Here is a 72,089-nt window from a genome sequence, read left to right on the forward strand (position 1 = left end):
GGCAAGAATAGTTCCTGCCTTACAGAATGGCTTTATGTGAGTTAATATATGACAGGCAGTTAGCATGATCATAGACACACTGTGCCTTCCGTTCTATGTGAAAATGTTTGGGAACATTTTACATTATGTACGTAGAAGCAAAAACAAATAAACCTACATTTCATACAAATTATAGCTCATATATATTATGTACATGTATATATACATATAAAATATATAATTTCTTTTTAAGAACTCTTTTGAACTTAAAAATACGTAGATTTTTTTTTCATATAAATAAAGAACTTTTCATTTCTACAAAGTTGCATAATATCCCACCGACTGGATGCACCATAACTCAGCTGCTCTTTTTCTCTTGATGGATATTTATTTAGGCTGCTTGAGATCTCGTCTAAATCGTGTGATGTGTTGAAGTCTCAAATACTGGGTGAAACCCTGCACGTGAAACATTTCTGTAACACGAGCCACAGGGCAGAAGAGCAGGAGGAAGTTTCTCAGATCCTCTCTTGGTCCCTTTCTTGTTTCTGATATTAAGCTATAGCCGGCTGGTGGGCCCTATGGAATTTGTGCTTTGTAAGCTCTACTGAATCCCATTGTTATCTGCTTCTACCGTGCTGGAGCGGTACTAGAAAACAGCCAGTAAGGAGTAGCTTGTAGACAGGATCCAGAATGGAGCCCCCTCCCAGCGGAGTGTCAATTTGCCAGTAGAGGGCGCTCTCCTTTTGGGAAAAATAATGTCTCTGGGAAGTAAATTCTAACTTAAGGCCTAGGCGTGGGCTGCGGTGTTGCTGGTCTCTGTAGGTTACAGGTGTGCCGTTCCCGGCGATCCAGGGTTAGTGTCCGACTGCTGGGTGTGCTGATGCGCACGGAGCGGTGGGGAGGACGCGCCTGGCGGACTCCTAACGCTTCAGGGGCCAGGCCCGCCGTTTGCTCCGGAAGGTTCTGGCCTTCCCCTGTGTTGCAGTACTAGAAGTCCTGGCGTATTCCAGGTGTGGTCGGAGTATGTTCCCTGGGGTGTGCTTATAAAGCACGTTAAAAGCGAATCTGACCCCGCTGGTGAACTCCAGTTCACGCAAGCGTGTGAGCGCTCTCCCGGACCCTTGAAAATCCTTACAGCCGCGTCAGAGAGGAACTGCTCAGCAGTGTCGGGCGAGGTTGAGCCATTGCTTCACCGTCTGTGGTGTTCTTCCTACCCTCTCCTTTCAGTCCACCCAGGCTCGAGGAGTCACTCAGCGGTGTCTGCCCCCACCCCCCAAGCTTGTAAGTCCCCGAGCTGAAAGTGCATGGCAGGCTGTATGACCAGACTACAGGCCGCTTCACCCTACAACCGTGGTTCTCGGCCCCTTTGGCAAACTCCTATCTCCAAAAATATTCATCCGAATTACAGTAACGAAGTGGCAGGGAAAAGAATTTTATGACTGGGGGTCTCCCCGACGTGAGGAACTGAAGTAAAGGGTCGCAGCATTAGGAAGTGCCAACCACTGCCCTAAAGCGACTCCCTCCCGGCAGGTCCCAACTACTTGTCCTTGGTCTGAGAAGGCCAAGGTCACTGACCTGACCCCAGGGAGGAAGTTTCCCTTCTGTTTCCCAGGACAGCGTTCTCCACATAGAGGGCTGTTCACCAGTTTCAATTTCCCCCTGTTTAGGGCGTTCCCGGGCTGGTATCAACACCGGAAGGCCCAGGCAAACATGTCTGCTTCCTCGTTCTGAGCGGTGAGGCTTTGGCGCAGGAACCTGAAGCCGGCCTCGTGCTGGCCGGAGAGCACGCAGGGAGCTGGCTAGCGTTCCTCAGGCCAAAGCCGGCTTTTCTGTCTTATTTCGGATTGAGAGAGAAGGCACACAGAAGGAAGAGAAAAGGTGAGGTCTCCGTTCAGATACTAGGCCACCGAACCCTACGGGACCCTTAGACAGGCAGGGCACAGGCTAATGGGACTGGTTAGGAATAACGAAGTTAGGTAACCTTTCTGTTCTTTTAAAAGCTCATCACACTGCTTTCAGACTCACCAGGCGACCTTCCAAGATTTGCGTTTGAGAAACCTTTTTTTTTTTTTTTTTTGCACAGATTACCTCATTCCTATTCCTAAAGTTGCACACCTGCCAAGCATTCGCCAGTAACATTTGTTTGTCCAAATCTCCCCAAGGGTTGCAATAGAACGACATGCAAGTCTCTGCTCTAACTGAAAAGGAGCGGTTCACCGGACCGATGTTAAAAAGGGGCTTCCGGCTGACCCATCCCCCAAACGTCAAGAATCTACGTTTCTGGCTGACTTCAGGGAAGCTGCTGTGTTACCAGGACCATCCAGAGGGCTGGCTGAGCTGGAGTGCGGAGCCACCCCGGAGCGCCTTCCCCTGTAGGTCTGGGGTGGGGGTGGGGTTTCCTGCAGTGTTTAACAAGTGGCCCAGGGCTAATGATGTTTCTGGTATGGGAACTTTAAAGATTACAGGTTTAGATATTGTAAGGTCGAGAAGCCCGAGCAAACAGAAATACGGATTCCTCTTCCCCAGCTGGCTGGAGGAAGTAGTTATTCAGAGGCTCTGAGGCAGAGGGAGCTCAGTTCAGCTTCTTCCTCTAACGCTGTGTGATCTGGTGAAGTTGGCTTACCTTCCGGGGCCTCCATTTTCTTGTCTGAAAACAGAGATCATAGCTTCTAGTTCACAGGGCCTGAGTATGTAGTTGCATAATTGCCTTAGCCTCCATTTGCACATCTGTGTGTATGTGCATTGGATATGTAATTGACATAGGATATCTGTCACGAGGTGCTGAGGACGTAGCTCATTTGGTAGAGAGTTACCCTCTGGACCCTGTAATCCCTACTCCTGTCCCTAGCACCACATAAGTGTGGGTACTGGGGCTGCATGCTGGTAATCCTAGCACTCCGGAAGTAGAGGAAGGAGGACCAAAAATTTAAGGCCGCCCTTAGCAACATATTCTATCTGATGCCAGCCTGGGCTACATGAGACCCTGACTCAAAACTGAAACAACAACAAAACCGAAAAACCAAAACCCAACCAAGCAAACAAAAAACTATAATGAACAGCTACTGTTTAAAGCATTTTTGTACGTCTTTGAAGTAATTTATTATGTTTACTAGAAGTAGACCAAAATAATTAAATATAAAACCAAAAGAAATAAATATATAGGGATTTTAAATAAGCGCGAAGTGGTAGTGCTTTATTAAATTAAAAAAAATTTCTGAAAAAAATTTCTGAAATGAAATACAGCTTCTGCATTATCAGCCTTTGTTACTCCTGAGGTTAAGGGAAGTTTGAAGCCTCTGCACACAACAGGTTTGAGGAGGGAAAAACAGAACAAAGATTGCATAGAGTCATGGTTGGCAGCTTTTAAAGCCATGAAACTCAAAACTTTCCCAGCTGTAGAAGCAGGCAAAGCTGCTTTGAGTTTTCACATTTGTTCTTGAGATCCCGCCTCTTGCAAAATTGACTCTCTCCTTGTTCTGCCTTTGGCTAAGGCTTCGTGTCTCTAGAATGCAAATTGCATTTTCTAGGAGTGATGGCACATTAATCTGATAATACTCACCGACTCTTTCAGATTAGATTATGTGAGATTAACTAGGTGTTGCCTTGGAAAAAAAAAACCGGTGCCCTGAGGGAACAGGACCCAGCTGACTGAGCAACTGTCTGGGATATGAGGCTTTGTGGGGACATGGGCTGCCAAGGGCACTAGGGGCAGGAGAGAACTGCCGGAGAGGGAGCCAGCTGTCCCTTCTGGGAGAATTCCACTTTCCAGGACACCCTTAGATTGCACTTGGTTTATACTAGGGCTGAGTTCTGAAAACTGTCTTGTGCACTGAAATGGAGGTGGGTGGCTTTGGCTTTGGAGGTTTGGAAGCCTCAGTTGTACCAGGTCCTCTCCAGGCTTCTGCACACACCGTACACAAGGCTGGGAGAAGACGTAAGGCTGAGTTCTAGCAGATAGAGCTAGAGAGTGAAGCCTTGCTTTGGGCTACGCAGGTAGCAATAGCCCAGGAAGTTCCTCTTCTCTGTTTCTACTGATGACTAAGTCACCTGAAGCAAACCTTATGTTAGCCTTATCCTAATGTCACAGGAAACCCAGAGACAACTGAAAGATAAGGCTCACTGGAGAGCAAGTGTTGACTGTGTTTCATTTAAATAGTCTATGCTGACTGGGAATATTTAAACCAATTTCACTCGATGTTTTTAGTGACATTTTCCTGGCTAACCTGTCAGATTGATTAGTATACGAGACCTGCTATCTACCTTAACATTCGTTCATATTCTCTGTTAGTTGGGAGGTCCTGGGCAGCAGTCTGGAGCCCTTTTCAAGCTCTTGGGTTTTGCTGCAGGCTGGTTATAACCTGATAGGGTCCCTGGCTCTTCTGCTAGCTCCTGGCAGCCAAGTGGCCTTTCCCTTTGAAAGTAAAGTAAACTAATGTCCACTTGCAATAGCCTGCGACAGCACAGCGCTGCCAGATGGGTTGGTTGATGGGACAAAGCACAAAGACAGAACCAAGCTGCAGTTCGATTGGTCCATTCTGCCCTGTCCTCATTTGGCAAATAGAGTATGTGAATGAAGGGTGGGCAATCTCTGTGGCCAGGGCCCTCACCACACATGAAGTCTGTGGAGGTTGAGCTGGAGAAAGGATGAGGACATGCTGGGATTGTTCTCAAGGCCAAGTGCTATAATTCTGTGTCTTTACCAACTTTGTATTTATAGAAAATATGGACTTTCGGAGCAATAATAAGAGGATTAGATAAACTGAAGGTATTTGAAGAAGTTATTTAGTAGCTCTTGATTTTTTTTAAAGATTTATTTATTTTATGTATATGAATACTCTCTTTTCATGCACCCTAGAAGAGGGAATCAGATCCCATTACAGATGGTTGTGAGTCACTATGTGGTTGCTGGGAATTGAACTCAGAACCTCTAGAAGAACAGCCAGTGCTCTTAACTGCTGAGCCATCTCTCCAGCTCAGTAGCTCTTGATATTATATTGATAATGTATGATATAATGTTATATGATATTGTATTTATTTGGTCACTTAAACTTTGTAACTTTAAAGTATACAACACAAATGTGTACAGTCAAGTAAAGGAACATATCAGTCACATAATTACCTTTTTTGTGGCAGAAGTATCTAAATTAAAATGTTGTATTAGCAGATGTCAAATATTATAACTACAGGCCCATGCTGTTCTCCAGGCTTCTCCATACCACAAAGTACAACTTGCTGTCTTTGTCCTATGTTTTCCCATTTTTTTATGCCTCTCTTAAGCATGGTTCTCCTCTCTGCTTCCATGTATTTGATTTGTTCTGTTTGTCTTCTCTCTTCTTTCTTCTCTTTCCTTCCTTCAAGTATACACAAGATTGGGTAGCATCTTCCTTTCTGTGTCTGGCTTATTTCATTTAATGTCATGTTTGCTAAGGTCATCTATATTGCAAATGGTGAAACCTTACGCACTGTTTAAGGAGTCCTGTGAATACTTCTTAGAAATAACTTCCCCAGGCCTGTCAACAAAGTTTTCTTGTTAACTCTGGAACTGTGGGGTTATAGTTGGTATTTAGTACTATCAGGAAGCTGACAGTGTTCTGGCTGACTTTTAGTTTTTTGGGTCATTTCCAGGCATATAAGCTGAACTTTCATAGGCACATTTGCAAATCATTCTACAGATGATGTTAAAACTCACGCTCAGTCTTGGAGAGAGCCTATGTTGGTTTTTGGAATTACTGTAGAAATGATTATTCAGGGTTCTGTTGGATAAATCTTTTGGAGCAGTGGTTCTCAACATGTGGGTAGTAACCCCTTTTGGGGGGGGTCAAACAACCCTTTCACAGGGTTTGCATATCGGATACTCTGCATATCAGATTCACGACAGTAGCAAAATTATAGTTATGAAGTAGCAATGAAAATAATTTTTATGACTGGGATAACCACAACATAAGAAACTGTGTTAAGGGGTTGCAGCGTTAGGAAGGAAGGTTGAAAACCACTGTTTTAGAGAAACCCAGGCAATTTGTGTATTTGCAGCGCCTTCCTCGCCCAGAAGGGTGTCAAAGCATGTTACCATTCTTGTTGATTCTCTCTCCAGGAGGAGTCTTTCTCATGTGAAGGAGAAAGGTTTATTTTCTTTTCCTCAGAAGAACAAACATATCCTATAAATTGTGCTGAAGAGAAAGGTCACTGGATTTGTTTTCTGTGAACTTGAAATTCTTGCTGATGGGATAGGTAGAATTCATGAAATGCAAGGAAAGTTTTTAATGTTTTAATTTTTTTAATGCAAAAGAGGGGCTCATTCCAAACTCAAATGCTATTCTGTCTTATCTTCCTGACCTTGTGAGACCTCTCTCTTTTTCCCTTATTCTAAATCCTTCATCCTCATAAAATCACCCTGACTGACTAGACAGAAGCCCAGAGAAGTGCCTTGTCCAAGGTGCTCTAGGAGAAAGTGGTGGGCAGACATTCCCTTCATTACCTCAAGCCTCCCCACCTAATCCTTTCTCCGTGACTCTTCTCTCTCCATGCCCTGGCTGTCCAAGCATGGATCTGTTTCCTCCTGCAAACTTCTTGTCAGTTGCCATGATCCCCCAGACGTTTGCATCTTCAGAGGATGCACCGGTCCCCTGCATCTACAGGAAAAAGAACTTCTCCTTAACTCAGTTTTCCTGTTTGTGAACGGGAGGCAGCTGACAGGCACTGTCTCCATTGTTGTGTCATGTTGTTTGCCGACACTTCTTCAGGAGGAGTCAGGAGCCCAGCGCCGGAACTCTTAAAGATCCAGTGAGTCTCTGGATAGGCCGGGCACAGAGAACCCTAGGCTGCTTACACACAAACTCTTAGGGTATTTGCCCCTAATCTGTGGCATGCCTCTCCAGTCAGAGCGCCCAGGCTTCTGTTGCCCTCTCTATTGCCTTGTCCTTGATTCTCATTTCCACCACACAGTAGGTGTGAGATTTTGTCTGTGCATCTGTTTTCTCAGATGTAAAAATGGGTTGATTTACAAAACCCATTGTAAAAAGATGGGTTGATGATAAATGACAGATTAGTTGTGAAGATTCAGTCAGTTAATATTTTATAGTAAACTACCAGATAAATAGTAAATCCTTTATCTAGGTTAGTTTCCATTGTTCTTTTTAAATTTAGAAAAGATTTGCTTATTGCATGTATGGAACTATTTTGCCTTCATGTCTATGCACCACACAGGTACCTGGTACCTGTGGAGGCCAGAGAGGGAATCATATCCCTTGGAACTAGAGTTACAGACAGTTGTTGTGAGATGTTAGGCTGGTGTTAGGACCCTAACTTGGGCCCTGTAGAAGAGCAGCCAGTGCTTCTAACTGTTGAGCCATCTCTCCAGCTAGCTTCTAAACTTTAATTTTATTATTTAGTTATTTTTTGAGGGTGTGTGTGTGCACACGTGTGCATGTGTTCCTGTTGGGCAAGTGCCCACGCAAAGGTATGTGCAGGGGTATGGAGGTCAATGGTCAACCTCTGGTTTGGTGCCATCCACCTTGTGTTTTTAAGACAAGGTCTCTCCTTTGCGTGGAACTTGCTGGTTAGCTAGACTGACTGGCCAGTGAGCCCCAGGGACAGTGATTACAAGCAAGCCTACCTGTTTGTTTTTCATTGCTCTTCTTTCTTTCCTTCCTTCTTTCTTTATTCCTTCCTTCCTCCTTCCTTCCTCCTTCCTTCCTTCCTTCCTTCCTTCCTTCCTTCCTTCCTTCCTTCCTTCCTTCCCTCCCTCCCTCCCTCCCTCCCTCCCTCCCTCCTTCCTTCCTTCCTTCTTTTTTCTTCTTTTAGAATTTCAGATCTGAGCACTCTATCTACATCACTCCTCCAACTCCTCTCATACACCCTTCAAATTCATGACCTCTTCATCTTTAACTGTCTGTCTGCATGTCTGCCCGTCTATCTATCTACATGCACATGTGTATACAACCTACCACGTCCATTTATGTATGTACATGTGTCCAGGACTTAGAATGGGACATAGTATGTAGGAACCTGTCCCTGGAGGAAACCGATCCTCTTTTCAGCAGCCATTGGCCACTTGTAGCTCTTCATCTAGGAGTGGAACCTTTTGGAATTTTCCATGTCAGCATGCCAATTATAGTGTTCCTTTGCTAGTCTTGTATAGTATACTTGGCTTTTCAGCATGGATTCTGGGGTATTGAACCCAGGTCTACATACTTTACTGACAACCCTACTTTATTGATCCTGGCCTTAGAGAAAAAAATTTAAAACAATAAATGACCAGTAGATAATATTTTACACTTTGGTTACTCAGCAAGACACTCAAGCCTTTTCACATTTTTGCTTCCATTTGCCAAAGTACATAGCCACCTTGCACGGTCCCTGGTTTCAGATCTTCAGTGCCTCCCCCAACCCCCATACCCTATGCTAGGAATTGAGTGCCGGCCTATTGCACATGCTAAGTATGTGAGCTGTACCATTAAGCTGCACCTTCAGCCCTCAAACTTGGTACTTTTGATTGTACTGGTTTGGGGACCTTTCCCAGTCTTCTTATGGTACCTCCTCACTTGCCTAAAGGCAAGCCTTAAAAGGCTTACATCCATGGAAGTCATTTCGCCCTCAGTATGGCCATAGCTAGATGCTGACTGAGATAACACAGGCTTTGTGCACCTCAGGAATTAGAGTGAGGATCAAAGGAGATGATTCTCATGATAAAAGTGCTGGGGAAGATGGGCTACACCCACAGGGGTTATGAGGATGGTGCTGATCATTCCTGGACGGTCTTCGGATGACTAAAAATATCTACCAAGTCTGGGCCTTCTCAGCACAGTTTTATCTCTCTTGGACTTTTCCATGCTGGCCACGAATCTTGACAGTTTAAGCAGCTGAAGAATTTGCTGGTAGACAGCACTGTTGGGGGTGGAGAATGCCTGGGTAATGAATTACCTTCTTTAGGGCCCCAACGGGAAATCTGGTACCCTGGAAAGCGTTAATTTACTTCACTTGAGTGAATGCTTTAGACCCAGCAAGCATTTCATTTGCCCAGGCAGCCCATTGTGATGATGACATTAAATAATCATTATCATTACGTGGAAATCCTGTCACCTTGGGGATTTAGAAAGCGTTTCTCAAGTCACATACACACAAGCAACCCAAATGAGCAGAGTGTGAAGAAAACATTTGTTTGTAATTGTCAGCACTTGGCAAAGGCAGGAGATGAAAGAATGAAATGAACTATGGCTTTGGATTCCTTCCAGTGTTTTTTTCCAACCCCAAATTATTGGAGATGAAGGAGGGAAGCCTTCCTGTCCTGGATCATGAGCTCCACGGAGGAGGGCAGGGGCCTTCAACTCCCTTAACCCTTGGTCCAGGAAGTCATTTCAAAGGCAGCTGTCTCCAGGGAAAAGCAAGAGCTCATTGGCCAATATTTATTTATAGTCTTCTACCCTGTAAATTTGTCTTCTTTTTAAAAATTAAGAGCAAAAAGTATTTCAGCTTTTGTTTGCCTGGGCCGCCTCCAAGCAGTTCTATCTCCTTTCTTTATTTCTTATGCTGGTTGCTCAACATCTTTGGTCTTGACGAAATTGGTTTCATCCCTATGTCCTCCCTTATTATTAATGTTCTTATTATTGGTTAGTTCTTCTATGTTTGCAGTGTCCTTGACAATCTTTTTTTTCTTAGCTGATCTTCACAATGGCTCAGTGAAGTGGATCAGCCCCATGGAATAACAAATTGTCCAACATTTACTTTTGTTGGCTTCTGTTAGGATTTACTGCAACCATCTTGTTTTTTCTTTCTGATAGTCGTCCTTCTCCAAGAAAGGCTTCCTACTCTTCCTTGCAGGACTCCCTAAGTCAGGGACTTGTGCCATCTGCTTTTAATTCATTATGGGTTTGGTCCTCCCCTTCCTCGCATTCCCACCCTTCTCAAAGTTATTGTTGCTTCTCCTTTCAATGCAGTTGGAACCCAATTAATCTAAGGCAGGTGTGAGCCATGCGTTTCCTGTTTGCTTTTTTGGCCAAGTGCATCTCTGAGTGGCCACAGACTGTCAGCTGCTGCTTCTGTGGCTGGGTGTATATTGGCTCTATGGTGAACCACCGGAATGTCAGGCTTGGAACTGGTGTGGTGACAGTTAAGGGCACTGATCCTGATTAACAAAGAGCTAGCCAAGTCTTCTGAAAATTCACCATCATTGCCATCCTCACTACCAGAAGCCCATTGACCACAGTGGCTGCCATTCTCAGGCTTTCTTACCACCACCAAACACATCTTAGTATGTTTCCAGCTGTGCATGTATTCCTAGACATCCCTGATGTCTGGGAACTTACAAGCAAGCAGGATCCCCAGAAAAATCATTTTAAGCTTTGAATTCTTGACCCGTTTTCCAGTCTGTCTCTCCATTTCTCTATTGTGTTTCTACCTATTAAAACTTAGTTTTCTCACAGCTAGCCTCCAAGAACAGAGTTTGTACGTTCCTTTATTGAATGTTATTATCTTATTGAATGTTATCTTATTGAATGCTCCTTTAAATAAACAAAGAGCATCTTTTATAAATTATAAAGTGTTTTATAAATCAATGAGGACTTTATAAATGTGAGTTTAAAAATGATAATTGTATTAGTTTATGTATACAACAATGAAGGATGGATTTGAATCCTGTTACAATGGACAGGAAATACTCATCTTTCCTTTTATAAAACAAGAATGACGACAACTGGTCCACATTTAAAATTAAAACCATTAGCCATGCTTTGAGACTGGTTTCTGATTAGGACCCGCTTGACCCCCTTTGGGAGCTGAGTGAAGTTAGTAGTAGGTAGAAACATGAAACATAATGCCTGTATGTTATGTTCTGTGTTATACCATGGGCAAGCCGGGGGAGTGAGGGTGGTTAAAGCAATCAGGCCGAGTTTGGCGTTATTGGGTTGCAAATGGCTCTGTGTTCTAGAACTCTCTCTACTCCTCCCATTACATGGGGCCGAAGCCTTCAAGGAAGGGTGAAAGGTAGATTCTCATCTTTCTCCTATGTACTACCTCATGGCACACCGCTCCAAATTAACAGGCTGGTTATTTATGCAGGATGATCATTAAAATGAATGAGTATGAAATAATGTGAGTTTAAGCTGAGCGGATTTTTGGCAAAGGCGGTAAATTCAGATTATGATCTAATAAAGAAGAAGCTGAGCGAGGCCAAGTGTGCATGGCCTGGGCTCTGAGGCAGGGAGCTCAGAGTCTGAAGGCAGCTGGAAAGGTACAGCAAGCTTCAAAGAAGCTTGAGGTACACTGTGAGACCTCCACTCTCAATATATTTATTTGTGAATTTAGTACATTTTGGGTTCTAAATAAATACCAAGTGAATGAATGAATTTAACCTTAATCCGACTGGCCAAAAGTTTAATATTTTCAGGGGAAAAGGCCCCCAGGAAGGACTTTATCGGCTTTTATCCAAGGTACTCTGAGATCAATCAGCCACAGGGGAAGAACTCTGAGCTTATGCCAGATTCACTTACAAGAAGCAGCTTTGGATAAAAGCTCCGTTCTGTCATCAATACTCCCTCAACTCTTTCAGCAACCCTCAAACAGGTTCAGAAAAAGGCAAAACACATTGTAGGTAGAAGCTGAACTGGAAGGTCAGGGACAAGCTCCATTACCACGTGGGCAGCAAGAAAACCCCAGCAGTTCTTTGGTCATTGTTGGGGAATGGGTTTATAGAACTGTGACAGCATTTCTGAGTTTATGTGTAGAAACTGTAGGCTGACTGCTGGAGGATACAAGCCAGTGGACTAGAGTTTATGTGCGTTAAATGAGGATGCCAGGAGGCTGCGCCGTAGGATGCTGGCTTCTCGTGGTCATGCTCATCCCGGGTTGTGGATCAGACCTGTTAGCTTTTGGTTGTAGTGATTCTCATTAGTCAGTGGTCGCAAGGCCACAGGGCCTCCTTCCTTCCTTCCTTCCTTTTTTCCTTCCTTCCTTCCTTCCTTCCTTCCTTCCTTCCTTCCTTCCTTCCTCCGTCCCCCCGTCCCTGCCAGACGAAGAACCAGGCACATGAACAACCCAGCATCAATAGTGAAAGTGAGGAAAGGGAAGACAGGCAGGGACTGGTTATCAGAGGAATTTTCTTTTGCTTGCTTTTTTGGGTGCTGAAGTTTTAGCTAATTGGGAATTGAATGGAAGAAAAAGTCAAACAGAGGAATCTGGGCCTGGAATGGATTTTTTTTTTTTCTTTTTGGCCCTCTGAGAATTTGTTGTAAGCAGATATAAAGTATCTTTCCCACTCAAACTGCCTCTGAGCATTTCCATGAATCAATTAGCTGCTGGCAGGGCAGAGAGCAGAGGCAGAATAAGGCATGTGGTGACAGCAGAGACCCTGGTTGCACACTCTTCTCACAGGCATGCTGTCCTTGATCATTAGATAACCACAGTGACACTGCATTCCCTGGTGACTGTTCCCATTACAGTCAGAACTTCAGACCAAGGGCGCAGCTCTTGGGGTCTTGCTCTATTCCATTAATAAGTAAACACCAGTAAGAAGAGATTGGGGAAAAGGGAGGCTGGCTGTCCCTTCCAGAAGCAAAGCCAAGAAAAGGAAATAAAAAAGAATCAACTTTTATTTGCTCACGTTGTCTGGAAGGTCTGTCACTGGCTGAACCAACAAAAGCCTGCAGAAGATGGAGCTCTTGACAGGAACCCTCCTAAGCTTACAAAGTAGGTGTGACATGTCTCCTGCCAGCTGCACAACATGCAAAGCCTTCAGCATATGCCTTTGGAGCCTGTGAGGTACACTGAGGGTGGAATCAGAAGAACACCTAAAAAAAAAAAATGTGTCCAACTGAGCTGTCAGATAGTCGCTCTGCAGGAACAAATGGAGGTTCTAAAATATATGCATCATGCTAGGAACATTTTTGGAACTTAAGAGTTTCAGTCTGTCAAAGAAAGGGCCCAGTTGGTAGACGAGCAGAAGGTGGAAGGTGGAAGAACAGGGAGATCCTGGCAGTTGGTTTCAGGGCAAAGGTGAGCCTTGCCCATAAGGAGATTTCTAGACTTTCCTACCAGTCAGCAAACAAGAGGCTGGAGAGAATGTTGCATCTTGCATAATAGCTGAGAGTTCTTATCTATTTCATAGGAATGAGCTGGGGGAGGAGAAGTAGGTGGTGACTATTCTGGTCTTTGGTTTTACAGTCAGCAAAGCTGAGGTGCAGTGAAGGGAGCTGGTTTGTCCTAACCACTTAGCCAGGTGTGACCATGAAGAGAGTGCCTCCTTTGCCACTTGTCAGATTCTGCAGGAGCATTTGTCCTTCATCTTGGCCATTTGCAACGTATGCACTGCCTCTCCTGACCTGCTCCTGGAGAGGGAATTTGCAGCATCACTGAGGTTGCCTGCCACATCTGGAGTTCCCCAAACCTGATCCCGATTGAACTCAGGTTTCAGGCTGGATGGCAATTCCTCAAGCTTTCCGACCACTGTCCAATGCCAACCTCATAATGGCAGGAATGAAACACCTATGGAAAGATCAGGCACAGTCATCATCGGGGCACGGCTGCTCTGGCTTGGACAGCTTGGGCTCAGGCACATATTGGCTTTTCCTCTGATCTGTCCTGTCTCTGTGTTTGTCGAGAGGAGAAAAAGGAATCTGTTCAAGTTGGCATCTCTCTGGTCTTTGACATCCTTCTTTCCCGTCCTCTGTAAAATGGGCAAAAGGACATTGTAGGTATATGAGCCAGCAGAAGAAATGGCCAACTGTGAGCAAGTTGCCAGGGTTGGAGTGTGGAGGGATGGAACACGTGGAGGGAAAGCACGTAGGGAGACATTGGGCGCTGACATATGGACTGTGGGAGACGCTAAATTCACTAGATCGAAATGAGGATGTTTACAGTGTTGATGACATTGAAATGAAATGGAAGATACCATGGAAATTGCATGAGTGGCAGAAAGTGGCTCTGTTAGAATGTACAGATCAAGCTTTCTTTTCATTTTTTCAAAGAGAGGTACGAGTTTTACTCCATGACTAATTCTTCCTTTATTTTCACTGACTTGGGAGACCTGAGTGAGAATAATTACAATTTTTGACTCTCCATTTCCACTTTCTGTGCTATAGGTCTTTAGAGAAACAGAACTGATAAAATAAATACACACTAAGGCGATTTATTATAGTAGATGGCTTTATAGGATTGGCTTACCTAATATGGACCAACAATGGCTGTCTTCACACTGGAGAGATTCAGCACTGTCTGCTGATGTCCATGTGGCTGGGTGTCTCAGCAGACCTAATCCTGCCCTAAAGGCCTGGGGATTCCTGGAGAACCACTTGTATTTAATCCATGTTGGAAGATCAAAAATGCTGAGTTTTGATGTCAGTGAAGGAAGGCAGTGACCACAGCAGCAGCAGTCCCAGTAAAAGGCAAGCATGGTAGATGAACTTGCCAGCAAGATAGAAAGGCAAACTGGCAAATATTTTCCTCTTACAGCTCATTCTTTCCACTTCAGTTATCCCAATTAAAAAAAAAAAATTCCTCATACGTGTCTCCTGAGGCTTGGCCCATAGGTGATTCTAGATCTATTGACCCTTCTATGCCATCTTTCCCTTTTTAGTGGGAAACTCTGGATCAGTTGTCAGTGTATCAAGAAGCATAGACTCGTTAGGACCAAAGGCTTCTGGTTATACCTCAACAGCAGTGTCTGCTGATGACGAAGTTGAGGGTCAGAGATGCAGCCTCCCCACATGGTTTGTTCTCTCACAGAAGTGAGTCTGTACACTCTCAAGCTTGGTACTCATGAGGGTTGGTTATCAAGCAGGGACAAGGGGGCATGGTAGATTGATTATTTTTACCAATATAAACCTGTTGAAAAGGCTACACATATATGGGTCAGTATTTTAGTTTTCAACCTTTGTTTAAATAAGGATTGTGGAGTTGGTCCAAGTAAGTATTTTTTTTTTTAAATTATTACTATCACCATTATTTTCTGTGTATGGGTTCTTTTAGCTGCATGTATGTCTATGTGCCACATGCATTCCTGGTGCTCATGGAGGCCAGAAGAAGGCATTGGATTGTTGGAACTGGAGTCACAGATGATTGTGAGCCCCCATATGGGTGCTGGGAATTGATCTTGGGTCCTCTGGAAGAGTACTCAATACATCTCTCTAACCCCCAATTTTGTTCCATTTTAAATTGTAATCGCCAGGGAATGGGTCTAAGTAAAACACAAACAACAACAATTCCCCAGTGGCTTCTAATTTATCTTTTTGCTGAAGAGCTCATGATTGGCCAACCATTAGCTTTGAGTTGCTGTCAGCCATGCCATTCACATCAGTGGACAGAAGCAAGTTGCACCTTTTCCTTGACATCATCACAGCACTTGCATTTCCAGGAAGATCACTATTTTCTCAATACAATGGCTTTAAAATAAGACTGAAACGTTCCTCTTTGACTTTGGCATTGGCGTATCAGGCGTTTCTCAGTATTCCTTAAATTTTGCTTGGCGTTCTCTGGCAGTTTAAAGTGCCCAGACAATAAGGCAAATGATTTCTTAGATGTTCAGGGAACAGTGCATTCAGCCAGTCCTTTTTTTTTCTTTTTTTCTTTCTCTCCAGGATAATGGGAGAAAACCTTGGCTTAAATTTCTTTAAACCAGGCAGATCATCAGAATAAACAAAGTCGGGGTACGCGTGTCTGGGTTTTAGCTTTACTTCATTGTGACTTCTCTTTTTTGTCAGGGATACTCTGTGGTAAGAACATACTTGAATGTCTATTTTACATAAATACCAACAATCTCAAAATGCGCCTATTTGCTGGCTTGTGTTATGTGCCAGGTACTTTTTAATATCACAGTTGTTGTCCTAAACTCTCCGTGGAAGGAATTTCATCTCCACTTTACAGCCTTGGCAACCTTCAGTAGTTTGTCACAGGTCACCTGGGGCGTAAGCGAAAAGCCAGGATTTGGGCAGAGTGACAGGCTTAATGTTGCTTTTCAAGGCATAATTCTTCTTTTTTTTTTTTCTTGAGACCGGGTTTCTCTATGTAGTCTTGGTGTCCTGAACTTGCCTTGTAGACCAGGCTGACCTTGAACTCACAGAGAACCACCTGCCTCTGGAATCATAGGCATGCACTACCACGCCCAGTAAGCACAATTCTTTCCCATTTGCCAATGAATACAGAATGTTACTATGTGACAAGATGGCCCCTCATCTTCATATAAGTACCAAATTATGAGATTATGTAGTAAAGGAAAAGCCCAGGCAAGGCGTCTTCCCGGAAGCCAGGTCAAAATGGTCACAGATGAGATTAATTACCCATGGGAGAGCAAGGAGGGAAGCTCTGGGGGCAGGTAGCTAAGAGCTGGGCTGTATCTGAGATGCTCAGGGTTAGCGTCTCTGAAACAAGCGCAAGAACTGCTTAGCCTTAAACTACAAAGGGCTTTGGGATGAATGACCCCTCCACTCTGGGCTGCTAGCTTCTTTCCCAGCTTACTCAACACAGCAGCAAGAATGTACATGCTGAGCTGTACAGCTGAGCTGTGTGTGCCTGGAACGTTTCAGTGCATCCTTTTGCACTTAGAGTAGAGCCCGGAGTCTTGCTTTGTCGATGAAGCTATGCAGGAACTACTCACATCCCACCTCTATTCCCTCTGCGAGTCACTGTATCAGAATACTTTTGACTTTCACTGCAACTGCCTGCAACTCTTCATCCAAAGTCTTTTGGCTACTAGTAGAGTAGCCGAGAGATCTGTGGGAATGAAAGTCTCAGCAGGAGGTCCACCCATCATGGTCAAGAGTTGGTGGGCTTGTACCTGACTGTCTTGACCCTCGAGTGGGAGGGCAGTGATGTGTGCTCTGGGCAGTTTCCGGAGCCCCTCCTGAGGAACCCAGCCATCGAAGCCTGCAAGTGGGTAAATTGCTCACTAGTATGCCTGTACTGTCTTCCTGCATCTTGTTCTTTTCCCCTGACTAGGCTTTTGGTGTCCATCCTCACCTAGGTTGGCTTTGGATTATATATACCTTCTCATAGCTTGATAATCCTGGAAAACAACATTTGTCTCCTTATTCTTTGGCTCCAAACAGAACAGTAGGGGTAGTGAGGTCATAGTGGCTATCCTGCCTTCTTTATGTTCCGGTGCCGGGCTGTGCTCGGCTGTGCTCATTCTCTGTGCAGTCTCTGTTGAATGTTACCAAAATTTAAATAAGACTTAGGGCATTGTGAAGGATGATGACAGAGAGGAGACACACAGATTCTGAGTATTCAGAAGGCCTGACAGATATTAGGGAAACCTTTGAAACTATGGCTATATTTTTAAAAATTAAATTGGCCAAATCAATCTGGCGCTTTATTTCCACAGTGCTTGTACAAGTTTTCACCCTTACCAGCAACAGAGGAGGGTTCCCCTTTCTCCACATCCTCACCAGCATGTGTTGTCACTTGAGTGTTTAATCTTAGCCATTTTGATGGCTGTAAGATGAAATCTTGGAGTTGTTCTGATTTGCATTTACCTGATGACTAAGGATGTTGAACATTTTCTTAAGTGCTTCTTGGCCATTAGAGATTCCTCTGTTGAGAATTCTATGTTTAATTCTATACCACATTTTAAAATTGGATTATTTGGTTTGTTGGCTTGAAATCAGGGATAGTGATACTTCCAGAAGTTCTTTTATTGTACAGCATTTTTTCTTTAGCTATCTTTTTTTTTTTTTTAATTTTTCATATGAATTTGTGAATTGTGTTTTCTAGGTCTGTAAAGAATTGTGTTAGAATTTTGATAGGAATTGTATTGAATCTATAGATTGCTTTTAGTAAGATTTTTTTTTACTATGTTAATCCTATGAGTCCAAGAGCATGGGAGATCTTTTCATTTTCTGATGTCTTCTTCAATTTCTTTCTTTAGAGACTTAAAGATCTTGTCATACAGGTCTTTCACTTGCTTGGTTAGAGTTACACCAAGATATTTTGTATTATTTGTGGCTATAGGAAATTATGTTATTTCCCTAAATTTTTTTCTCAGCCCATTTTTTGTTTGTGTATAGGAGGGCTACTAATTTTTTTGAGTTAATTTTGTATCCAGCTACTTTGCTGAAGGTATCTGAGAGCCAAGGCCAATAAGAGAAACTCTGTCTTGAAAAAAACCAACAAAACAAAACAACAACAAACCAAACCAATCAACAACAACAATGTCGGCTGTAAGAGTTCTCTGATAAAATTTTGAGGGTCTATTATGTATACTATCATTTCATCTATGAATACTTTTACTTCTTTCTTTCTAATTTACATCCCCTTAATCTTCTTTAGTTGTCTTATTGCTCTAGCTAGAACTTCAAGTACTATATTGAACAGATACAGAAAGAGTGGGCAACCTTGTCTTGTCTTTTATTTTAGTGGAATTGCTTTAAGTTTGTCTCCATTTAATTGATGTTAGCTATTGGCTTGCTCTATATTGCCTTTATTGTGTTTAGGTAGTCACCTTGTATCCTTGATTTCTCTAAGACTTTTAACATGAATGGGTGTTGAATTTTGTCAAAGGCTTTTTTAGCATCCTAATGAGATTGTGTGTGTTTTTTTCTTTCAGTTTGTTTATATGGTGGATTACATTGATGGACTTTTTCCTAAGTTGAACCATCCCTGCATCCCTAGAATGAAGCCTATTTCATCCTGGGGGATGATGTTTTTGATGTGTTCTTAGATTTGATTTGTGAGTGTTTTATTGACCCTTTCTTGTTCTATGACTGATTATTGACTGGGCCAGTCTTGTCAAGGAGCATTGTAGGTAACCTCAGCTTCACAACAATGTTGTGGCTTCTCTACAATGGTTGCATTGAATTCAAAGGATGGCATTTTGCAGCCTTTTAACCATATGTTCTGGCTCTTACATATTCCTTGCTTCCGGTCTGCAATGAGCCTTAGAGGAGGTAGAATAAATGTCTTTTTTAGGGTTGGGCCATCAAGATATTCATCTTTGACAATCTGGTAGAATGCCCCTACCCTTTTTTTGTTTGTTTGTTTGTAAGGGAAGATTTTTTTTTTTTTTTTCAAATTTTTACTTTAGGGCATCTCAAGATTTGAAATTTTTATCAGTAAACACTTTGTAAGCTGGGCATGGTGGCATGTGCCTGTAATCCCAGCACTCAGGAAGGCAGAGGAAAGCAGATCTCTGTGAGTTTGGGGCCAGCCTGGTTTATAAAGCAAGTCCAAGAGAGCCAAGGCCATACAGAGAAACTCTGTCTTGAAAAAAAAACAACAAAACAAAACCAAACCAAACCAATCAACAACAACAACAACAAAAGACCCCCCAACCCCAAAAAAACATTTTGTAAATTTTTCCAGAATTGTGATTATTTGAATAGTGACTATCAATGCATATGAAGTGTGCCGATTACACAGAGAACAGTTGTGATGTGTTTGTAAAAACTGATAGTCACGATGATTTTATAAAAGAAAATACTTCTTTCGTTTTTAATTATGTGTGTGTGTATGTCTCTGCGTGGGTATGTACACATGAGTTCAGGTGCCCCTGTGGTCAGAGGCTTTGGATTTCTGTGGAACTGGAGTTTTAGATGGTTGTGAGCCACTTGGTGTGGGTGTTGATAACTAAACTTGGGTCCTTTGCAAGAACAGTATATGCTTTTAGCCTTTGAGCACCTGATTCTTTTTTTTTCTAAATTTTAATTAATTAATAATAAATGTAGTTTATTAGTGGTAGTTATTAGTGTGTGCATGTGAATGCAAGTATGTGCGTATCATGCTGTCTACGTAGAGGTTAGGTGATAACTCTATGGAGTTAATTCTGTCCTTCTACTTCTACTGAAATCAGACTCAGTTGTCAGGCTTATGTGGTAACAGCTTTCACCAGCTGAGCCACCTCGCTGGTCCCTGAACTTCCAGGTAAGAGTGTTTCTTGAGGTTTTCTTTAAAACTGGTCTTATCTCTATGGAAGCTTGTCTTACTGTTATTTGAAAATTCCTTTCTTTCTCTTTCTTTCTTTCTTTCTTTCTTTCTCTCTCTCTCTCTCTCTTTCTTTCTTGTCCTGAAACAACTCAGTGAGTAAGGGATTTCTTTGAAAACAAAACAAACACTTAGTCCTTTTGAATAAATTGGCCTTCATAGAAGAGTGGTAAAATGGGCATGGGTTATGATCTGTAGGACAGTTATTAAATAATAATGACTGAATTCACCTTCTTTGGGCACAGATGGAACTGAGATTAAAAATCTCTTCAACAATAGAATCTCTCCCCATTCTGTGGCCTCTACACCTCCCACTACTCACCATCTGCTGAACACTACTGAAACAAAACATGGTCATTCATTTAGCTAATTATTAAATACTCATTGAGCGCATATCCCATTATGCCCAGAGTCATTTCATGCTACAATTCCAAGTAGGAGAGAATCTAAGAGCCTGCATGCAGAAACAACTTGTGTGAAGAAATGAAATCAAAAGAACATGGCCTCTCAAATGAGCTTGAATATCACCCTTCATAGAAGATGGCGGCTCACATTCACTGCTTTGTTTCTGTAATGGGACTGATGATTTGTGCTGAATAATTCATGCTGTTTTGCTCACATCCCTTGAAAGCACTGGCATTTCTCTGGGGGACAGCTGGCTGAGGTTTGGTACAGACTGTTGCCATATACTTTTCTCTTGCCAAATGGCCTTTCTGGGAGGTTTTGGGGGGAGTACAGATTTTGATAGTGCTGTCCATGGAATGAAGCAAGCTTGGGTTCAAATCCCATCCCCACTCTTTGACCTGACAAAGGGCAAGTCACCTGACTTCTACCTGTCTCCATAGCTTCACATGCAAATGGAGGCAAAAATTAATTCTTATTTGGATTTATGGTTATATCATAGGCAAAAAGTATATTGCTTTAGTGAAAGTTCCTTGTTTAGGAAGGTGAGATGCTTAAAATGGAAAGGCCTCCTTCCTGGTTAATGCCTTAGATATGGCTGAGAAAAATCTAGGAACAGAAGGTGGGGCTAAGTGGACATGGGGAAGAAGGCTAGAATGAAGAGAGGTAGGAGGAACCAGTAAGGAGAAGGGAATGGGGAACATGGAGGCTTTGAAACTTCATCCTTATTATCCACTTGCCTGGCTTTAGAATCATTTAGAAGAATACCTCTGGGTGTGTCTGTGAGGGTGTTTCCAGAGAGTTTGACCAAAAAAGGAAAGGCATTCCCTGAAGGTGGGAAGCACTGTCTCATGGGTTGAACTCTTGGAATGAGTGAAAATAGAAAAAGGAGAAAGCAAGCTGAGAACAAGCATTTATGGCTTTCTGCTTTCTGAGTGCATACAGTGAGTTCGAGCTGTCTCAGGCTCTCAGTTGCCATGCCTTCCCCACCACAGTGGCCTGTATCCTTTAAAACTGTGAGCTCATATAAACTACTCCACCATGCTTTTGCTAAGTATTTGTCATAACAATTAGAAAGGTTAACTAAATCTGTGGTGTAGAGGGATTTTAATTCTGAACACAGCAAGAAATCACATCCAAAGACCTTCTAGGTGTGTGTGATCCAGCGGAATGCAAACATGCCTTTAATCCAGGAGACAGAGGCAAGCAGATCTGAGTTCAAGGCCAGCCTGGTCTAGAGCAAGTTTCAGGTAAAGAACAACTTAGGTCCTGACATGGTGGTACACGCCTTTAATCCCAAACAATGAAGGTAAAGTTAGTTTGTGGAAGGAAGCACTCATCTTTGGAACTGATGTCTACTGAGTGGCAGAAACAGTGAAAGACTTGACAGAATAGGATATGTCCAACTCTCACGAGAAAAGAGAGGAAAGGGAAGCTACTTAAGGGGCAATGTGAGAGAAAAGAGACAGTTTTACCAGGACACTGATAGAAGGACAGTTTGCAGAGACAGAACTCAGGTGAAGATGGAAGGAGCCAGAGAATGAGAAGAAGCCAGAAGATTAGAAAAGACTGCTGAAATTAGTTTGAGGCCAAACAGAACAATTCAGGGGCCGGGAGAAAAACCAGATTGAATAAATCAGCCAGGGGAGGAGTTTGAGCCAGCCAGCCCAAAGCTCAGTAAGAACAAGAAAGGCTCAGCTTATTAAGCAGTAAGTCTGAAAACAATCTAGATTGTGTGGAAGCTTCCAGGACTAGGCCTAGGTTAGCAGAGAGAGAAGCAGTAATCCTCCAAGACATCAATTTAACCAGGCAAATAAATAAAAGTTCCCTTTACACTGTTGTGGTGGCCAGAGGACATTTAAAAATTGTGGTTCCCAGGTGAGTAAAATTGTCAGTGCTCACCCCTGGGGAAGACTGTTTCTATTGCTCTCAGTGTTCTATACTTCATTTGTGAAGGCTGAAGCCTCATGGGCTTGTCCCATCCATGTCTATTGTTATCGTTGTTTAGTTCATGTTTAGTCATGTTAGGGGACTCCATGGTTGCAATAATGTCTGTCATTCCCAGGAGACATAACATCACAGCAAGCTCCCTGCTGCTCTGGTTCTCACAGTCTTTCCCCCTCCTCTTCCACAATGTTCCCTGAGCTGTAGGTGGGTCTGTCTCCACAGCTCCGCAGCTTTATTGGTTGTGGGTTTTTTTGTGCTGGTCTCTGTTGCAAAGAGAAATTGATTATCCAATATCAAATATCCATCCCTGAGAACATACGTAGAAGTAACATTATACAGACTGAGCAGGCTGTGTTTATGTATTTAGGAATATGTATGTATGATGTATGTACATAAGAACAATTAATGGAAAAGGGATCCATGAATTTGAATGGGAGCAAGGAGGGGTGTATGGGAGGGCATGAAGGGAGGAAAGGGAAGGGGATGCAACATAATTATGATAATCTGAAAGAACAAAAGAAGTAATTTTTAAACAGTTCTCAGATCTACTCTTGTTTTCCATGAACAGTTACCACCGCTGTTTCTGGTTCGGCCTTTGGTAAACCCGGTGACATTTACTAGTGTTTTGTGGTGGGTTTTATGTGTGTTATGCAACTAAAGGTGGGGTGACCGAAGTGTCAAGAGACAGAGACCACAGTGGCGCACTAGGAAGCCAGGGAGGTCTTTCTGGCTATCTCCAGGCTGGCGCTGTTTCAAGGGGACAGGTTCACACTGACCTATGAATGCCATTAGACGATCTTGATGAGCTTTTACGCTGTTCCAGATGCTGGCATATGAACATAGTGCATATTATTTTCCTCCAAATCACTCACTGAGAGGCTAGTTTAATCCTTACAGCAGGTCAATGAAACAGAGCACCACAGTCACCCTCATGTCAGAGATGAGGAGCCTGAGCTTCAGAGAGGTTTTGTAACCGGGCTAAGTTAACCCAGGGTATTTTGCATGTGTAAGTGCGCACATACGCAGGTGCACAGGCATGTGTCTTTTAAGGTATGTCTCATTACATTATTATGGCAGATTGTTTTGTCCTATGCTATTCTGCTTTATTTGATGAAAATTGTTGGATATTGGTGTTTAATATACTTGACACACAGTAACTGATTTTAAGTCATTTCTCCTAGAAATCTTACCTTGACTGGCTACCCAGAAATCAGGCATTGTTTTGGGTGTGCTGGTGAGGGTGCGACTGGGTGAGATTAATTTTTGTTTGTATGAGCAGACTGATAAAAATAGACTGCCCTTCCCAATGGGATGGGCTTTCTCTAACCCACTGGCTACCTGAATATAACAGAAAGACCAAGAGAGAATTTGCTTTTGCTCTGCCTGGCTCTGTTTCCATAGGACATCAGTTTCCTTGCACTTTTCTCAGACAAGAATGGAAATCACTGGTTCTCCTAGGATCCTTGGAGTGCAACAGGAATCATACTTTTTTCCAGTACTGGGCCTGCAGCTCTCCAACTCTAAATGTGGGGCTTTAAAAAAAAAATTATTTATTTATTTAGTGTATGAGTGGCCTATATGCATGTATACCTTCATGCCAGAAGAGGGCATCAGATCCCATTATAGATGGTTGTGAGCTACCATGTGGTTGCTGGGAATTGAACTCAGGACCTCTGAAAGAGCAGACAGTGCTGTTAACCACTGAACCCCCTCTCCAGTCCCCAAATGTGGGCTCCTTAGCCTCTATTGTCATGTGAAACAATTTCTTTTTCTCTCTCACCTCCCACCCTTGCCCCCTTTTTCCTTTCTTTTCTCTCCTTCCTCTCCTCCCTCCGGATGGTTCTACAATTAGTTGTATTTCTCTGGAAAACCGTAATCCAGCAAGGAAAAAGCTAAGTGTAGTCTTAGTGTTATCATCCTTGGCTGGTCCCTCCAGCTCCCAGAGCTCACATTACAGGTTGGATTCCACTTTTTGTGGCTCATCTGATGGCTGCTCCTAATGTGAGGTGAGGGCAGGGCGGCAGCTCCCTGGAGAAAGGAGAAGGTGTGATCTATCTGTGGACACAAATAGAAGCACTAGATGGAAAAGGGACCCGAATCAGATGCTAATAGCTTCCACTACAGTAGACAATTAGCAATTAGCAGCCATTATCATCTTTTATATTTTGATTTTCTTCTCATCTAATAGGTGTGAAAGAAATAAAGTGCAGAAAAAATTGTTGATGGTCCACTTAAAATATAAATCACCTTTCTCCATCCATGTATTTGCATTAAAAAACATAAGATGTGATAATGAAGTTATAAAGTCATTAAAAATGTAAAAATAGGCTGGAGAGATGGCTCAGTGGTTAAGAATGCACACTGCTCTTCTAGAGGACCTGAGTTTGGCTTCCAGGACTCATCCCAGGTGATTTATAATCTTCTGTAACTCCAGCTCCAGGGAATCTGACACCTTTGGACTCTGTGAAATCCTGCGCTAACCACACACAGGACACACACGTGCACACACACACACACAATTAAAATAATAGGTCTCAACAAAACATAAAATGCTATGAAATGTTTCAGTAATACAAAACAACGCCTCAGGGCAATCTTTAGCAATCTTAATCACACCTTTCTGCTTCCCCAGACATAATCCAGTTAGCATTTAGTATGTAGCTTTTCAGAGTTTTTATTCTATTTTTTTATATACACATGCATGCTCATAGGCACACTTTTAAAGTTAGTTTTGAAGTTATCTTTCTTGGCACAGTGACCTGAGCACTTTCGTTTTCACTCAGCAATATGTCCTGAAGACCTTTTCCTGGCAGCCACGTTAGTCTTCCTCATTCTTTTGAATGGTACGGTGTAATTTCTAGCCTGTGTGTATCGTGATGTGGATAATTACCTGCCTATTAATGATGTCTCCGTGCCTCCCTTGTTTTTCCTGAAAACGTGCAGTATCAGAGCAGATAAAATTTGTGTTGAGCATGAAGTTGTGGGTAGGGAGATGGGAAGGATCTAGGAGGACTTAGTGGAGGGGAAAGAATATGATTAAAATACACTGGTAAAAAATTTAAAAAGCAATAAAAACAAATAAAACCTGTGTTCAGCATTTTCCTCTTAACTTTGCATTATTATACAGTCCTAATCATGTTACTATTGATTTATTTTAATTAAGAAAAAAAATTTTGAGACAGGGTCTTACTATGTAGCCTAGATTGGTGTAGAATTTGTGATGCTCTTGCTTCAGCCCCTGAATGCTGGGATTTCAGGAAATTGTTTTAAAGTTGCATCAAAATAGTGATTGAATCATCATTTACTTAATCAGCTTCCTACTTCTGGTTGCACAGGACAGGCCACAAATACTTATCTTTTCATTACATGTATACTATACAAATATATACATATAATGTATGTTATACACATGTTATTTACATACATGTACTTTAAAGCATTCTGTAATAATATGGAGCATATAAACTATGAGGTAATATAGAAATTCATTGTAATCATAGTGTATATATTTTCCCTATGTATTTTGCATGATTGCTGTGTCATTTTAATAGTAAACACAGGTAATGGTACTGAAAGGGGAACCAAGTCTTTAGAAAACAGGTCCTGTGGTCAGTGGAGGAGCAGAGACCTGATGGAGAAGCTGAGTTCTCATGACTAGGCATGCACTTCTAGCATTTGCTCTTCACACATGTAAATTCTGCTTGTACCAAGAGGTGCACAGACATAGCGTTTCCACTCCAGACCTTCTTCAAGCAAAATCAGCCTCAAGGTGGGGCAACCCGTGTGATGACAACCAGGAACCGGGTGAGAACAGAGTGAAGCGGGCCCGGGCGCAGGCACAGCTGTAATCCCAGCTACTCGGGAACAGGGCCATCCTCTGTAGCGTGCTTGGGCTATAAAGTAAATTCAAGACCGGCTTGGGAAACTTAGCAAGACCCTGTTTCCAAATAAAAGTTTAAAATAGGGTTGGGTTATAGCTCAGTGGCAGAGCAGATCCTCCTATGGATGAGGCTGTTGGTTTAATAGCCAGTACCAGAAAAACAAAACAAAACAATTTCTGTAAACATCCACACAACTCTTCCTACATTTTAATGATAGGTTATTAATGTTATAGTTATAAAATATTAATGTTAAAGCTGGTCGCGATGGTTCACGCCTGTAATCCCAGCACTTGGGGAGGCAGAGGCAGGCAGATCTTTCTGAGTTCAAGGCCAGCCTGGTCTACAAAGTGAGTCCAGGATAGCCGGAGCTACACAGAGAAACCCTGTCTCGAAACACAACAACAACAAAATGTTACTAGCACTGCTGCAAAGGCTACTGCATACCAGGTGCTCGTCTGGGTGTGAATTGTGCATTTTTATGAAGCAGTATCATGTGCTGTTTTAATACATGCATATGTTTTATGTTCAAATCAGGACAAACGTGTCTGTCAACACCCAACAGTGGCTACTTGCATACTTGTGGTGAAACCAGATGGATCCTTTTTTTGGTTCTCATTTTACCGACAATGAAAACTGTAGTGTGGAGAGGTTCTGAAACTTTCCCAGGTCTTCCTGTGGATAGGTGCCAAGCCAGAAGGTGATCAGATCTGCTTTTGTCTTCTGACCGCAGTGCTCTACTCCGGTTTCATGTTAAGTGATCAGTGTACACCTTCTCACGTGACAGATTTTCAACCATGTAGCAGTTGTTTAACAGAACAAGTAATGGGCAAGATGAATCCAGCTCTAATGCTGTAGCTGAAGCGGCCACAGTGAAAAGAACAACAGTTCACCTACCTTTTAGACACGGTCTAAAACAATGATCACTCAGTGATTGACCTTGATGGAGGTGCTCGCAGGAGCAGATTGGTTGACCTTAGACTTGAGTTTCAAGGAAAGCCACAAAATTGCTGATGTGGCTGTATACGTTCTGTGACAGATGACACAGTTAGCCAGAGAATTGATAAAGAGGCTTACAATCTGAAAATACCAACCCTGTTTCACCAACCTCAGGTGGGCAGGAGATTTCTGAGAGAGCCATGTCTTACCTCACTCCTGCTTTCCCGATGGCTGCTCTGGATGGCAATGAGCATGCGTCGGTGGCTTGTCACGGCAAGAAAAGTTGGGGGTGTCATGTTTTTGTTTGGGTCTGTGTAGGGGATCTGGGGGTCTTTGTGCTCGTACACATACGATATGGGGACCTGGAATGTTGATCAGGAGCACACAGGATTGTTCCTTCAAGGGAAGGAATTCAAAACCTGTTTTCGGCACAGAATGCTGAAGTGGGCATGCTTTCTAGCCTGTGGCCTTTGCACAGTCTGTGTGGTTGAAGTCTTTTCTGCACTAGATCCTCTTTCAGACTGTTATTGTAAATTTGCTTTTAGATCTAATGAGAGGTGTCACATGTACCTTACGAAGAATTTCAGTGCAGTCACGTCTGATTTGTACCTAGCTTACTTTGTTCCTCAAAGAGATTTAGTATGCTTTGTTGCACACACAGGATTGTTTAATAATTACAAGGACATATTTTCATCAGTTTGTGCTGTTTTTAAATCCATCTAAAATAACTTGGAGTCAGACTCCCAAAGTATGAACCAAACTGGTTACTGAGTCGTACTGGGCCAAACCACTTTCTTGCCTCTTGAGGCTCACACTCTGCTGACCGTGAAGGTCCCAGAGATTCTGGCAAATCTGGAAAAGGGTGAGACATTGCTGTACCTTTGAGAGATTCCAGAACAAGAAACTGACACTTAAGTGCTGACCACATAGCCACTGGGACAGGAATGTTTATACAGTTAGAATGCAGGTATGCTTGAAATGTCGTTCAAAAAAACATATACATTCATCCGATTTAAATTTTTCCTTCATTCGAATTTTCTATGTACCCAAGGAAAAGATTTGTTTATGAGCAATGAGTGATAATATCTGAAGCTATTAGTAATGCTAGTTTAACATGCTGTAATGCTTCTTGGAAAGGAGCAATTTAAGTAAACACTCTTCCTTCTGTACTTGGGACCAGCCCAGATCCCTCTTTTCTCTCTTTCTATTTGTCTGGTTATACCCCAACTTCAATGTATCTCCCTCAGTGGGTTGGAAACCAGAGTTTTTTTCTTTCACCTTTTGATTCTTTTCTTTTCCTATCTGTATGTCTCTCTCTCTGGTGGTCTGAATGAAATCAGCCCTCACAGGCTCATATATTTGAATGCATGGGTCCCAGTTGGTGGAACTGTTCCGGAAGGTTTAGGAGGTGTGGCCTTGCTGGAGAGGCGTATCATTCAGCATTTCTCTCTGCCTCCTACTTGCAGATAAGTGTGTAAGCTCTTAGCTGCTGTTCCAGTGCTGTGCCTGCTGACCTGCGGCCATGCTTCTCTACCTTGATCCATGGATTCACTGTCTGAAACTGTAAGTCTCAATAAACTCTTTCATCTATAAGTTGTGTTGGTTATGGTATCTTCACAGAAATGGAAAAGTAACTAAGGTTATCTATCTATCTATCTATCTATCTATCTATCTATCTATCTTTCTATCATCAATCATGTCTCAACTACTTTTGGTTATGTGTACTTTCATTATTGTTTCTATTATTGCCACTGCCACCATCATCACATATTTTTTCTATAGAGTAAAGATAAAGATTATGCTAAATAGTTTATGCAGTTCATCACATTAAAATATGTGTAATTTGATACATTATAATTGTATATGTATTTATAGAATACAATGTGCTGTTTTGATATATGTATAACAACATGGAATGACTAAATTAAGCTAATTAACATATCTATCACTTCAAATCCTTGTTTTAGGTGGGTGAGAATATTTGAAATCTACTTTTAACAGCTTTGAAACGAGCAATAGACTATTATTAACTATAGTTGCCATACTGTAATAGATATAAAATTCTTCCTAACTGAAACTTGATTTTCTTTGAGCAATATCTCCATATTAGTTTCACTTCCTCACACCCTTTTTAAACTTCTGGCAACCATCATTTTATTTCATTCTCTAGGTTCAACTTTTTTTTTTTCTTTTTTCCACTGTATATATATAAGTGAAATCATGTGGCAATTTTGTCTTTCTGTGCTTGGCTCGTTTCATTTTGCAGTGTCCTCAAGGTTCATCCAGGCTAGTTCAAGTGACTGAATTTTCTTTGTTAGAAAGACTGAACAGCATCATCCTGAGGATCTAGAACACGTGATGGAGACTTGGGTTGACTCAGTCTTTTGACTGTAGTGCAATGAACAGTTGGAAGGTACTCTAAAATCAGGGTTGGCAGCATTTACTCTTCCCATGATCACAAATGAGTTGCTGAAGCCAAAGACCCCAAATCATGTACTGAGTGGGTTTTTTTCTTTGAGTGGTGCCCATTGACTTGAAGGAAGCAAGGTAAGTGAGCTGTTAGAGCAATTGTTGACCTAGAGGACTCCTTTGAGTATTTATTTTTCTTTCCTTCCAACATGCATCACTCCTTCCCTTCCAATGAGTATATCTCCTTCCCTCCCAGTGTAGATCCTTTCTTCCTTTCTCATGTATCTTCCCTTCTTGTGTGCATGTTTTGGTATGTACTAGGATTTTGGTTGAAATATTTAGCTGTTAATCAAGCTTTCAAAATGACATTTTTAAAGAATGAGATTTTGAATAACACTAATCCTTCAAACACATTTCTTCATTGAGTTCACAGTTCTCTGGGTGTTCTGTGTATTAAGAGATAGGGTTTGGGGTATTTTCTTCTTTATTGACCCAGGGTTTCTAGCTTTCCAGTAGAGGCAATTGTTCTTGAATCAATCAAGCAAGACATTGATCAGAGGGTGTCTCTGATAACTGGGACAGTCCACCCCAGTGTTTCCTTATATGTATCCTAATATTATTCCTTATGTGTATTCTAATATTATTAGAATCTAATAATATTAGATTCTAATCAACAAGATAGACTGACTCCATGGATAAATCTGTGCAACACATAAATTTCAGTGTACAAATTTGGTTGTACAGAGAAATCTTTCATTTTCTAATTTTCTGTCATTCTTCCAGGTCAATGGGAAATTTTCGTTTGGACATACTTGGGTCCCTTCCAGTCTTCTTCCTCAGAGGGCTTGTGTCAAGACTCTGGCTTACAGAACACTGAGGCAGTGGTAGACGCTGCCCCACAGTTCTTGCTGTGGAGATGCTCAACAGCTCAACCTACACACCCTGTGGGTGAGCTTCCTGCTGCTCCTCTGTAATGTGGGGCACAGGAGCTTTCGTGAAGTTGGGAGCCCCAGTTAAAGATTTAACTCTGGGAGCTGTAAGAGATAGGGAATATTGTCTCTGCTCTTGTGGCCCCCAAATTCTCTCTTCTATAGCTCTGCTCTAGGAATAAAATCCAACTGGTCTTGCCATGCTTTTTCCTTCCATGGCGAAGAGATTGAGAAGACCAGAAGAAAACATACTTCCCACAGATTTTTACCGCCCGGGGATTGGGGAACAATGTACATGTAGTTCTATTTCTGTGTTTCTGTATCAAGGGCTCTTGAGAAATCTTTGATATTTACATTTATTTAAGATAGAGATCCCCAAATTTATTTGCTGTTAACCCCCTACCACCCTCCCCTCCTGAGACAGTGCTCTGGGGAATGCTCTTTTAGAAATCTGAGTGCTCTATGCAAATCTATTGCTGACTATACTTTGGAAGACAGGGGAGTATATTCTGACACCTTACAGAGGGACATTTGTTCCTGTTGTCTAAAGCTTAACTCATCCAAATTCTTCTATCCATCAGCCTTGATTTCTTTTCCAGCATTCTAAGACCTTCCTAGGCATCATCATTGCCACAAGGCAGGGCTTTTGAATTATATTCATAGGAACTCTGCATAGACATAGATGATTTATCTATCTGGTGAGCTTTACTGAATCTGGGGTTAAAAACACAAGTACTAGGATAGTTCTGAGAGGGTTTGTGCTCACCCCTGGCTGCTGGCACACAAGCCCGGTGAGTCTCTTTCTCACTTTAACAAGCATCAGACACTGTGAGCTAGCAAGGAGGGAGACAAACTCTGGCTGAAAGGGTGAAGACAGCAACCACCCTTAATCACTGCTCCATATTCCAGTGTATTCTTTTTAAGCAGTGTTTGTTTCTTGAGTATTTCAGTTCCTTATCTACCACTGGGCTCTCTGCTTCTCTGCTCAAGGTCATCTAGTGAGAACTGCGCCCCATCTTGGGTCCTGTTTTGGTTGTATTTCTTTTCTCCAGAATGATTTCTCACCCATGATTCATAAGTGGGAAACCTACCAAATCTTCACTGTTGTTCTACCCTTAGCTAGCAAGGGAAGCTAAGCCAAGTAGACAGAAGTACCCTGTGGGCAAATGCCTGGGGCTTCACTTGGCATTCCCCGGGCACTAGTCTGTGAGCCCCACTAATGAGGAGAATTTCAGGGGAGAAAACTTAGGCAGCAGGCTCTTCTGAATGCTGTCTTCTGATGTTTTTCCCCAGAGTAGGTCTGGCTTTCAGAAGGGAGTGTTAAAAGGAAGGCACAACTCTTAGAAAATGGTTTCTGGAACCTTCACTGCTGGAGGGAGGCATCAGGCTTCTTTGTGCTTTTTCCAAGCTTCTAGTCCAAAGCCTGGGGTCTGAGCTAACCTTGTGGACACTTTGTCCTTCATAACACAGAAAAACAAAGGCACCTGTAAAACCAGGGAACATCAAAGCTGGGAACCCCTGGGGACAGGCTCAGCTGCAGCTTGCGGCTCTCTGGAGGCACAAAGCGATAAGAGGCCCCACAGGGCAAGAAAAGACTTGAGATCTTCCATGTGAGCAGATCCAGGGGGATTTCAGTTGGGCCAACTAACTTCTCCTTACTCCACTCAACTGACCCTAGAAATGCTTGGCTTCACCACAGCACTATATCAATTACAGTAATTTACATGAATTATTTACCAATTATCTTTAATTACCAGGCTGCATGATAGTGATTATGCATATCATCAAATGTGTGCCAGATCAACTTGGTTGCAAGATTTATTTGATTGTAATACTAATCATTGTGCACATCTGTTTTTACTGTTTGGGAGTTGCTGAGGAGTGTGGGCATTTTCTCATACCTTGAAAACAATAGCACTAACACTGGAAGGCACCTGCTATTCGTGGACAGGTTGAAGGTAGAGAGAAAGATAAGCAATGATAATTACTATCTGCTCCCAACCCTTTAAATTTAGATGGTTAGTTCTGGGGACAAAGCAAGGCCAACTGGACCTCATTAAAATATGACCTTCTATTCTTGAGGTCAGGGACTTGGGTCTTACTCATATTTCTGCCTTAGTCTGCAACAGGTAAGATTTTCATAAATAGTGGTTGGGTTGAATTGAAGTGAATTTGGAATGGTAGCAGGCTTCATTTCGCAGCCAAAAATTTTTATACTGAGACTATCACAAAATAATGTACTGAGGCTATTTCTTCCACTACTCTGACAGCTCATAAGATCACGTCCATGGGATTTTATGGAGGCAAAAATATTACACAGAATGAAAGGCAATACTGATGTGCTTTGCGTTTATGACATCTGTGAGCTACAGAGCTAGCATCTCATTTCCGGAGAGAAGCTGAGCTCATTAATTGCTTAAATACACATGGCATTGGCTGAGACCACCATTATAGCAAAAGTCATGTGGTAACATTGTCAAGTAACTTGTGTTTTCTTGTTGTTAATAACATCATTATCATTGTTTTAAAGTAACATTTTTACATGAGCTACATTGAAGCCATACAGTAGTGAGAGATAAATCTCTTTCTTCTACTTCATGCCTGCAATTCATTTCTCAAGGGCAAGTTTGCCCATAGTTTATTTTTAATTCTTTAGAAAGATCTGTGCATATGCTTATATGTATATGGATAGTTTTTTCTTGAAAATGAAGAGATTAGGTAATGGTTAACATATGAAAAGTATAAGTAATAATGCTGCAAATAAAGATGTGTCTCACTGTCTTGTTTAATAAATAAAGCCATTGCAGTTGGAGCCTATGAATGCCCAGGTCCATGTCTGTCCAGCAGGTACTTGCTTTCTGAAATTGGTTCTCATGTGCACTCATGCTTTTATGGGGCATTTACATTTCCTAAAGCAATGTATAGCTAAACTTTTAAACTGTGCTTCTGGAATGACATTGTTCATATTGTTTAGATACTTCTAATTCTTTTTCCTTTTTCTTTTTCTTTTCTTTCTTTTTTTATTTTTTTGAGACAGGGTTTCTCTGTGTAACTTTGGCTGTCCTAGAACTTGCCCTGTAGACCTGCTGGCCTTGAACTCAGAGATCCACCTGCCTCTGCCTCCTAAATTCTGGGATTAAAGGCGTATACCGCTGTCCAGCTGTTCATATGCTTCTTTCATGTGATTTTTGCACTCAGCATTGTAAGAGCCATTCATTGTAAGAGCCAAACATCAAAAGCTATACTTTCTTCATTTTATAAATATCCTGTATAATATTCAGTTATATTGATGTATCTTGGTGTTTACGTTGCTTCTCTTTTTCATGAATAATTAGGTTGTTTTAGAGTTTTTATTATTGTATGTATGTGAGTGTATGGTGTGTGTGTGTGTGTTTGTGTAAGCCAGAAGGGAATATCAGACCCCTTGGAGATGGTGTTATGGGCAGTTGTGAGTCATCACACCTGGGTGGTGGGGACCAAGCATGGGACCTCTGGAAGAGCAGCAAGTGCCTTCAACCGCTGAGCCATCTAGCGTGGTTTTAGTTTTGGAGACATAAACGATATTGTAACAAACAAATCTTGCATGTCTCTCTTGATGGAAATGTCTGCTTCTCTAAGTTCATGCCTTACAAATTACAGTATTTGGTCATGGTGTATGTGTATGTAAATCTTCGTAGATACTGACAAAGTATTCTCCAGTGTAATTCTGTCCTTCTGGGATTTGTTTTTAAATAAGAAAATTAATTACCTCAGAGTGCAACAAACAGTCAGATTTTGGAAAACTGATTTAGATGTCAAGGTCCATTTCTGGAAAGAGGTAAACTGAGATTTGAACCTAGGACCTCTACTCCAAACCTGGTGTCCTTTCTGCTTTTTTTGCATTCATATCCTGTCTCCTTTTTATCCCGAGGCATTCTTAGCTCCTTGAATGTGAAATTTGAGCCTGATGAAAATACATCATATGCAGCTTGAAGTATATTTTTTTGTGTGTGACCGTAGAGAAGAACCCAGTGTCTGGCCTCTTTTTCTCTTTCCTGGTAATGGGGTTCAGGAATGCTCTCCTAAGATACAGCATCTTAGCCTTTGGGCCACGGGGAGAAAGAGGAAGGCCACTGTTATCACGGCCTACTGTTCTTCTCTGAGGCATGTCCTAAAACCTAGGTCAGAGCTTTTAATCTTCCCCCGAGGCAGGTCATCCCAAGATTCCTCCCCCCCATCATGAGGAGAGGAACATTCCTATTTTGAAGCACAGAGACGCAGCATCTGGCTGGCCTTGCTAAGCCCACACCAGTTTATTGCTGGTGGACCAGATCCATTTTCCTAGTTGTGTTTCTCTGAAAGTTATTGTTTCTTCATCAGATCTCTCACACTAGTTCTGCATAGGTTTGCTCTCTCTTCAGGTCTTCATTTCCTCATGAAGGCTCTGTGTCACCCAAAAATTTATATTAAGTGAATTTATATATATATTTTTCTGTCTAATCTGCCGTCTGTAGGTTCCTTAGCCACGAGCCTAGACATAGTTGATGAAAGAGTTCTTTCCCTCAACATTGGTATGGGCATTTCCCCCTTCTCTTTTTTTTCTAAACTTTAACTCAATTTCTTTGAGATTCACACTATATATGGTTCCTATTTAATGCTTCTGATTCTGGGTTTAGACTAAGCATCCCCCCTTCCTCTCTCTTTCTCTCTCTTTTTCTCTCTCTCTCCTCTGTCTCTCTCTCTCTCTCTCTCTCTCTCTCTCTCTGTCTGTCTCCAGGGTCTTACAATATAGCTCTGGCTGCCCTGGAACTTACTTTGCAGACTAGGCTGGCTTCAAACTCACAGATACCTGCCTGCCTCTACCTTCCACGTGCTGGGATTACAGGCATATACTACTATGCCTGGCACCCGTCAGTTTCTTAATGGTTAGCTTCCTAGTATCATGTGGGTACATTTTTGAGTCTATGATAATCTTATTTCTCATCCAACTTTTACCAAGTAATTTTAACATCCATCAGTGATTACTGCTTAAAAGAATCAGTGCTATTTTGGTTGTAATATATAACTTATTTAAAGCTGAAAAAAATCACTAGAAATGGATTTAATCATCATATTGTATAAGTATAAATAAAACAACAGCAGAATTGGTGAACCTGAAGTGCTTTTTGTTACTGTCTAATTTATGAGTCCTGACTTAATATGCAAAAAGCGAACAGAAGCCTAACAAATCTCCCTCTCAAACTCATTTGGATTTGGTTAGTTCACAGCTATAACAGGCCAACACTAGAAGTATTTAAATTAAGAATTCTCAAAGGAAGACACAAATAAATGGTTAACAGGTATCTGAAATAATTGCCAGTTAACGCCACACGGAAATACTTCCTTGCACGTGTTAAGGTGGTTGCTATAAAGTTGAGGAGTACCGACAAGCATTAGTAAACACCCTACTGGCTGTGCCCTCTTCTGTTTGGGACGGAGGCTCTCAGTGAACTTGGTGCTTACTGATTTGGCTGGACTCTCTGGCTAGAGAGCCACAGTTATGCTGCTGCCTCTGCCTTCCTGGAGAGGGGATCCCAGTGTGCTGCTATGCCTGGCTTTATTTTCTTTTTCAGGGCGTTGGGGGTTACACTTAGATGCTCATGTTTGTGTAGGCAGCACTACTGATTAAGACAACTTTCCAGCCACGTAGCAGTGGATTTCAAGTGTTCTTGGGAAAGAGTGTGAACAATACATACTACAAGTAGTTTCATGTAGCTAACCCATAATATATATTATGTATATAGCGTATAGCGTAATGTATATAGTGTATAGCATAGTACATACATGTCTATACATAGCAAAATGTCACGATTTATATTATTAAGATGTTCAACTTTTGGTTGTCAATTAAAAAAGGTATAAAATTCAGAGGGAATATTCAAGTTTCTTTATCTCCAGGAATAGGGACGCATTGAATTTTTACTCTGTACCTTTAAAATCTTTGGCCTAATTCAGAGAACGCAGTCCCAATGACTTGTAGTTCATCTGAAAGAATTTATTTGCTGAAGTGGCAAAAAAAAAAAAAAAAAAAAAAGCTTCTCTTAAGATGTTCTGCAGCATCAGGGCCTGTAGGCAGCTACCGGATCCAAGAATCAAACTCAAGAGAGCGAGAGTTGATGTTTCATTCTAACAGGACCTGCGGGGGTCAGCGTCTCTTAAAAAAGAAGGTTGAAATTTCAGAGTGCACCCAGAAACGTGTTCCTGTTTCTAATCCTCATGTTTAAAAACATGTATATCAGGGGAAAGAATGCTTCATGGCCTTATCAAGTAGGGCATAACAAAATTGGAAATTGGTTTGTGATTTATTGCACCTCTGGCGACACACTGAAGTGTGTAGTGAAATTAACTTTTGGTGCGTGCAGTAGCTGCTTGCACAGCATGACTAAAGAAAGACTTTGTGAGTAGGAGAGGTCGCAAAGGAGTGAGGGCAGAAATGAAAAACTTCTGCCGGCTCAGACCTCACAACTGCGTGTTGTTAGGCCCTGCGAACATTGGCACTCGCTCTTTGTGGCTAGTGGAAAGCTAGTCACAGAAGGCTCTGCGGGTCCCTCTCTGCTCTGTCCTCCAGCCACCTGGACCTCGGGAAGTCCATCTGACACAAGGACCTCTTTGTCTGTTGACAAGCTGGGGCTGCCACTGGTTGGTAAGCAAAGAGAGTTGACCAGAACTCCAGACTACAGTTGCACAAGACTGTATTGTCTCAGCCATGCCGTTGTGAGATTTTTTTTTTTTTTTCTCGGCGAGCAGGGCTCGTTGAATACCCGCAGGAGCTCGGGGTTGTGGACTTTGCCATGATAGGGAAAAACGTTTGATAACAGGGCTTTCTGGAAATTCCCACGGGGTGAACAAGGATGGGCAGCGTAATTGTGGTTTCATATTAAAACGCCTTGAAGCAGGCCCTCTGTCTACGTAGGGTTCTCAGGTCCTTCCCCTAATGAAGTTTCCAGATACAACGCTTTGACATTAGGATTTCACTGCAGTAATAGAAGCCAAAAGGAGGGGCTAGTCTACATTTGTGCCCGCACCGTTAATGTAGATTGGTTATTAGCTGTGTCTGCTAACGAGCAGCAATATAAAACATAAAGGTGGTTTTATTAACTGCATCCTGCTCTCTGAAATGTGCTGCACACGGGGTTTACAATCAGCGATTCCCCTGCACGCCAAAAAGACATTTACCCTGCCTAATTAACATATTTATTAACAAATTACTGCCCCTTCCTCGTTTTGCTTTTTATAACACGTTACCACAACAAAGCTAATAGTACAGTCCTGTGTCTGCTTTTGTGATTCTACTGGAATACTGCATTGGCCTTTTTTTTTTTTTTTTTTGTCTCCCCTTGCCTTCATGTCTCTTTAGGTAGGGGTAGTTAAAGAAAGATGGTGTTTGCAAACAATGAGAACACAGGAGTGATGAGGATGTAGGTGTCTTTTCATGAGACCATGAAATAGTGCAGCTCTGTCCTGCACATCTTCTCCTGCAGACTAGCCTGGGAAGATGCTGCAGTTCAGGCTTTCACACTGACTGCCTGAGGGTACGGACATCTCATGTAAGATGTCAAGAGCAGCAGAGGTGGGAGAACAGCTTTTGAGATACTAAGAGAAAACAGATGTAAGTATATATTTGTTATCAAAAAGCCTCTGGAATTGAGTTTTTAACCTTCACAGTACTGATACCCAACTCCCAGGCATCAAAATGAATGAGAACTCTCTAGAAGTGTGTCCCAGGAGATTCCAAGACACAGATGGGGTCTTGATTGCCTCTCTTGAGGAATTCTAAGTACTTTCAAAATGTAGCAATATCCCTTCTACATTTATTTTAAAAACCGGTATCACCTGACTGAAAGTATGTAAAATTTTAACATTTATTCCTAAAATTGAAATGAAGAAAAGTGAGTTTAGTGTGATAATTGGGTATTCTGTTTAGTACAAAGCCTAACTGGAGCCTGTACCTGGAGGCCATTGACCTGGGGCATGGAGCTATCATTCCATGAGCCTTGTTCTTTCACAGTGGCTCCTCTTTATGGGATGGCTGCTTCCAGCACACCTGCTGACCACACCTGCTTTCCCACTGAGCACTCTCCTAATGCCCCCTTTCTCTAGTTCTGTGCTTAGATCTAATTTCTTGCCTATTTAGTTAACATTTCCTTGTAAATGGCTTGAAATCCACAGAGATGTATTCGTCCAACTCATTCAGAGAGAACTTGTGTTTGAGAAGAAGACCTGACATTAACACAATGGAGTACTGAGAAATCTGCACAGCTACCACCAAGTACACAGTTTGCAATGTACATAGTGTGTAATGACCAATTATAACCAGCACAGGAAATACCTCAGACATTGATCATGACATTCAAAAATCTCTTCACTAGCTGCTTTGGAAATTCTATTATTTATTATCAAACGTAATTTTTCTACTGTAGAAAATTAAAACTTTTCCTCATTGTAAAGAAGAAATGAAAGGCAGAAGGTGATTTCTTCTCTCCTTGTATCCACCAAGTGGCTCTGGTTTTTTTTTTTTTTTGTTTGTTTGTTTGTTTCTTTTTTTTCCCTTTTTCATACTTTTCTTCCCAGGTCCTAGAAGCCACTATTTGATACTCTGCATTTTTGAGATCAACATTTTAGGTTTCACATGAAAGTGAGAACATGTAATACTTGTTTTTCTTGTGACTGACTTACTTAGAGTGGTGTTTCCCAGTCCCACTCATGTCGCATACAGAAGAATTGACTTTTAATGGCTGAATGATGCTTCATCGTATGGACACATCATTATATCTGTTTATTCACTGGTGAGTTCTTAGTTGATTCCCTAACTTGGCTAATCTGAAAAGTGCTCTAATGAACATGAATATAGATCTCTCTTTAACATTCTCATCATGTTTCCTGTGTGTGTGTGTGTGTGTGTATATATATGTAAATATCTATATCTATATGTATTAGCAAGGTGTTGGATTATGTGGTCACTTTCTTTCTAGGTTTTGAGGATCTTCTGTACCGTTTTGAGTATAAGAGACTTTGCTTGTCTTTTTTCCCCCCTACCCCTGAAAGGGTGTCACTGTGTAATTCTGGATGGGATGGAGCTCATGCAGATCAGACTGGACTTAAATGTACAGAGCTCTGCCTACCTTGCTTCTGCCTCTGGAGTGCTGAGATTCCGGCTGGCATCACCATTCATGCTGGGCTGAGATGACACCTGCTGTGGCTTGGCAACCATTCCTGTCCTTCTGTGGTCATAGTCAGCTGTGGTCTGGGACAGAGTCCAGCTTAAACCCTCCAGCGACATCGCCTCATTCTACCACCACAACCTTCTCCTCCATGGCTTATACCCATGTCAGGATGATGGGAGGAGAACTGGCATGTAATGCTGAAAGGTGTGTGGAAAGATGCACAATGAAGGAGATTATACTCAGGGCTTGCCAGGGCTTCTTAGTTCTGAAGGATGACCTAGTTAAGGTGTCCCAAACTTATGTGATGGCCTTGTACTGACTATAGCACTAACATACCATTAAAAATGTAGATTCCCTTATGCCTTAAAAATAAAGTTAGATAAAGTTGTGTCTGTTTCTTAAGAACCAGGCCTTTGGAAGATACTCTTTTTTTTTTTTTTGTTGTTGTTGTTGTTTTGTGTTCCCATTTGTAGGTGAAAGGGCTCTCTGAAGGGTGTGCTGTTTCTCCATGTGTGTCTTTTTCTGTCTCCCTACTTTGCTTAAGACTACATAGTTCTCTTCCATGCCAGGAAAGTCCTGAGGAAAGTCTATCAGCTTCATCAGGAGGCGAAGTCTTAGCTGACAGGTCATAGGTAATTCCACAATGCTAGTTTCTTTCTGTTCTGGCTGTCTTGACATAGGCTGATAGATATAATATTTTTTCAGTTTATTTGCTTTACATCCCAAGGGTGCCCCTCCCTCTTCCTAGTACCTCCTTCTCTCCTTCCCCCTTCCCTTTTCCTAGAAAAGGGGAGTCCCCTCTCCAGAACATCAGGTCATATCAGGACTGAGTATATCCTTATTCCCTGAGGCCAGGCAAGGCAGCACTGACAGGGGGAAGTGATCCAAAAGCAAGCAATAGAGTCCATGTTAGGTGGACTTCACTCGCTAGGTGCCCCATGATATAATATTATTAATATGCAATATCCTTTGTGGACTTAGTGCTTCAACTCTGGGCTTAAAATTAAGCCAGTTAATTTTAATCCAAAACATAAGGAAAAAACAAAATAGGCACGAAACAGGTTTATTAGGTTGGGATCAGTTCATAGGCCCTCTGAAGGCCTTGAGCATGTTTGTGAACCTGGTGGGGTCAGATGAAAAAATTCAAGTGCTTTTGCATACATTTCATGAGAACCCTCTATCAGATTCTCCATGTTGCTTGTGGCCGTGAGCAGATTAATGACTACTATTGATTTTATATTATAGGGTTAGAAGAAATGCATGCAATGACTCGGAAGGGTCGGATTTTTCAGCATAAGCCGTTAAAAGCAAGTATTTGTAGCCACCATGGATGTGCTAAATTATAGAGACCTGGCTTTCCAGTTTCAAAGCTTTTAGACTCTTGTTCTTGGTGTCATGACAGGCTACTGAGGATGGGGACCCAGCAGAGCCACATGGGTATTGGATCTACAAGAGAGGCCGTTGTTACAGCAGAACCAGACAACTGTACTAAACCAGGAGGCTGTCATGGGGGATGGAGAAGCTGATGAGCTTGACGTTCTGATTTGTGGGAGCGAGTTTTTAGAAAAAGCAAGCAGCGACTTTATTCCTCTGAGATAATGGGCTCCGGGGTTTCTCTGATGAAATATAGAGCCACATGGCTCTCCATAAATTTCATTACTCTTATTATCATCACTCTGATTTTAATTTGATTTAAAATTTTTATTGGTACTAATTGTAGCAGTTATGAATGTTGATGTTATTTTCTGCCATTTCTAATTTCTTAAAGAACACAGATCTTTGCTTCTTAATAATTGAAAATGAGTCCTTAATGGATTCATGTATCCCAGTCTGTGGCTTTGACGTTATGCGTTAGTGCACAGATTCTCAACTCTTTTTAAAATGATCTAAGCACTGTAAGGTCCTATATGTATGTAGTAATAATCAGATTTATTTTATTATAAGGAAAATAAGTCAATTTAGCAAAAACAATCAAAATAAACATACTTTATACGCAAAATAAGAATAATACTTGAGTGTATTTTGCTGTTTGCTTTTGATAAAGATTTTTTCCTCTTTGCCTCACTGCCAGATAGGAATCTCTGTAGAAAATAGGTGGGATGTGGGTTCCATTGTGCACCAGGTGCACTGTAAGGATGAAAGCACACTTTGTCCCTTATTAAATGGACCATAATGTATAGAGGACCTATACAAATGCCCAGAAGAAGCCTTGGAAAAGAATATTCTACTGTACTCTGTTTGTGCTATGGTCACCATTTGGAGAAGCTAATTTTAAATATTAAAGCTCTAATTATAAAGGACCACTTCCCTGATGGGAAGCTCATCCGGGGAAGGCGTAAGGGTGGGTACTTTTGGAATGAGACACAGGTCTAGAGAGTGGGTGTGTGCAAAGCAGGCAGCCTATGTAGGATTATTATTGTTGTTTTCTGGGTGGGGGAGGCACTGCATCCTGGAATGGAGTACCTCAAATTATAACATTAAAATTAAATCAAGCAAACAAAACAAAACCGAAACCGCACTGCAGCTGTGGTCCAGCAGCAGGGAAGAAAGGAGACCCCGGATGAAGTAAGCGTGCAGTGCCCCAACTCCTGTCGGTTCAGGAGTTGTTTCTGTGGTTCTGTAAATAGCCCCGAATGCTTTGGGGTCAGAGTCCTTGATGGTCCTTCAGATCTGGTTCGTTTTCTTTACCCATTTCCCCAGCACCTTGGTTTTAAAGTAATGCTACTACCTATCTTGGTTCTCTAAGGAAAAGCAAGGAGACGATGTAGCCTGTGCCTGTGGATGTGGGTCAGCATGGCAGGATTTAGTCGGTCCATGCCTGTACTTCGTGTTGAAGAGTCGCAGGCAAGCAGCACAGGTGGGCTGTTTTCTTTTCAGTTTAAGACAAGATCTCTTTGTGTTGTCCAAGTTGGTTTTGAACTCTTGAGCTCAAACAATTCTCCAGCCTCATGAACCTCCCAGTAGCTGGAACTCGAACTATTTTAATAATTTAAAAAAAAGAATTTGAAATATAATTACATCATTTCCTTCCTTCTGTTCCCTCCCTCCAACTACTCCCATGTTCATATCCTTGCTCCTCAAATACGTGGCCTCTTCTTCAATTGTTCACACATACACACACACACACACACACACACACACACACTCACACACACCCCCCTCCTAAATATATAAATGTAATCTGCTCAGTTTGTATGTTGTTATTTATGTGAATAAGATTTCAAGGCTGGCCACTTGGTATTAGATAAACAATTGGGGGGCTTTTCCATATGTAAGATTATTTCTTTTATTTTCAGCACCCCTTACGTGACTCTAGTTCTTTGTCTAGGGGGTGGGGCCCCATGAAAGTTTCCCCTTCCACATTAGCATGTCTGTCGGTGTTGTCATTGTTCAGGTCTTGTTTAGGCAGCCATGCTGCTGAGACTTCACGGATATAACTTCCCTGATATTTTTAGAAGAAATATCTATTAAACACAGTTTTTAAATTAATTAATTTTTTTTTTTTTTACAAATTACAGTTTATTCACTTTGTATCCCAGCTGTAGCCCCTCCCTCATCCTCTCTACATCCTACCCTTTCTCCCTCATCTCCTCCCACGCCCCTCCCCTAGTCCACTGATAGGGGAGGTCCTCCTCCCCTTCCCTTTGACCCTAGCCTATCAGGTCTCATCAGGACTGGCTGCATTGTCTTCCTCTGTTGCCTGGTAAGGCTGTTCCCCACTCAGGGGGAGGTGATCAAAGAGCCAGACACTGAGTTCATGTCAGAGACAGTCCCTGTTCCCCTTACTAGGGTACCCACTTGGACACTGATGGTCTACATGGTCTACATCTGTGCGGGGGTCTTAGGTTATCTCCATGCATATTCCTTGGTTGGAGTATCAGTCTCAGAGAAGACCCCTGTGCCCAGATTTCTTGGTTCTGTTGCTCTCCTTGTGGAGCTCCTGTCCTCTCTAGGTCTTACTATCTCCCCCTTCTTTCATAAGATTCCCTGCACTCTTCCCAAAGTTTGGCTATGAGTCTCAGCATCTGCTTTGATACCCTACAGGGTAGAGCCTTTCAGACGCCCTTTGTGGTAGTCTCCTGTCCTGCTCCCTGTTTTCTCCCTCTTCCAATGTCTGTCCTGTTTGCCTTTCTGAGTGAGGATTGATCATCTTACTTAGCGTCCTCCTTCTTGTTTAGCTTCTTTAAAGTGTACAGATTTTAGTATGTTTATCCTATATTATATGTAGATGACACAATCTTACAGCAAACATTCTGTTCCTCTGGCTCTTAAAATGTTTCCGCTTGTTCTGTAGTGTTTCCTGAGCTGAGGTGTGGGATGTGTACTATAGATGTGTCAGCTGGGGCTGGGCCCCACAGGCTCTCTTGTTTTCTGCTTTTTGATTGGTTGTGGTTTTCTTTAGTGGTCTCTGTTTGTTGCTAAAAGAAGTTTCTTTGATGCACCTTTTTTTTGTTTGTTTATTGCTATTTATTCTTTTTTAAAAATTATTTTTATTTTTTATATTAATTACAGTTTATTTACTTTGTATCCCAGCTGTAGCCCCCTCCTTCATTCCCTCTCAATACCGCCCTCCCTCCCTCATCTCCTCTTTGCCCCTCTCCAAGTCCACTGATAGGGAGGTCCTCCTCCCCTTCCATCTGACCCTAGTTTATCAGGTCTCATCTGGACTGGCTGCAATGTCCTCCTGTATGGCCTAGCTAGGTTGTTCCTCCCACTGCGGGTGGGGAGGTGAAAGAGCCAGCCACTGAGTTCATGTCAGAGACAGTCCCTGGGATCCACCATTTTTAATGGAAGTGGGGTACGATGTTTTATTGGGACATAGATAGTGTTTTTCCTCCTGTCTTTACTTTATCTTACATCCCAATAAGAGTCTGAGCCTATCTCCTATCTCAAGGAAGGTTGTATGAATCACTCTTTCATTTTGTTTATTAAATTTATTAAAATGTAGTGTGTATGTACATGCCCTCTCCCTTACTCACTCTCTCTCTCTCTCTCATATGCACGCTTGCCTGAGTGCATGGTACACTTTGGGTGATCAGAAGGTAACCTTCAGTTCTTTCCTTTGACCGTGTAGATCACAGGGACTGATTTCAGCCTGTCAGTCTCGGCAACAGGCGCCCCCACTGCTGAGCCATCTTGCTGTTCCATCTTCTTGCATCTTCATGAAGTTCTAAACTATGACTCCCGGAGGGACGACTCGAAGGGAGGAAGCTGGTGGGTGATGGATCCACATCAGATGGACTTGGTGGCTGCTCCCTTGGTGTGTGTGTATGTGGGGGGGGGGGCTCCAGATGCTGGGTGGAGTCATGCAGGCAGAGGCTCTTAGACCACAATGAGGCAATTCATCTGTCTGGCTCAGATTTTAGGACACCATGCATGGAAGAGGTGCCTCGAGGATGGACACGGTGGCTCTTACCAGCCACTAACTGATATGGGGAGAGGAAGGGTGGTCTCGGTGCAGCACCGGGAAGAAAAGATCATGCCAAACTGAGACAGATTTCTGCCATCGAACTAGAACATATTTTACAGGTTAGGCTCAGTTTGATTTTAGTAAAATGATGATATTTGGCATTTTTTTTTTTTTTGTATGACTGATTTTGGTTAAAATTTATACCATCAGGTTGAACATCCCTTATCTGCTTAGGAGCAAAAGTGTCTCACATTTTGAGTATTTTCAGAATTTAGAATGTTTGCATCGACATGATGAAGTATTTGGGGAGAATATAAACACAGAATTCACTTGCATTTCAAATTCACCTGATATATTGCATGAAAGCAATTGTACATACATTTTTTTTATGTGCTTTGCTTTTGACTGTGACTTGTCACATGTGGTCCCTGTTTCAAGGGAGATTGGTGGCATATTTGAAGATGACACCCAGATTGTTGTCGAGTGCACACACACACACACACACACACACACACACACACACACGGGGTGGGGGGAGATTTTCATGTGCATCTGTAAACATGTATACCTGTACACATGAACAGGTATATACAAGTACCTAAGAAGAAAAAGAGATGTTGAATTTTAAACCTTGTTATGGTTATGGGTGAGCCTAAGCATCGAGGCTTCACGAACTCTTTATTTTATTTACATACTTTTTGATTCAGGGTCTGACTGTCTAGCCCTGGCTGTTCTGGAATTCACAGAGATCCACCTGCCTCTGCCTCCACAGTGCTGGGGTTAAACACATGCTCCGTCACACCTGGCCTGTTTGTTTCTTTTTAAAAGGTTCTCTCCCTTGCTTTCCTTTTCCAAGCTAAGACTCCCTTTACTATTTGATTTCTGCTTTTAGATGAATTAAGTTACATAGTGACCAGTCATCTTATGACACCACTCTTTGATTGGATTTGGGCTGCAAGAACAGAACACAGAAATGTAATTTAGCAAACCTAAGATACTTCTTTTTTTTTTTTTTTTCTGTGCACTGGACTTGTCGGAGATCAAGAAGATGTGTTTGCACTTTGGGCTATTTTCCTCCCTGGTTTATTCCACTGAGCTGTCTTGAGTTAGAAATTGTCCTTCTAATCCCAACAGATAAGAGTTTTACAGCTGTGAGCCACCCTGATATTTAAATCACTTTTGCAGGATGTAGGCTATTGTTTCTGACCTGCTTGTGTGCATAGATGAAGGTGTGGCAAGTGAGTGGCGGGCTGGTGGGAGAAGCAGGATATTGAAGTAGCGGCAGGAGCCTGAGGTTTATAATGACCTGATGGAGGTCCACTGTGGATGCAGATGGGCTTTGCGCATGCGTGCGAATGTGCATGTAGTGGCTAGAGGAGGATATCGGATATCTACCTCTATCGCCCTCCATCTTGTTGTCTTGAGTCAGGGGCTCTCACTGGACCTGGAACTCATCATTTTTATCTAGGCAGGAGACCAGCATGTCACAGAGGTCCCCTTGTCCCCACCCTCTAACCCCACAGCCCGAGGTTTCAGCTTTATACATGAGTGCTAAATCCACGCTCAGGTCTTCATGCTGTGCCCTTACTCAGTGAGCCACCTCCCTAACCCTGCTTATTGCTGTTGAGACAGGGTGTCTTGTAACCCAAGCTGGTCTGAAATCATTACTGTATCTGAGTCTGGCCTTGAACTCCTGACCCTCCATCTCTGCCTCCAGAGTACTCAGATCATCTGTGATTCCAACCAATGTAGACTCTTTGCCAACTTTTTTTTTTTTTCCAGAGAAAAAAATATCAGGGAGGACAATGCTAGTACCCCTATGTTTTTCATTCCTAGGGCGTTTGTGGAAGCAGTCAGGGACATGGTCATACATTTCCCAATTCTGGACATATACAGTAATAAACTACATATCTTTTGAGGTACTCTTATATGCCTACTCTTCACTCAGCACCGACAACAAAGCTGATCTTTATTTTACCTGACAAGGAAAATTGTTTTTCTTTCTTTTTAATCAATAGATGCCTTTCTATACAATTAACAAAAGCTACATGCTAAGCTGGGTGTCTTTCACTGTTGTGAAATGGTTCATCTTTCCTCCTAGGAGATATATTAAAACTCAATTTTTTTTTTAAAGTGAAGAGTTGGTAATAAATAAATCACAGAACTACAAATATGTCATACATGAAAGATACAGGTTGGACTTGAGTAATAATTTAGATGGTAAGTTAATAAAGTAATAAACTTGATATAAGTCCACAGTGGAGGCCAATGTAAGGCATATGTAGGAAGTTAGAAAACTTATGCATCATGAATTTTGTCCTGAAATTAATGATAGCTATAACAAACATTGATTAAACATTAAATTACCCACACTTTTGCTTACCTCCTTGGGAGTGATTTAAGTGCTCTGGATTTTTAAAGGAGGCAGTCCAAGGAAGTTTCAACCAATGTTTTCTTTTTGCAGCACAGTAAGTTTCCACATGGAAGACAGGTACTATTGACTTTATCACAGATCTTACAACAGCAAGCGTTTCTAAATGAGTGTTATTGTTGATTATAGGACTTCTTCTGGTATTGTCTTGTAAAGTGAGACTGATTAGTCCATTCACAATTATACAAAAATATAAAATACCTGTAGGTAACCTTAGCAGAAATGATCCTGTCCAATATGAGAAAATCATAGAGCTTTGAAGAAAATGCAGAAGTACCCCACATTTTGTAGCAAATAGTCATGCATTTTGGTAATTCTTTTCAAAATAAGTTAATGGAACCCTATTGTTTGCCTAGGTTATTTTATGAACTTAATAAAACTGCGTTGGGATAAAAACGGAGACCACCTCCCCAAAATCTTTGACCAAGAGGCACAATGGCAGAACACTGTTACTGTCGTGCACTGTAGTGCTTCACGCCATGAAGTCTTTAGTATAGGCATAATACGAAAAGCCCAGAAAACAACTGTGGGTGGGAGTGCAGAGGAGCTGAACCCTTCGTCTCTGTTGGTGAGAACGTCAGGTTGTATAGCTCTCCTGAAAGTGACAGGGCAACTCCTCAGAAATGGAGTTTTCCCACCACTTACTTTCTTCATTTTAAACTAACAATAAAAACCAAATATGTCACTTTCATCATGCCAAATATTTTCTTCTTCCTATTTAAATGGAATTAAGTATAGGATTATTCTTCAATCCAGAACTTCCACCACTGGGCACGCATGTACACAGAGAATGAGAAAACAACATATAGTATATCTATACAATGGAATCTTATTCAGCTTAAAGCCACGTGTGGTGAGCACACCTGTAAACCCAGATAGTCTAGAAGCTGAGGCAGGAGAATTACATGTTTTAGGGTCTGTCTGGCTTTGTGAGTGAGCATGAAGGCACTCTGGGCAGCTTATAGATACTGTTTAAGTATAAAATTTAAAAATGGCTGGAGTACCTGATGGGCGCATTTACAGAATTCCAAAGACAAACATTAGGTAGAGCTTGGGGAGTCCTGTGGAACAGGGGGAGGAAGGATTGTAGGAGCCAGAGGGGTCAAGGACACCACAAGACAAATCTACAGAATCACCAATCAGGGTTCATAGGGGCTCACAGATGGAGCTGACAGTCAGGGAGCCTGTATGTGTCTGACCTAGGTCCTCAGCATGTGTCCTGGTTGTGTAGCTTGGTGTTCTTTTAGTTAAATACTGATTTTTCTCATGTTTTATATATTTTACTAGAATAAACAGCTAAATGCTGTATTGTGGAGCTGTCTTAGCTATTTTTTTCTTGTTGCTGTGAGCAAATGTCTGACAAGAAGCAAGTTCAGGGAGGAAGGGCTCATCTTTCGCCCACAGTTTAAGGGTGTGGAGGAAAGACTTGATGGCTGCTGGCTTCGTTTTGCAGGAGTATACAGCCAGGTCATCTAAGCTCCTCAGAGCTTATTAGAATAGGAAGCTCAGGGATCTGTATACTCAGGCTCTACTCACTTTGTCTTTTTGTTTTGGGACACCAGCCAATAGAAGGATGCTATTTTCATTCAGGGTGGATCTACTCTATTTATTTGAACCGCTCTAGAAACACTCTCATAGACATACCCAGAGGTTAGTTTCCTAGGTGATATAGTATCCTAAATCCCAGCAAGTTGATAATCAAGATTAGTGATTATCAGAGTTCTAGAAAGTAATTCATCACAGTGATTGCTCAAGACTGGCACTCAGTTCAATTATGTACAGCCAAGGAGATGTTGTATGTTAATGAACTTAATACCTAATAAAGGTATCATAAGGAAGATTGGAAAAGAAATATTTAATGAATACTGGCAAAAGTCACTGAACTAGTTCTGGTAAAAAGACATTCTCAAGCCTTTCCTGTAGTCCAAAATACCAGGTGGATCAAGAGACCCTGTTCACAGAATGAAGCTACAGACATCTGTGTGAAAAGAAATGAGGATTTGTCTCATCTCAGGATGGAGAGCTACAAATACTTGATGGATTTTATGCATAAAATATTTCTGTGTTTCAAAATCATTATGACGAGGCAAGTGATAAACTGGGAAATATTCATAGACAGAAGGCTTATGAACATTATTCTATAAATAGTTCATATAAAAATAGACAATTTAAAGAAGGGCAAAGATGAGTTAATACTAATGTTCAACCTCCATAGAAATCTGAAATCTGCAAAATTTGGACCTCTCTCTGAACAAATTAATGAGCAAACTAAAATGTTGGTGGCATCGAGGGTTCAGAGAGGTGGACACCCTCATTCATGGCTGGTGGCAAAACAAATCCGAGCAGGATTCTGGAATGCTTTCCAGCAGAATTCGGAGTATGGCAGAGACTTAGCTTAAAGTAGTTTAAAGAAAGAAGGCAGGGAGATCCAAGATGGCAGCAGCACTGCCATCACACACTGTGATCATCAGGGCAGCAGTGACTGCACAACAACCAAGAGACAGAACTGTGGGTCCCAAAGCACCAGCAACCGTGTTCCCCAGGTGAGAGGAAACCACACGATGGGGAAGACAATTGGGGTTGACCTCAGGTCATCCAGCTATTATCCAGAAAACTTGCTAGATTCCTGTAGGCCTTCTGTCTCTGGTGCATAGGCACACACCTTCATGCTGTGCTCAGCATCCCCGACTGAACTGAGGGCCCCAAAACACCAGAGACTGGGTCTCCCAATTGAGAGGAAACCCCACGGTGAGGGAAACAATTGGGTACCCAGCTAATACCCGGAAAAGTTCTTGGGTTCCTCAAGGTGGTGGGGTCTTTAGCTTCTAACCACACGCCTGCGTGCTGTGCTCACCGGCAAGTGAATACCTTCTGGGTACTGGGGCACAGAGCTCCACCCTCAGGCCTCCTGACACCTGGGAGCCATGGGAACAGCCCTAGATGCTGCTCCAAAGCTCAATTTGTCTCCCTAGGGAGACTGCCCAAAACTCTGGGCTCTCTGGTTCTTCAAGATGGCTGTGCCCAGCAAACACAGTGTCTGGGCAGCTGCAGCTCATTAACTTCAGAGCAAGAAAGCCAGTGGTAGGGCAGCTGTTTCAGGGACTTTTCCCGGTGGAAGGAGAAACCCCTGGGCTCCCGAGGAGTCCAGTTAGCCCACAGGATCATACATCTGAGGAGAGCCGTGGCAACGATCAGCCAGTCTGAGACCTTACCCACCAGTCTGAGGAGGGCTCCTGCAGGAACACCCAGCTTCTTGCCCGGGGCATTTCCCACACCAACCCAGCCCACCAGGACTCCAGCAGGCACCAGAAACTACCAGCCAATGCCAGAGACAACCAGATGGGTAAAGGCCAGTGTAAAAATACCACTCCTGGGCATATACCTGAAAGATGCTCCATCATTCAACAAGGACATTTGTTCAACTTGTTCATAGCAGCTTTATTCGAAATAGCCAGAATCTGAAAACAACCTAGATATCCTTCAACTGGAGAACTGATAAGGAAATTGTGGTACATTTACACAATGGAATAAAGCTCAGCTATTAAAAACAAGGCAATCATGAAATTTGCTGGCAAATGGATGGAACTAGAAAAGATCCTGAGTGAGGTAACCCAGAACCAGAAAACCACTCATGCTATATATTCACTTATAAGTGGATATTAGCCATATAATAGAGGACAAATATACTAAAATCTATAGACTTAAAGAAGCTAAACAACAAGGAGGACCCTAGGGAGGAAGCTTAATTATCACTTAGAATGGCAAACAGGATAGACATCAGAAATTGTTGAAGAGAGGAAACAGGATGGGAGCCTACTCCAGATATGCTCTGAAAGACTCCACCCAACAAATTCAAGCAGATGCAGAGACTCATAGCCAAACATTGGGCAGAGAGCAGGGAGTCTTATGGAGGAAGTGGCCAGGAGTGGGGGTGGGGGTGGGACAGTAGAACCTGAAGGGGACAGGAGCTCCACAAGGAGACCAAAAAAGCCAACAAATCTGGGTCCAGGGGGACCTGCAGAGACTGATGCACCAACCAAGGACCGTGTATGGAGAGGACCTAGACCTCCTGCTCAGATGTAGCCCATAGGCAGCTCAGTCTCCATGTGGGTACCCTAGTAAGGAGAACAGGGGCTGCCTCTGACATGGACCTTGTTGCCCACTCTTTGGTCACTTCCCCCTGTGGGGGAGGCCTTGCCAGACTGCAGAGAAAGAGGATACAAGCAATCCTGATGAGACCTGATAGGGTAGAGTCAGATGGCAGGGAAGGAGGACTCCCCCATGGACTAAGGGAGGGGATGAGGAGAAGAAGGAGGGAGGATAAGACCAGGAAGAGATGAGAAAAGAGGCTTCAATCAAGATACAAAGTGAATAAATTGAAAAAAAAAATTATTAATTTAAAAAAGAAAGACTTTTGAGGGCCAGGGGAGGGGAGAGGATTATGCAACTGAGAAATTCAAGATAGGAGTGGCCTTAGGCAAAGCTTGATCTATTAGTTTAGTGGCTCAGATTGAGTCTCAGGTTTTTCTTGTATCGCACATCTCTGGCCTGCTTGTCTTCATTCTTAGTAGGTTCTTTACAAGACAAAGGAAGCTGTAGACAGGTCCAAGTTTACAAGATCCTTCCCTCTTGTTCTCCCAGAGAATGAGAAAGCAAGCATTAAAAAACAAAACAAAGACTAAGATCAGAAAGGAGAGGAGAACCTCCCCTATCAGTGGACTTGGGGAGTGGCATGCATGCAGAAAGGGGAGGGAGGATGGGATCGGGAGGGGAGGAGGGAGGGGCTTATGGGGGGATACAAAATGAATAAAGTGTAATTAATAAAAAATTAAAAAACAAAACAAAACAAAACAACAAAAACCAGCTTTGCTGAGATATAAACATTAAAAAACAAAACAAAACAAAAACAAAACCCAGCTTTACTGAGATATAATTTGCATACCATCCAGTTCACCCCCTTAAAAGATTACAATTAAGTGGCTTTAATATATTCACAGCCTCATGCAGCCATCACTGCAATCAACTTTAGAACATTTTCATCACCCCAAAGGAAACCTCATACCAATTAGCAGTACTTCTTGTTTCCCCCAACACCTTATCACTAGGCAAACACTAATCTATTTTTCTGTTTCTATAGATTTGTCTGCCAGCAAGCCTCTTTTACTGTCTCTCTAGCCAGAGCCCCAGGAGTCTCTTGCTGATGGTGCTTAGGGTTAAGTTTTCACTTCTGACCCGATGTCTGGGTCATTGGTCCTCTCATTGGCTAGGGTGGGTCACCATCTTAGCCTTAGGATAAGAAGGATGAATTAGGACCCTTTAGGCCACATGTCTTAAGTTGGATGATTATGGGATAGGAAAGGGCCCCCCCAGAGGCTGGGAATATGGAAAACCAAGCATCCTCATGCCAGGGACAACTTGGGAATCTGAACAACAGATCTCTAAAATGAGACTTTTTCTGAAGAAAGGAAGGACCAGAGTCAGACTTTCCTTCATGCTGCGCTCATGGCGATCAGGTGGGGAGCTGAGAAGACAGCTGCTCTGCTGGGGGAGAAGCTGGGAGTAGAGGGGAGCTAGAGCACCCTGCTCTAAAGCCTGAGACGGCTTCCCCCAGGCTCCTGTGCACCCGTAATACCCCATCCATAGGAGCCGCAGCAGAAGTGCTCCTGAGGGGGCAGGCTCTGTTAAGAACTCAGGGTAGGGTTTCAGGCTGCAGGGAAATAGCAGCTGTCAGGTGAGCTGGGTTGCCTTGGCTTATTCTGTTCACTGTATCTTTTGCCTTTTAAATTTGGCAGGCTTGGAGTGAGGGGGTCATCTGAGTTCTCTGCCTTAATAAAAGACAACTAGTCTGTGGCAGATCTCCTTGGAGGAATACTATATAGCTGGGCTGGCAAGTTTTTTTTTCTTCTTTTTTTATGATTTAAAAAAATTTTAAAAAATTTATTACAGTATATTCACTTTGTATCCCAGTTGTAGCCCCAATCCCATCCTCCTTCCCTCTTCTCCTCTCATGCCCCTTCCCCAGTCCACTGATAGAGGAGGTCCTCCTCCCCTTCCATCTGACCGTAGCCTATCAGTTCTCATCAGGACTGGCTGCATTGTCTTCCTCTGTGGCCCAGCAAGGCTGCTCCCCAACCCTCCCACCCCCCAGCCAGGGTGAGGTGATCAAAGAGCCAGCCATTGAGTTTATGTCAGAGATAGCCCCTGTTCCCCTTACTAGGGAACCCACTTGGAGACTGAGCTGCCATGGGCTACATCTGAGCAGGGGTTCTAGCTTATCTCCATGAATGGTCCTTGGTTGTAGTATCAGGCTCAGAAAAGACTCCCATGCCTAGATTTTTTGGTTCTGTTGCTCTCCTTATGGAGCTTCTGTCCCCTCCAGGTCTTTCTATCTCCCACTTCTTCCCTAAGATTTTCTGCACTCTGCCCAAAGTTTGGCTGTGAGTCGCTGGCTAGTTTTATGTCAACCTGACACAACCCAGAGTTATCTGAAAGGAGCTGACATCACATGAAAAAAATCAGCCTCTTTAAGATCCAGTTGTAAGGCATTTTATTTATTAGTTATTGATGGGGAAGGGCCCAGCCCATTGTGTGGTGTCATGCTTGGTTTGGTGGTCCTGTAGTCTATAAGAAAGCAGGCTGAGCAAGCCATGAGGAGCAAGCCAGTAAGCAGCACCCTCTGTACCCTCTGCATCAACTCCTGCTTCCGGTGCCTGCCTTGTTTGAATTCTTGTCCTGACTTCCTTCAATGATGGACTACAAGCTGCAAGTATAAACCAAATATACCCTCTTCTTTCCAGGTTGCTTTGGTCATGGTCTTTCATCATAGCAATAATAACCCATGATTACATCAATAGCCTTCAGACTGCACTTTCTTGTTTGCATGTCTGTACTCTTGTGTGTGAGTGTGTGTGTGCGCACACACACGTGTTCACATGTTCTTGCACATGTATGCATGGCTTTTTCTCGTTCTGGGGACTTTGACAGGTCAGGGCCTTTGACCTGTGCTTGTTCCTTGTCACCAGCTCTCCCCTCTAGCCCTGGTTCCAGGATGGCTCACTCTTAAATAATAGACTCCCTCTCGAAGTGGCAAAATGAGCCTTCTCTCCACCGTTGACCACTACACTGGAGGACTCACCGTCTCACTGAAACCTCCACCAGGGTTAGAGGCTTGGGAAACTGTGGACTGTCCTGTGGGTATGACTGTTAGTCCTTTCATCAAGCCTATCCGACTCCGCCCTGGAAGATGTGTTTGGTTTTCCTCCACCCACTGCTGAACTGTGTGCTCTGCCGCTCCTGGCTGCCCTGCCCTTTCATTCCTCTGCACTTTGCAGCTGCCCCGGTTTCCCCTTGGTGACTTCCAATGTTCCTCCAGCCTTTCTCCTTCCGAAACAGAATTAGTCTCTGTTACCCTCTCTTCTCCCTCACAGTGCCAAATGGGGGCAATTTCTAATCTGCCATCCATCCTCCCTCAGAGTTCCCTGAACTCTCCTTTATTTACCCTGCTTCAGGATGCTCAGACACCTTCCTGGCTTCTCTGCCGCTCCACGAGGGTGGTTGGTGAGGAGATGTGCGGTTCTGCAGCGATGGCAGTGGCGGTGGCGTTTATGTTGCTGCTGTCACAGAAAGACCAGCCTTTGTCTGAAGGGAATCAGGACGTGACAGGGCTCGCCTGTTGAATTGGTTAGACTGGCCTGCAGAGACTGTGTTTACAGATGAAGAGTTATTTGGGGAAAACAATTCTCCAGGAACGCAGGAGGAGCAGGCATGACTTTAGCCTCGTGCCCAATCTTAGAGTTAAGAACCAGTGGTGAGCTGTCCTTCTAATCATGTCCCCTTCTCAGAGAAGCCGTCTTAGACACTGCTTAAACAGGTGTCTCCCATCCCATTATCTTTCCTCTTCCTCCAACCTTTAACCTCTGTCTCAGTGTGCTTACTGCATCCAACATGATTTTACCTGTTGGTTAGTTACCTTACTGCCTGCCTTCTTCCTCAAGTGCCATGGGCATCTGCACAGAGTAGGTGCTCCTGAAAAAATGATCATTTCCCTGCATGTTTCCTCAGCCTTGTAGACAAGTGCATGTGTTCTCAGAAAGGAGAACTGAAGGACTTACTTCACAAATACTAGATCAAACACTGGCGTCCGTGCTGCACCTTAATAAATCCTGCTAATCCAAAAGTGGCTTGTAAGCCCACTGTTAGTGTGGTATGCCAGAAACACAGATAGACACAATTTGTGTCTCTCTACAAACTCAGAACATATTGAATAACGATACGTTCACAAGTCTCAGTGGTTTCAATGACAACGATTTGTCCCATGATCCAGCCTACCTTGATAATCTGATTGAGGCAGGTTCCTGTATTCTGGTCTTAATCGCTAATATGGGCTCTCACAGCACACATAGCTAGCTATACATGACTATGTGGTTTATAAAATGATTCTAACTGAAAGATGCAGCAGTAGGCTTCAGAGTGTTTCAGAAATAGGCTGAAAGAGAGTCTGTGGTGGTCAGGCCAGCGCTGGAAGGATGTTGTATTTGGGACTGCTGGAGTCGGGATGAGAGCGAAGCTGCAGAGTTCAGCTGTGAGGCTCTGGCCCAGGTCCACATGGGTGAACATGTGGGTGGGTGAGCAGTCAAGGTGGCCACATCAACCCAGGGAACCAGGTGGGGGACCAGGATGATCTGAAGCTTAAGGGACAATCAGGGAGTCCTCTGTTTCTTAGTCCCTGCCCTAAGTGCAAGCTGTGAGGTGACAGGCATGTGGAGGGTAGTGCCATTGTACTGCTAAGTGTTCATTGCTTCCTGGGTCCGGGTGAGAGGGGTCTTCCCTTTTCTCGTCTGGTAAATCTGACAAGTTCTTGGGCCTGGGTTTCCTCAGAGGATTTCAAGACACCTATGGGTGCCTATAGTTTCAAGTCATCCCACTAAATTAATAAGGTGGCTCTGTTTCTACTCCCAGGATGTCATTTGTCAGTCTGTGCTAGGTGAGTGCTGTGTGACAGTTGGTGGTTTATGGATTTATTTAGAGGTTTCAGTAATCCTTCCCCCTCAAAATGGAGTAAAAAGTCTCTTTTAAAATGGAGTCTCCTAGTGCAGGATAGAACCCTGCAGAAAACACACACAGACACAGACACACTTATACACACAGATACAGACACACACACAACATTTTATATACTGTGGAGTACCTTAGAATAGAGAAGGGGGTATACCCCCATCCCACCAAGCCCAGAGGCCCTTCTTCAGCTCTTTGGAAGCTCCAGATCAGGTCATTGTATGAGTCTCCACAGGTGGAAGCCCCGCCTCCCACTGTAGAGCATGTAGGAAGCTGGGCTTGGAGATGTCTTAGAATCCCTGGACCTAGATGTACTTAAGTCCTGTTTGGTATTTTATGGCCAACTTTCTCAGTCTGTCCTTGGACCATAAATCAGAGAGAATGACATTCTCACTGGTCTCTAGGAAACTGAACAGGACAAAACCATTGTGTAATTAGCCAGAGACTACATGAAGACACAGGGTGGGAGGGCCTTGGATCTTCGTGTTAGCTGGGTTGTGACTTGATTGCTAGTTCTTCTATTTGGTAGCTTTGGAATGAGCTTAAGGTATTTAACTTTTTAGCCTCGATTCATCTGTCTGTTAAATGGGGTTAATCGTTATGGTTTTAATATGAAATGTCCCTCTTAGGTTCGTCTGTGGTGTGCATGGTTGCCAGTTGATGAACTTTTGGGAAGTGACTAGATCTTGAGAGCTTTAACCTAATCAGCGGATAAATTTCTTTTCTTCTTATCCTTTACTTATTTATTTATTTATTTATTTATTTATTTGTTTGTTTATTTATTTATTTATTTATTTATTTATTTATTTATTTATTTATCTATCTATCTATTTATTTGTGTGTGTGTGTGTGTGTGTGTGTGTCTAGAAGATAACTTTGAGAGTTAGTTTTTTCATTTTACTGTGCAGGATGTGGGTACTGAGCTCAGGTCATCAGGCTTGGTAGCAAGTGCTATGACCTGCTGAGACATCTCTCCAGCCCTGGATTAATTTCTTGATGGATTCATAATGTGATAGTATAAGTGGGAGGTAAAAAAAGATAATGGATAGGGTCTGTTTGGAGGAAATACGTCATAGTGAGTGTGCTCTTGACTTGCCCTGCTCTTAGCCCATATCTCACTCTGCCATGAGGTGAAGGGCCTCCTCTGCATGCTTCCTGTTGCCTCACTCCGAGGTGAGCCAAGGGCTGTGGGTTGAAATCTCTGAAACTGTGAGCCCACACAAATCTTTCCTTCTCTTGGTTATGCCATGTATTTTGGTTATAGCAATCAAAAGTAATTTATGCAACACCTGCGGTAGACTTGCGGTAATCTTGCCGAGCCTTTGGTTTTGCCATGATTCCACTCTCCCTGCTAATCCTGGGGATGGTAAATAGTTATGATCCAGGACAGCCGTTGGTAGAGAGCGGTGGCTTTTTCAGCTGGTGTGGATGAGAGTCTTTTGCTCAAGACAGAAGATCATCTTCATTTTTAGGCACCTGGCCATGCCCTCCTGTCCTCCCAAGGGCCCTGTAGTCACAGTTTAATTCTTTCTTTCTCCTAATGTCTCTTCATGCTGTTTCATCTCATGTCAGAAAAGAGGCAGGATTTAGTCATCTGTTTATCCTCAACGTGCAGCGGGGTGCTTGCCCTGAGGGAAATGAACTGGATCAGTTGTTCCTGGCCTTACCTAGTCGGGTTACTGTCTAGTTATCTTTTCCTTGGATTTTGGGCTATTTTTACCCTTCCTAGCTACTCATGCATCATACTGTCTGACATTTATGTAAAGGGAGGGAACAAATGATTCACCCCCGCAACAACCCTTCACTAGCATTATTACATACTTAGTTCTCTCTTGATGTACATTACATAAAATACCTCTAAAATGTGAAACTATTTAAGAGTAATAACTCACCCTACTATGTATTTGCTGTATACATTCCTTTTTTAGAAGGTTCACTAGTTGCTTATAGAGAAGAACGAGATCTGAGTGCTAGAATTCCAGTCTAAATACTTCCGGGGTCTTTAGTGTTTTGGAGATTTATCTCTAAACTTGGTTTCAGCATTTCCATGCTTTGATGACTAGACAGTTGGGGTTTGGTTGTCTGTTGTAAGACTGCAAAATACAATCAATCCCATGCTGCAGTTTACCTGTATGACAACTGCTTTAGCATATGGCTTCCAAACGGATGTTCTCAGGGAATACTGTTGAACCCCCAGTTTGCAGACAGATAAAACCCCAGTGATGCTCTTTTGTTTAAAGCAAAAATAATGATTTTCCCAGTTGAAATCTTTCTTTATTTCATTATACTGTTACAGCAGTTTCTTTTTTTCTTTCAGTGATAAAATCCCCTGGCAAAAAAAAAAGCAACTTAGGGAAGAACTGGTATATTTTCCCTCTTGGTCCCAGAAGGATGGAGTCTATCAGTGTGGGAAAGGCATGGCAACAGGCAGGAGAGCATCGTCTGCAGTGATCTTCAGGCTCTACCTCTATAAGATTCCCTAACTTTCCCAGACAGTGATGCTCAGTGGGGATCAAGTGTTCAAATACAGGAGCCCATGGTGGACATTTCTCATTTAAACTACCACAATTATTCTGCTGCTAGTATAGGCAAACTGGTAAGTAAGGTATGAAAAAGTAAAATGCAAAGCGTATAGCTCTTCTCTGTAGGCCAAGTGTGCTCTTGAAATTTTAGTATGTAATCAACTTCTTAAATATAGGAATATATATAGATCTAATCAATTTCTTAACTATAGGAATATGTATATATCTTATAGTTAAATTTTACTGCTACCTTAATTTCTTTATGAGAGAATTCAATATATATTGAATTAGGCATATATAAGCAACATGAATTAATATAAAGTATGCTTAATTATACATGTATTTATGAAAATTCATTTACATATTTCATTACTTTTGGTAACATGTTAAATAAAATGAGTCTTTGCAGTTATAGCTGAGGGTGCAATGTGAGGTTTTGGTCCAGTGAATCAACTAAAGTGGAGATCAAATTTCTTCAGGTGTGGCAGACACCATGCTAGGTTCTGTGTAATTCACTGTATTGATTAGGTTTCCTCTGGACACACGGTGAAAGTCACTGTATACTTCATGATGTTTGTCTCAGTAGGGGAGAGATCAAAAAGTTCAAACCAATCAATTGCCACCAATAAGTCTGAAACTAAGCAGGGATGCTCACAGGCCAGATTTGAAATGACAGTGCTGAACTTTCTAGTCCTCACCTCTTCTCTGCCTGTAGGCTGGTTCTGTGGTCAACAACCCCCACCTTAAGTCAACAGACTGAGATTTAGTGGTGTGGGCTTGGGAAAGATGCCTGGTTTTAGTTTCATTGCCACTGTAGTTTGGATCTGAAATGTCCCAAACGGCCCATGTGTTAAAGGCCTGGTCTCCAAGCCAAGGTACTCTTGGGAGATGGTGTAACTTCAAGAAGTGGAGCCTAGTTAGAGGAAATAAGGACACTGGGGTCATACACTTGAAGGAGCTTTTGGACAAAGCCCTTTCCTGTCCCTCTCTTCGTCTTTTGGATACTGAGATGTGGGTTCCATCTAGGTCTCACTTGAGGGGCTACTTTATCCAGGCCCCAAAACAGCAGGCCAAACGATCATTGAAATTTCCAAAACCATGATTCAAGATAAACCCTTTCTTTTTATTAATTGATTTCTCCCAGATGTATGTTACAGTAACCTAAGGCTAGCCCAAATACCTTTATCTCAGTATCGGGAGACAAAACTCAAAGGTCTCCAAAGCCTATAACATAGCTGTGAGATCTTTGCTGTGTCTATGACAGTTATAAAAACCAGAAATACCTGTATCTATTTACCACCCTTCCTTTTAGTTTTCCAGCTGAGAGGGCTGTTTGAAAATGCTAACTAAATGGATGTCAAAGCCCCAATGTACCAGTGGCTGCCCATTGAGTACTGACCTCCACAGAAAATGTCACTGGTGGAAGAGAGAGTCCACTGAGGCCAGAGGACTTCTATGAAGTGTCTCTCTTCTCATCTTTGAATTTGCGATGGCCAGCACAGCATGTGAGGAATGTGCTAAACATATGAGAGAAAATTTGGTGAGGTCATTCTTTTCAAATGGTTTAGGCTGGCAATAAAGGGTGCGGTGGTGGGGGGTGAGAGTTTAGGTCAGGTTTCTAGAGGTAGATGTGGAGGAGACAGCTACAAGTGATTTATTAAGGAAAGGCCCTTAGGGGAAAACCTGCGCAGCCGTGGAGGGAGAAGAGAAAAAGCCCAGGCATGGTGCAGTTCCAGGTGCAAGCAACAGGCTTCATCTTGAAAGGAGCTGGAGGGCAGGTTTGACTGACATGCTGAACTGGTTTAATCTGTGAGGGAGTTGTGCTTTTATATTCCTGCACTTTCAGTCACTGGTTAGGGCCTGACCAGGAGCAGGGGGCGTGTGCTAGGACATCAGCGAAGGGATAGATGTCTGCATCTCTCTCTATGTTTGGATGAGGTGTCTCTAGCTTAATCTTCTGAAAGAGGTAGCCTCATCTACCCCAGCTCTGAGAAGCTGGGGCTGGAGCTCAGAGTTGGACCAGGGGATGCAGAGGAGTGGAGGGAATACGCAGTGGGTAGGAGCACGCTCCTAATGATGAAGACATTTCAGAGGGCTCACCCGAGAGGGAGAAGGAAGTGTGAAAGAGTGAGTGTTACGGTGCCCGCCTTTCCCCAGCGATTGAGTTCTCTGCTTCCTGACCCACTTGAAGAGAGGGAAGCAGAGAGCAGAATCATGTGATATTTGTCTCTCTGATAGTCCCCTCTACCTTCCTCAGAGAGGGGCTGTTAGACCTAAAAACCATTAATGCGAACTCGTAAAAGTCCAACTAATGTAAGCTGTTGTTAATAAATGATCTGTCCAAGTTACATAGCCATGGCGGGATGAAGGTCAGATATTATGACTGGGTGCTTTGTTGAATTATGTGATCTCCTCATAGTTAGCTGTTTGTAATCCAGGATAAGGAAAATAAACTTTGCAGTGGTTATTTTATGATGTAATTCTATAGCTACTCCACCCCCTCCAAGACTTAAGCAGTTTCTGAAAAGCTTTAGATTTCATTCCTAATGGTGCAATAGCTTTTCCAGAATATAAGCAATAATATTTTTAAAAAATTAATCTTGGCACTGTGGGTCTGAGATTATTTCATGTAAGAAGTGACACTGTTCCAGGGACAGATGATCAAGGCAGGAGATCTCTGGCTCCTGATGGGAGGCAAGGGTAATGTCGTTAGTGACACTAGAGTATTTGACACTGGGAACACGTTTTCTGAGCCAGGTATTATCTCATTTGGTCTGGTGGAGTGACCACTACTTGCATATTTGGAATTGGAACTAACGTAGGATCTATGTGATATGTAATCCTCTTAAATTTATATTCACCCGACTTTTCATAAATATAACACCTAGTGTAAGAAATGTATTTAGGAAATGTGTATTCAGTACGTAAGGGCGTAGAGTGGAACTGGGACTGCCTGCATCTGAATTCTATCACTGCTATTTGCTGCCTAGCTAGTCTTGGGTACACTGCATAAGCCTTTTGTGGGCCAGTTCTTCCAACTATAAAATGAGAGTAGAAGTAGTTCTCATGGAGTGATTGTGGAGACTGAATGAGTTAATGTATGTGAAAGCACTTGGCAGTCCCTGGCAAACATTAGGCATTAAATAGGAGTATTAGCTAATGATATCTTCATATTTGAGTCTGTATACATATACTTACACAATTGAAGCAGACATTATCATGAGGAGTCACACAGATATATTCCATTTCATTCTTCAATTTTTAAAAAACATACTTAGCCAACTTTTAATGTTCTTAAAATGTCATTTATTTTTATTTTATGTATGTGTGTTTTTTGCCTGAACATATATTTCTGCATATGTATGCCTGGTGCCTTCAAAGAACATTCAAAGAACAGAAGAGGCATTGAAGTCCCTCAAATTAGAGTTCCAGCTGTGAGCTGCTATGTGGGTGCTAGGAATTGAACCTGGGTCCCCTGAAAGAGCAAAAAGTGCTCCTAACCACTGAGCCATCGCTCTAGTTCGTTTTTTTTTTTTTTTTTTTTTGTCAAATACTGGGTTTTAAACAACTGGTTCAAAATGGCATTTCGCTGATTATCGTTGTTCTTGTTTATAATCCCACTACTCGGGAGGCTGAGGCAGGAGGATTAATTTGGGTTCAAGGCCAGCTTGGGCACAGAGTAAGTTCAAGGCCAATATATGATATATAGAGAAACTCTGTTTCAAAACAGCAAACCCAAACCTAAACATCAGCATTCTCAGAGATCATCTGAGGAGCAGTGCTATGGCGAGGAGACTTTTTATTTTAATGTTCCTTTTGATCAGTAAATTAACCCAGACTTCTAGAATCAAATGAAGAAAGTGGCTAATGCTTAAGGACTTGGCTTGGGTCATCACATATTTGGAAGCTGCAAAAATAATGGGACTTGATTCATGAAGCTTTGGATTGGGGAATTTCTGAAGGTCTGGAGAGGAGAGGAAGAAAGCTAGACTGTCCAAGATTCCTACTCTGCCTGTTGAACTCTTGCTCTCAGGATGAATAATGAATGCACCACTCTATAGCCCCTCTGTCTCCTGCCCTTTCCTGAGGAAGCGTGCTGTTGGCTAGGTCTCAGTGATTGGACATGGCAGATAAATGTAGAACTTATTCCCATTCTCCAGGCCCTAGGTAAATTGTCTGAGGGTGAATAAAATGCTCTCATGTTTGTTAGAATTGGATCATTTGTTTCCAAATGAGGAAGAGGTTATTCTTTCATTGTGAAATGTCTCTTCTCTTCCCCACAATGATTGTAAGTGTCTCCAGAGATGAGAGGAGCCTACAAACCTAATTCACAATCAGTGCAGATCCACAATGAAATTATGTGTCTTTAAAAATGGCTTCCTCTCATGTAATTGCTCCGATGCAACTACTATAAACTTTTGACTTGAGATATTAAATGGATGAAAGAGAAGCCACGTCACACTCAATCAAATGTGTAAGACTGATTAGAGATGAATTTCGAATGAGGAGGCTTGTCAGTCAGCTCATAATTAACACAGTGCTTGGAGGGAGCTGCTCTTGCCTTTATTTTATGTTTTGTGCACTGAATTTCCCAGAAGGTTATGACTACGTGGTTAGAATGGAAACTAGAGACACGAAGATGAGGTCATGTCCAAGTGGGTAATAGGCAGTCACCATCAGCAGTCCAGCAATATCTGCTTCCTATGCAAATGATAGCCCAAGGGCTGACAGAAGAGCCGTTAAAGCCTTTGTAAAATCCTGACTCAACGCCATCTGCTCTCAAGTAGCGCTGTGTAACTGGGCAATGTTAACAAATGGGGTAAAGTTTTCTTCAGTGCATTCTGATTTAAGGTGCTCAAATGGGGTCAGTCTGATTAAAGATTGGCTTACAGTTGCTTATTTCTTGAAACTCTCCTCTTTTTATATAGCCAATTAAAAATTCTTCTGCTAACCTATTTATCTTTTTCAGTGGAAAGGTCATATAGTTTGGAGTGATGTTAGTCTGAGCTGAGGTAGGGATTACTCTGCAGTTCTGTTTTGTCTCTTTTTTCATTTTGAACCTAAGGAAGGCATTCATTCATTCATTCATTTTTGACTACTTACTCAACAAATATTTATTAAGCATCTGTTCATTCCCAGGGATTGCAATAGGGCTGAATAAGCTTGGTGAAAGTATCTGATGAAACCCAGTCCCCATGTAGACTGGGGATCTAAGTGGAGATAGTGCAGAGTAATGAGGAAATATACGTATTTTTTTGGTTTTGATAAAACTGTGGAAGAAATAAGTTCATTGGTAGAAAGGTTTGAGGGTGTTGGGGTTATGATTAGGGTAATGGAAGTCCTATTTTAAACCATCTGGTTAGGAAAACAATAGGCCAGGATGGTTGGTCACTAACTGGTAAGCAGTTGAAAGCCAATTTCCTGAGAGTGACTTCACATTGTGACTCAATTCACTGAAGGACTAATTCACCTAACTTGATTTATGTCATCTGTACTCCTTAGTTTTGATTTCTTAATAATATTTTGAGTGCTTTTCGACAGCTTTTTTTCTAGTTTGGCTTAATAGCTTAGGGGACAGGAAACAGGGGAAACTGAGAGGCAGGGAGAGGGTCCTGAGAACTGTGATAAAAATATATCCATAAAGGTACATATTCTAAGAGGGAGGATTCTTAAAAATGTATTTTTCATTGTTATTATCATTCATAAAGGGAATGCATTCATACAAACTCTTCTTATTTAGGGATATATGCAGGAAGACACCATTTATAAAGAATAAATTCATAAAACAATATATTCATGAGGAGAATATATTCATGAGAACACATTTAGTTTTTCTCTGCCTTGCTCCCTGCTGTTATTGCTGCAGAATTTGAGGCAGAGGAGGGAGAGATTGAGGTACCAACAGAGAGAAAAACTGAAGGGCTTAAGCCTCATCTCCAAAAACTTCATTTATTTATTTATTTATTTATTCATTTATTTATTTATTTATTTATTTATTTATTCATTCATTCATTCATTTATCTATCTATTTATTTATTTATTATAATTTATTCACTTTATATCCTGATTGTAGCCCTCTGCCTTGTCTCCTCCTGGTTCAACCTTCCCTCCTCTTTCCCCCCTGTTCCCCTCCCCTAGCCCACAGAAAGGGGGAGCCCTCCTCCCCTACCATCTGACCTTAGCCTATCAAGTCTCATCAGGACTGCTTGTGTCCTCTTCTGTGGCCTGGCCAGGCCTCCTCAGCAGGGGGAAAGTGATCAAAGAGTAGGCAACAAGGTCCATGTCAGAGACAGCCCCTGTTAACCTTACTACGTAGAGACTGAGCTGCTTATGGGTTACATCTGAGCAGGGCATCTTGGTCTTCTCCATGCATGGTCCTTGGTTGGTGCACAGTCTCTGCAGGACCCACCTGGAGAGATTTGCAGGTCTAGATTTGTTCATTTTGTTGGTGTCCTTGTGGTGCTCCTGTCTGCTCTGGGTCCCTCTGTCCCCTTACTTTTCCATAAGAAATCGCGGGACATTTACACAATGGAAAACTACTTAGCTATTAGAAACAAGGGAATCATGAAATTTGCAGGCAAAATGGATGGAACTAGAAAAGATCATCCTGAGTGAGGTAAACCAGGCCCAGAAAGACAAACATGGTATATACTCACTTATTTATTTATTTAATACTTTTTTTTTACTGTTTGAGAATTTCATACATGCATATAATGCATTTTGATTAAACCCACCCTCCATTCCTTCCTTTCTAATTCTCCTACCACTATTTCATCCCAATTTCATGTGTTCCTTTTTTGAACCCACTGAGTTTCCCCAGTGCTCCCAGTATGTGTAAGGGTAGGGCGGTCTGCTGGAGCACGCTTAGCTTCTCAGGGGCTACATGCCAAAAAATAACAAACTGACACCTCCTTCTCTCAGTAGCCATCAGTTGCCTGTAGGAACTCAGGTAGGGGCGGAGCCGTGTGGCCCTCTTCCAACCATGCTGGCATTTGGTACAGCTTGATCTTGCACAGGTCTTGTATATCCAGTCGCAGCTGCTTTGAGCTTATGTGCGCAACTTCTCGGTCATGTCCAGAGAGCATCTTTTTACTGTAGTCGTCTAGTATGTCTGGTGCTTGCTATCTTTCTTATAATCTTGATCCCTCAACCATGGGGGAAAATGATCTGATATATCATTTAAGGATGAGCACCTGTCTTTACACTGACCAGTTGTGGGTCTCTGTGTTAGCTTCTGTGTTGAGGGCTGAGGGGTGCAATGATCTATGCACATAAAGATAAGTACTTAGGGGGTGATTTACATTCACTGAGCAGGACAATGGTAGTGGGTTTTGCCTTAGGACCTATGGTCTACTCAGTCATGAGTTCTTGGCTCTTTAATGGTGACAGGCATGAGCTCCTTTTGGTGGAGAGGCCTGAAATCCAATCATAAAGTTACTGCCTTCATTACTTTTCTATTGCTGTAAAGAGACACTATGACCAAAAAAACTTATAAAATAAATCATTTAATTTGAGGGCTCATGGTTTCAGAGGATTAGAGTCCATGATGGGGAACATAGCAGCAGGAAGGCATGAAGCTACAGCAGTAGCTGAGAGCGTCCATCTGATCCATAAGCATGAGGCAGATAGATAGATAGATGATATAGAGAGAGTGAGATAATTAGAAATGGGGTGAGATTTTGAAATCTCAAAACCTATCCCCAATGGCATATCTCCTCCAATAAGGCTACACCTCCTAATCCTTCCCAAGCAGTTCTACCAACTGGGGACCAAGTAATCAAATGCATGAGCCTATAGGGGTCATTCTTGTATGTTTATAGATATTTCTTTCTTTAGGTTGGGTAAGTTTTTTTCTATGATTTTGTTGAAAATATTCTCTGGGCCTTGGAATTTGGAGTCTTTTTCTTTTTTTCCTATTATTCTTAGTTTTGGTTTTTTCATATTGTCCCAGGTTTATTGGATGTTTTATGTCAGGAACTTTTTATAATTAACATTTTCTTTGACTGATGTATCTATTTCTTCAATCAATTCTACACCTGAGATTCTCTCTTCCATCTCTTGTATTCTGTTATTGATGCTTGTCACTGTAATTCTTATTCTCTTCCCTAGATTTTCTATCTCCAGGATTGCCTCAGGTAGTGTTTTATTTATTGCTTCTATTTCCATTTCTAGGTCCTGGACAGTTTTATTTAATTCCTTCACTTGTTTGATTGTATTTCCTGTATTTCTTTAAGGGATTTATTCAATTTCTTCACCTGTTTGTTTGTATTTTCCTGCAGTTCTTTGAGGGATTTATTTTCTTCTTTTAAGGCCTCTATCATTTTCATAATCCCAGATTTAAAGTTTTCTTGTGCTTCTGGTGTGATAATATCCTCAGGGCTTGCTGTGGTAGGATAGCTGGGTTCTGGTGATGTCATATGGCCCTGAGTTTTGTTGTTAGTGTTCTTGTGCTGACCTCTGGCCATTTGGTTGATTTGGTATTAGCGGGCCTGGTGTTTTCTGATGGTAGCAGGTCTCTGGAGTTGTAGGTAGACCTCGTGGTCCCAGATGGCCATAATCCTCTGGTTTTCCTGCTGCTCCCTAATCCATGCTGGTCTCCGGGTAGAAGATCGGAGTAGGTCCCAGGAAATGGCACATACTGGGGAACTGGGGGCTATTCTTACTCAAGCTACCAGTTAATCTCATAATTTTTTTTTAAATTAAATCTTGTGTTCATATCTTGATTTTTTTCTTTATTTATTTCAACTGTTTGTGCTTTTTTGATCTTGCGTCCAGCATTCAATTCATTTCCGCTTTGTGTTCCTTTATAATTGCTCTTTTGAATCCATTGTCTTTTGTATCATCTAAGATGCTTTTCTCAGGGAACATGATTAAAAGAGCATACTTTCTGAGACATATTGCCCTATATATTCGTGATTGTGTTTATGTGATGGGACCTATGCATCTGGATGGTGGTGTTTCTTTGTGTGAATGTCAGCCTCACCTTTGTTGAGTGGGCATTTGGATCTCTATTTTCTTTTGCCCTAATTTGTCACAGTTGGACCAGCTGAATTGTATTTGAGTTCAGTGTTGGGGCCACTCAGTGTTGATGTGTGTGTGGGTTATCAAAAATAGACCTAGTTCTGCTAGGGCTGGATGCTACGTCTATAGCAAACTGTTGAATTACATTCTTGTCCTGTTTACTAAGAAGTCTGTGGAAGGCGCAATGGTTTCTATAAATAGTCTTTGGTATCAGGGGTTGGGAGCTGTAAAGTAGGCAGTGTGTCCTGGGAAGGTATGAAGGGCTTAGTTTAGTCCTCAGGTAGCAGGGGTGGGGTCATGGCAGGGCTGGGAGTTGACTTTGCATAAGTATCTAATTCAAGCATTAAGAGAGCTGAAAAGCGTCTTAAAATTTTTATTTCATGTGCATTGGTGCTTTGCCTGCGTGCATGTTCGTGTGAGTGTGAGAGTTCGTGCATGGACCCAGAGGATAGACAGACAGTTGTCAGCTATCATCTGGGTGCTAGGAATTGAAACCAGGGTCCTCTGGAAGAGAAACCATTGCTCTAAACTGCTGGACCATCTCTCTAGCCTGTGAAAGGATCTTTTATTCTTCTGCTTCGGTTATTGTCTCAGAGGTTATTGTCTGTCTGCTAACCTAGGCCTAGTCTCAGAAGCTTCTGGTCTCCGTAAAATCTAACCTAGGCCTAGAATGTTTTCAGCCTCTGAGACATACTGCTTAATAAGCTCAAACTTTCTTGTTCTTTCTGAGTTCTGGGAAGGCTGGTTCAACTCAGCTGTTTGGGCTCAAACTCTTCTCTCAGTTGACTTATTCATCTGACTTTTCTCTAGGCCTCTGAATTGCTCTGTTTGGCCTCAAACTAATTCCAGCAACCTTTTCTAATCAGGCACGTTCTCATTCTCTGACTCTTTAACTGGGTTCTTTTTCTGCAACCCGCCTCTCTCTTGCTGTAAAACTGTCCACCACTTTCTGCATTGCCCACAAAGTAGCTCCCCTTTCTTTTCTCTTTTCATGAGAGTTGAGCATATCTATCCTATTCTGTCAATCTTCTCTGATTCATCACTTTCTCTGCCACTACATTAAACAACACTTTCCAACGTGGGTGCTTCCTTCTATAAACTATCTTTATCTACGTTCTTTGGGATTAAAGGCGTGTACCATCACGCCTGGATCTAAGTAAGCCTTTCTTTACCTGAAACGTGGTCTATATCAGGCTGGCCTTGAACTCAGATCTGCTTGATTCTGTCTCTTGGATCAAAGGCATGTTTGTATTCCAGCCAGATCACACAAAAGATCTTTGGATGTGATCTCTTGCCAGCTGGATCACACAGACCTAGAAGGTCTTTGGATGCGATCTTTTGCCAGAGCAGCTATGTTCTGAATTAATGTTCCTCTACAGCTCCTGACATTTCTTTTTTGAATTTCTTTGTGTGTGTATGTGATTTGTGTGTGGAGACCAGAGGTCAACTTTGGATGTTTTTGCTCAAGAACTTTACACCTTGCCTTTTGAGACAGTAGCTCCTACTGTAGGCTCGGTTGTCTGGTCAGTGAACTTCAGGAATCTGCCTGTCTTTGTCTCCTAGCCCTGGTTTTACAGGCACATGCCTACATGCCACCACTTCCAGCTTTTCTTTGTATGGGTTCTTCAGATTGAACTCAGGTCAGTCTGAACTCGGAGGGCCTTAGGACATACTGTTGCAGATATTTGATTTAATGTGAACCCCCAAATTGTGAACCGAAGAACCTTGAATCCACGAACTTTTTATTATAAACAGGTATTTACGGTATGGTTCTCCCAGCCCTAGCACATACCTTTAATCCAAGAGCTTTCTGTACACAGGATTTAAGAAATTTAACCCTAGTCCAAGAGGCGGAACAAGAAACCTGCTGACAAGGATTAAAGAGTAGGAGGGACTTTGAGTTGAGGGGTATATAAGACAGCATGGAGAAGAAGAAGGAGCTTTTAGCTTGAACTCTGGTTTTAGCTTCTGCTTCAGCTGTTCAGCTCCCTGGATTTTTGGGCTTTAAACTAGCAAGACTTCAGCCTTGGTTTTTTTCTTTTGGCCTTTCCTTTCTGGGATGTCAGTTGAGCTAGTGAGCCTTTTGGTTTTTGTTTTGTTTTTGTTTTTGTTTTTTTCATCTGGAGCTGAGCTGAGAAGGAAGGTCAGTCAGCTGGGTACTTTCTCTGCCCCTCTGAGCCAGAAGGCTTTAACCCCAGCATCTGGCTCCTGAGTCTTTACTGGAAAAGTAGAGCGGTTGGCATTTTCATTTTTTTTAAACAACATTTTGGCACTCCAACAAGTAGCACGACCCCACAGACAGAAAGATCTCCAGCTGCGGACAAACTTGAGAAGCCATCAGAGTTGGTAAGTCATCTGGGATGTCCTCTAGGAGACAATTAAGGATGGGAACTACCATAATAGAAGACTTTAGAACCATGTTTAGTGCTACTCCAGATAGCCTAAAAATAGAAGCATTAAATGAAAAGCTAAATAATATAACCGAAATTAGTTCAATATCAATTATGGTTAATATAATTTTGTTATTTTTTAAATTTATTCTTAATAGTCAATATGACTTTCTGTACTTGCTCTAAGAGAAAAACCTTTAGAGAGACAGGAAAAAGAAAAATGAAAAGTGCATTGATTAAATACAAGCCTTAGAAGGAAAATTACAGAGACTTAATAAATGAAAATAAAAATACCCAGGCACAGATAGAGTAATTTAGACAAGCCTTAGAAAGATCTATGAATCAGAATAAGGAAAATTCTCAGACACACACAGGCAGAGGAAAGAGCCTACCGTGCCACAGCATAATAAAACTGCAAGGAGCAGGCATAAGGCTGTTAGAAAACCAGCTTTAGTATATCCAGTTACTATTTAAGACATACCATGACAAGATAGCCACGCTTAAGGTTGTAATGAATTGAAATGGCATCCTACAGACATACTAGATTTGAGGAAAGGAAGCAATAATCTCCTATGGTATGCATTCATCCTATGTTAAGCAGATGTTAAATTCATGGTCAAGCCAGAGCAGGATTATCTCCCATGACTGGAAAGATATGACAGTAGCAATGTTGGAACCTGGTCCTCAGTTACAGCAGCAGTCATGGTAGAAAGAGGAAATCAGGCCAGAGGTATTGATATCTCTCAGGATTGGTTGCTAGGTGAAGGTCAATAGGCTGATTTACAAAGTTTGAACTGGATGACCACACCTTGGCATATGTGGCCTAGCAGATTTAAATGCTTGGGATAGGCTGAAGAATCAGGAAAGAGATCTGAGGCATTTACTAGAATTATACAAGGCCCAAAAGAAGCCTTTAGTGATTTTGCAAAGATTGACTTCAGCTTTAAATAGAATAGTACCAGATTCAGTAAGCAGAAAAGTACTAACTGAAACTTTGGCTTTTGAAAATGCTAACTCAGAATGCAAAAGAGTAACTAGACCTTTAAAGGCAAGATCAGTATCAGTAGAGGAATGGATTAGAGATACGCCTGATTATGGGATCTCTTGTTTATGATGCAAATCTGATAGGAGAAGTAATTTCTAAAATCTTAGGAATCAAAATGGCAGATTTTTTTTTTTTTTTTTTTTCCCTGTAGTCCTGGGCTGGCTTTGTATACCAGGCTGGCCTTGAACTCTAAGCAATCTGCCTGCCTCTGCCTCTTAAATGCTGGGATTAAAGGCGTGCACCACCACTTCTGGCTATGCAGATGGTTTAATTGTGGTAAGCAAGGCCATTTGAAAAAAGGACTGTAGGCTTTCCCAGAAACAGTGGTTTTTCTAGAGATAAAAAAAAAAGGCCCCAGCTTTCCTGGTATGCTGAAGGCATGGCAAAGGCAGGCCTTGGACTAAGGAGTATAGATCAACAAGAGATAGGCAAAGTAACCCTTTGCCTTTGGGAAACACCCGAGGGGCCTTCCTGCAGACCCCAACATCAAATTCAATTCAATCATTTCCTGTCAATGTAGGAGAAACTCGGCCACAGAGCAATTAAAAGATTTAGTACCTGTTGTTAAAAACCATATTGCTCTGGATGTAGTCAAGGACAGAACAGCTTCAACAGCTAAAACAAAATTAAGAAAGACCACAAAGCAAGTATT

At 42.2% G+C, this 72,089-nt stretch overlaps 1 protein-coding gene and 1 long non-coding RNA gene across 2 annotated transcripts in view; both read left to right on the plus strand.

The window, feature by feature from the left end:
• Positions 1-1,704: 1,704 nt before the first annotated feature.
• LOC129672472 (uncharacterized) lies at positions 1,705-28,596 on the plus strand. The gene is made up of 3 exons (XR_008719504.1): positions 1,705-1,857; positions 2,142-2,351; positions 28,511-28,596. It is a non-coding gene; the product is annotated as an uncharacterized LOC129672472 (long non-coding RNA).
• Positions 28,597-69,913: 41,317 nt separating this feature from the next.
• LOC129672471 (protein Jumonji-like) overlaps positions 69,914-72,089 on the plus strand; it is a 4,810-nt gene continuing 2,634 nt past the window's right edge. Inside the window, exon 1 of the mRNA XM_055601953.1 lies at positions 69,914-70,348. The gene's annotated coding sequence lies outside the window, so the exon portion shown is untranslated. The remainder of the gene's footprint in view (positions 70,349-72,089) is intronic.

This window comes from Psammomys obesus, unplaced genomic scaffold, assembly GCF_907164565.1.
Source record: "Psammomys obesus unplaced genomic scaffold, mPsaObe1.curated_primary_1811, whole genome shotgun sequence".
In the NCBI taxonomy this organism is placed as follows: domain Eukaryota; kingdom Metazoa; phylum Chordata; class Mammalia; order Rodentia; family Muridae; genus Psammomys; species Psammomys obesus.